Source organism: Thunnus maccoyii, chromosome 18 (assembly GCF_910596095.1).
Source record: "Thunnus maccoyii chromosome 18, fThuMac1.1, whole genome shotgun sequence".
In the NCBI taxonomy this organism is placed as follows: Eukaryota; Metazoa; Chordata; class Actinopteri; order Scombriformes; family Scombridae; genus Thunnus; species Thunnus maccoyii.
Window position 1 is genome coordinate 28,762,233 of NC_056550.1, and position 72,089 is coordinate 28,834,321.

At 39.3% G+C, this 72,089-nt stretch overlaps 4 protein-coding genes across 4 annotated transcripts in view; 3 read left to right on the forward strand and 1 right to left on the reverse strand.

The window, feature by feature from the left end:
• LOC121884489 (keratin, type I cytoskeletal 13-like) overlaps positions 1-5,410 on the forward strand; it is a 5,819-nt gene extending 409 nt beyond the window's left edge. The window contains exons 1-7 of the mRNA XM_042393333.1: positions 1-630; positions 2,061-2,143; positions 2,252-2,408; positions 2,486-2,647; positions 3,254-3,379; positions 4,438-4,658; positions 5,266-5,410. The exon at positions 1-630 is cut by the window's left edge and continues 409 nt beyond it. Of these exons, the coding sequence (XP_042249267.1) occupies positions 229-630; positions 2,061-2,143; positions 2,252-2,408; positions 2,486-2,647; positions 3,254-3,379; positions 4,438-4,658; positions 5,266-5,356 (1,242 nt within the window). The 5' untranslated portion in view covers positions 1-228 and the 3' untranslated portion in view covers positions 5,357-5,410. The remainder of the gene's footprint in view (positions 631-2,060; positions 2,144-2,251; positions 2,409-2,485; positions 2,648-3,253; positions 3,380-4,437; positions 4,659-5,265) is intronic.
• A 14,062-nt stretch (positions 5,411-19,472) lies between these two features.
• Positions 19,473-27,456, forward strand: LOC121884527 (keratin, type I cytoskeletal 13-like). Its single transcript, XM_042393390.1, has 8 exons — positions 19,473-19,925; positions 20,073-20,155; positions 23,566-23,722; positions 24,262-24,423; positions 24,553-24,678; positions 26,133-26,207; positions 26,310-26,458; positions 27,291-27,456. Exons 1-8 carry the CDS (start codon positions 19,485-19,487, stop codon positions 27,397-27,399), a joined length of 1,302 nt encoding a protein of 433 aa, XP_042249324.1. The 5' UTR covers positions 19,473-19,484; the 3' UTR covers positions 27,400-27,456.
• Positions 27,457-39,919: 12,463 nt separating this feature from the next.
• Positions 39,920-45,323, forward strand: LOC121884498 (keratin, type I cytoskeletal 13-like). The gene is made up of 6 exons (XM_042393345.1): positions 39,920-40,342; positions 41,709-41,791; positions 43,078-43,234; positions 43,525-43,686; positions 43,780-43,905; positions 45,099-45,323. Exons 1-6 carry the CDS (start codon positions 39,941-39,943, stop codon positions 45,321-45,323), a joined length of 1,155 nt encoding a protein of 384 aa, XP_042249279.1. The 5' UTR covers positions 39,920-39,940.
• A 14,671-nt stretch (positions 45,324-59,994) lies between these two features.
• The window catches only part of si:dkeyp-113d7.1 (uncharacterized protein LOC407709 homolog), a 14,225-nt gene continuing 2,130 nt past the window's right edge, over positions 59,995-72,089 (reverse strand). Inside the window, exons 2-3 of the mRNA XM_042393311.1 lie at positions 64,627-65,377; positions 59,995-63,037 (exon numbers count right to left, since the gene is read on the reverse strand). Of these exons, the coding sequence (XP_042249245.1) occupies positions 61,886-63,037; positions 64,627-65,094 (1,620 nt within the window). The 5' untranslated portion in view covers positions 65,095-65,377 and the 3' untranslated portion in view covers positions 59,995-61,885. The remainder of the gene's footprint in view (positions 63,038-64,626; positions 65,378-72,089) is intronic.

Genomic DNA, 72,089 nt, shown 5'->3' on the forward strand with positions numbered 1-72,089 from the left:
CTGGTGGACAGGGACTGGAAAAAGTGTCATGTGTGAACCCACCCGACCAGCTGGACCTCGCCTGTTCAGCCCCGACCTGTTTGGTGTCGGGGGCCCCTGGCGATGCTGCGAGCATGTTTGGCCTCCCAACCTGACCGACCGCCTGCCTCATCACAGGCATAAAAGGAGCCGACGTCCCAGCAGCTCTTCACTCTCCACTCAGAGCCGACCATCAGCCGACCCTTAGCCATGTCCTCCTTCTCCAGCCGCAGCAGCTACATGAGGAGCTCCACCTTGATGGCGCCCTCCACCTCCTCTTCCCGCCGGGTGAGCGGCATGGGAGGCGGCAGCGTGTACGGAGGAGCTGGAGGATCCGGAGTCCGTGTCTCCAAGGCCTCCTCCGCCTACTCCTCCTCTGCTGGCTTTGACCTGGCCGATGCCGTCAACGTCATCGACATCTCAGCCAGCGAGAAGGCCACCATGCAGAACCTGAACGACCGCCTGGCCTCCTACCTGGAGAAGGTGCGCAGCCTGGAGAAGGCCAACGCCGACCTGGAGGTGAAGATCAGGAACTTCCTGGAGAGTAGAACCAAACCTGAAACCCACGACTGCACCGCCTACAGGATCCGCATCAAAGACCTGCAGGAACAGGTGAGAACAAACCTGCAGCTTTAATAAAAATGATGATAATAGTAATACATTTTATTTAGAGTGCTTTTCAGGGTCCTCAAAGACGCTTTGTTTAAAAACGTCAAATGTTATTATGAAACCATCTCAACCAAAGAAGTTTTGAGTTTATATTCTTAAAACAAGTGAAAAACAATGTGAGTTCAGCCTGTTTGCATCAGTTTTCTAGTTTTTTCTTTATTCTCCTGCAGAAATGTGTCTTCTGTCGAGGTATAAACACTAATTTCTACAAAATCTTAAAAACAAGGTGAATTGTTTTTGAATCAGGTTGAGATAATCTCTGCATGTGAAGATTTTTAACTTTTAACGTTTGATATTGGCTAAAAAAATCCCTCTAAGATTTTTTTAATTAAAAGACACAAACAGGCGATCACGTCTGAAGGTTATTAATTGTCTTGAGATATGTTTGGTTTTCTTCTCGTCTGTGAAGTGACTGTGTAAATATGTACTCTGAATATTTGCTGTAGAGGTTCTTTGCATTGCAAAACATGTTTCAACATGAGCAGGGACGTGGAAACAAAGAAACCTGTCTATTACCTGGAGGGGAGGGATGGGGTGGGGGGGGTGGGGAGGATGGGGGGGCGTGGGCTGTTATATCACCTGTGTGACGTAACCTGAAACAAAGCAGACTGCCTGCTGTGTGTCTTTGGTTTTTGTTTTTTCTATATTATATTATTATCATTATTATTAATAGTAATAATCATTATTATATTATAATTATTATGTTTTTAAATTTTATAACTTTTTGTTTTATAGTTAGTTTTTTTTTGTCTTATGTGTTTTAGTTTAGGTGTTTTCTAACATTTTATTTTTTAATTTTTAATTTTTATCTTTTAAGTTTAAATTTCTTAAGTTTAAGATTTTAAGTTTCTTCTATTTTTGCATGTGAATTTTGAAAACAGAGAAACTGACACCAGTGAATAGTTTGTCATTTTGCCAGAAAAAGACGATTTACAAATTTACAAGCTTTACAGCTTTACAACTTTTAGTTTTTTTTATAAGGTTTCTAAGTTAAGTTTTAGCTTTTAAGTCTTATGTTTTACATCTTTAACACCACCTCCAAACACTTTTACATCAGGGGACTTTTTGGGTTCCCAAAGCCCCCCCCCCCACCCACCCACCACTGCATATTAACACTAACATTACATTTATGGGCTACAAAACTACATTTATAAATGAAAACAGTCAGAATTAAATTAACCTGTTGAAATGTACATTAAGAGGTTAAATCTTAAAATGAAAACATAAAACAGTACAATAAAAGCATAATCTAATCCTTTAATTTAAATTTTTTTTGTTTAAACAAACTTTAAGAAAGCAAACAAGACCCAGCTAATGAAGGTTTTTACCAAAACTGAAATTATTTACAATTTTTTCTTCTTTCCTCTGCTCAGATCAACTGTGCTTCTCGTGGAAACGCCGCCCTCGTCCTCGCCATCGACAACGCCAAGCTCGCCACTGACGACTTCAAAGTCAAGTAAGTGAAAATCTTCATTTCCTTCAACTTCAGATAAAGGGATCAGGACAGGAGGAAACAGTCAGAATAAATTTGGCTTTTTCTGAGAACATTCTGCTGTGTTTTCAGGTATGATAATGAGCTGGCCATGCGTCAGGCGGTGGAGGCCGACATCAGCGGGCTGAAGAGAGTCCTGGACGAGCTGACTCTGAGGCGCGCCGACCTTGAGATGCAGCTGGAAGGTTTGAGAGAGGAGCTCATCCAGCTGAAGAGGAACCACGAGGAGGTGAGACTAATGACAGCAGGAAAAATGAAAAGATATTTCTTTAAAAAGACAAAAGTGTAACTGGTGTCGTCCTGCAGGACCTGCTGACTCTGCGCGCTCAGATGAGCGGTCAGGTGAACGTGGAGGTGGACGCAGCTCCTCAGGAGGATCTGTCCACCGTCATGGCTGGAATCAGAGAACACTACGAGACTGTCGCCGCCAAGAACCAAAAAGACCTGGAGACCTGGTTCCAAGCCAAGGTGAGCCTCAGAAACTCTTTACTGAGACCCTGGAATATATCTGTCTTTGAACCAAAATGTTTTTGTTTAGTTTGGTTTTATTTTGTGTTAATTCACATAACTCACAATTCCACATATTCACCAAACTAACAAACAGAAGCACACAGATTCAAACCATAAAACACATTAATTAATGTCTTGTTTTGTTCCATCAGTCCAAAATCCAAAATATTCAGTTTACTGTCTGATTTTTTTTTTTTGAAATTATGAAAAAAGTTGCTGATTATTTTTCTGTTTATTAAATAATTGATTAATTGACTAATCATTGCAGCTCTAAATGAGAATATAAAACATATTCTGACTCTATGTTTCCAGAGAGAAGTCAGGGGATTTCCTGTTCACTTCAATACAGTTAAGAGTTTTCTAGCAGCATCTAGTGGCTGTTAGAAGAACTGTAAGCTAGTAGTGGAAGATATAGAGATATGTATTATATCTCACTAAAGTTACAGATAGACGTTTTCTCTCCTTTCCCGAGTTGTTTAGCAGATACCTCTGCGTTTCTCTACTGTCTGATACGCTGATATTTAGTCAATAACAGTAATAATATCAATACTTGTGACTCCACAGACTGCTGAGCTGAACAAAGAGGTGGCGATGAGCACCGAGACTCTGCAGACATCCAAGTCTGAGATCGGAGAGATCCGACGAACCGTCCAGACTCTGGAGATCAAACTGCAGGCTCAGATCAGCAAGGTAAGAAAACACAGAACACACATTTATCTCAAATTTTGGCAGATAAGATTTTTTTGAAAGATTTTGTAGTTATTTCTTGAAGTTTTCTGGCTGCATTTTGTGACTTTATTACCAAGTATATAGCACTTTTCTAGTTTTACTGACTACTTATTGCGCTTTACACTACATGCCTTTTTTAAAAGTGACAACTTTCACATTTTAAACTGTGAATATGTCAATAATATCTCACAAGAACACAACTTTTATAGAATTATTAAAAAAAAAAAAAAACCCACAAGTTTGTAAATTTATTGCTTAATTTGTTCATCTCGCGACCCTTTAGAGGGTCCTGACCCCCCATGTTGGGAACCACTGCTTTAATGGGTTACAAGACTAGAAAGAAGTTAATTTTTTCTGAATTTCTCCTGAAGGTTGTTATGAAATATTTGTTTTACTCTTCGATTTAAACATTTTGAAAAAAGAAAATTTTCCTTTAAAGGTGCAATACGGAAGAATCACAAATTCCTTCTCGTTAGTGACACCGGTGGCCGTTAAGTGAACTGCAGTCAGCATCTTGTAGCGAACAGCAGTGCAAACATTAGCGAGCTAAAACCACAATATCACAACAATCAGCTTCCCTGTCCAACAGGAAGAAAGCCAGCTCATGGTCAGACATTAGCGGACTCCATTTCTAAGCTAACGTTAGTTAGTGTTGGCGCTGTAGGAGGACGGGAGAGAGGCAAGACACTCTTCCCATCAAAACCTTCCCGAGTCCTTTACATAGAAATCAGTCTACAGGCTGTTTTAGGCAACTGTAAAAGTCAGGGAAGGTTTCATTTTAGTATTTCTTCACATTCTGTTGATAATTTTGGTTCATTTTTTAATATTTTAAACTAAAACTTTTACTCTGAAAGTCTTAATTTGAGCTCATTGACATGTTGAATTAGAGGAGGTTTAACTGCTTCATTTCAAAATCTCGCAAATCTAAAATATTGTCAACGACTGAAGCGGCGAATAAAGAAATCAAACCTGTAAAGACTGGAGTCGTGTTGTTGACTTCACCATCTCCTCCCCAACAGAAAGGAGCTGTGGAGGCGAGTCTGGCGGAGACCAACAGCCGCTACGCCGCCATGCTAGCAGGTTACCAGAGGCAGGTGGCGGCTCTGGAGGAGCAGCTGGCCCAGCTGAGGTGCGACCTGGAGAAGCAGAAGGTCCTGTTCGCCGAGCTGCTGGACATCAAGACCCGACTGGAGCTGGAGATCGCCGAGTACAGGAGGCTGCTGGACGGAGAGACCGAGAGGTAGTTAAGACTTTAAAACTCACTCCCAACTAAACTTTATTTACAATAAGAAACATATAGAATAACACCAGACTGATTCTTTAAGGTCCTGAATAATCTTTAGCTTCAGGGTTACACATTTTTATTCATTATTATAACATCTCTTAATATTGATTTATCATTTTGGGAGTCTGAACTTGGGTACACTTGTCTTTTTAGTCTTGATAATTATCAGTATCAGCCAACAGCACCCCAAGAGGCCACGACATCCTGTAACAAAATCACAGATTGATTTTTGTTTATTAAGTGCACCAAAGTAAAATAATGAAAAACAGATTTTCATAATAAAGAGAAATGTGTAACTGAAGCTTAAGTTTATGTGCTGTAATTAAATTTAAAGATTTAGTCAAAATTTAAATAAACTTCTATTATTTCTATTATTTATTTTCATACATATAAGTATAAATTGCTGATTATATCAGGAGCTGTAGATGCAAGACACAGAAAAAAAAATATAAAATGGAATAAAAATGTTCAGTTTTTTTTAAGTTTAATCAGACATGTGGAATAGAAACAGAGATTAGAGATTAAAAACAAAACAAAGCTGATGTTTTTTTTGGTTTTTCAGCAAAGTCACCACCACAAAGACCACCCGGGTGGTGACCATCGTGCAGGAAGTGGATTCGTCTGGAAACGTGATCAGCAGCAGCAGCAACTAGACACCAAAAATAACCACAAATATAAACCACCACCGAGCAGATCCTGTAAAGTGTCTGAGCTGCTTCAATAAAAATGAAGTCTGACGTTGTTTCTGCTTCTTGTCTGTTTAATTTTATTATTAGAGTCAATTTAAGGAAAAGAATCTAAAGTAAATATTTTCATCTGCATCATTTTCAGGCTGGATATGAAATGAAGGAGGAAAATAGTAAAATCACTATTCACACAGTTTCTCCACAATAATGACTCAGCATTTATCAATTATTCATCTATGATGACAACATATATAGAATTAGAAAGTAGAAAAGTAGAAAAAGAGGAAAAGAAACAAAAAAGTGAAAGAACATAAAAAACAGAAGGGAGGAAAAGGAAAAGAAAAAAAATAAAAGATTAAAAAAACAAATAGAGAAAAAAGGAAAATAAAATAAATAAAATAGAAAAAGAGGAATAAAGAAAAGAAAGTGAGATAAAGAAATAACCATTTTACATATTTATTCAATGTCAGGCAGAGTCTTCACAACAACTGCAAAGTAAAGCAATATAATAATAATAATAATAATAACAATAATAATAATAATAATAATAATAATAATAATAATAATAATCACATAAAATGAAAAAACAAAAAAGGAAAAAATGAAGATAAATATAGAAGAAGAAAAGCTGACAGAAGGAAAAAATAGATAAAAGATTGAAATAGAAAAGAGGAATAAAGACAAAAATAGCAGAAAAAAAACCTTCAAACAAAAATGATAAAAGTGAAAAATTAGAAAAATAAAATACATGCTCCTGTTTTTTTAGTGTACATCAAAAACATGAAGGTATTTATGTGCATAAATAAACAAATCATGGAAACTAAAAATATAGTTATACAGTCTGAGTCTGAACTGTTCGATATCTGCAGGTTAGATCAATCAGTTCCTCCCTTTATTCATTTCCTTTTCATGTTATTCTATATATTATTTTATTTAGTATTATTATATACCGTTTTTCAATTCATCGCTGTATTCACCTTCTCTGTTGGTATGATATAGGCTACATTAGTTTCAATTGTTCAAAGCACAATGAAACGAGTTTTTTTTTTTAAAAAAAGAAAAGAAAGAAAAGGCCTTAGATGTTGTTAGTGTAACAAACAAAAATGAACTTTAACTAAAGTCCACAGTTCAGACTGAATACAGACTTTACAGAAATGTGTACAACAGCTCGTTTTGAGTCACTGTCCTCTGACACTTTGGATTGTTTTGGATAAAAGTTTCTGCCTAATGACAAAATGTACATTTAAACAGACTGAATACTCCTGTTTCATTTACTAACCGATGATAAACTGACAGTATATTTTAAATCAGAGGTGGTGACACATCAGCTGAGCTGCAGGTGTTCAGTTGAGCTTGTGTTGGTGAACGCTGCCCTCTGGTGGCAGAAGACAGAAACTGCAGTGCTGTCCGCTCACCCTTGAGCTACAGAGGCAGAAAAAACACAATTTTAGTGGAAGCTGTAGTGTGTTGTTGTGATAAAAAGATTCATTTTGTTTGTCACACAACAGACATGTTTTTATTTGTTTTCACTACTTTTCCTTGGATTTTAAAATGAGTGAAACAGCGCCTCTCTGGGATGTAACAGCTGGTAGATGTGAGTTGGTCTGTGTGGTCGAACGAGGTACTGCACCCTAACCGAAGGTAAACAAAGTGGAGACAGGTGAAGCTGGTATTCATTGATTAAAAAGAATCAAACAATCACCATCCGTCACTATCATGTCACTGCCACACTCGTGAAAACACAGCTTGGATCCAAATTTGGTTAATCAATAGATGGGGTTAGAGTTAGCAGTAATGTCACATTTTGGGTGCCATTTTTACGAGGGGACAGTGTTACATCCTGTTTTATGTGGGTGTTTCCTGTCCGCAGGTGCAGCTGCAGGGAGAAACCTGTGCTGGCTTGTAGGCTGGACTCTTATAAGCAGCTGTCTGTTCAGCGCTCTCTCTCCTCTCTGCTGCAGCGGCACCTTTGTGCTGCCTGGTTAATCCTGTTCATTTATATTTTCATTTATTTCAATAAACTTTCATGCAGTAAACCTCTATCCTGGTATTGTGTCAGTGTATTTTATACTTTGATTCCTTCCTTTTTTGTCTCATTCATGTTTGAAAATAAATAAATACATTTTTTTAAAGGATGTTTTGTGAATACTTGATAAAATGTCTAAGAGTGAAGGATGCAGTGGCGTTTTTTTGACCAGCAGTGGCGCTGTAGGCAAACTTACAAGATGATGATGTCGTACACTTCTGTGGACTGCAGAGGGCGGTAAAACAGAGAGAGAGAGGAGAAGAAAAAAACCTCAGAAAGACTTTGTAAATGTGTAACGGGGTAGAAAATGTTCTAACATGTCATTAAATTTAAGGATGCACATGTTTTGGTGTTCACTTATATAAAACTGTGTTTACAATCAGTATACATTAATGTCTAAATGATGTTTCAGCTTTTGCTACACTGACAGGGAGAAAACATTTGTGATGAAGTGTTTTAGTAATTCTATTTAAGTGTAATGAGTCTACAAATACCGTAAAACATACTTATGTTACATGTAAAAAAAAACCCAAACATGCTCATTGTAGAATGTAAACTTCTCTCTAGGGCTTCAACTAATGATTATTTTCATTATTGATTAAAGTGCAGATTATTTTCCAGATTAATCAAATACGTGTTTTGTCTTCACTGTAAAAAAAAATCGTAACAAAAATGGTAAAAAGTCTGGCAGCAAAAGTTGCCAAACACTTACCGTCAAATAACAGTAAAAAACCTTTAGCTATTCTACAGAGATTTATTTTAAAAATATGGATATTTACTTTGATTGCAGAAGATTGCAGAACTACCTTAAAATGATCTATTCTAAATTGTTTTCATACAGTAAGCTTTGGTAAATTCATAGGATTATCCAATCCATCCACAAGAACTCCCCCTAAAAGTACAGATTTCTGGATGTAAACACAGAAAAATTATGTGAAATTACATTCAAATTACCCTCCTTTAACACCCATTAATGGTATCTTGAGAGCTTTAAGGTTTTATTTTATGTGATTAGCTAATCTATTTACAGTAGATCCCTGGTAAATGTTGGTTTTATACTGTACAAAAAAATAAGATCATGTGATAATAGTTTACAAAAACATAATTTTAATAATCATTACTTTACTAACATTATTTGATAGTATTTAAAAGCAACTATCAAATATATCTACATACATTTCCCCATTAATGTATGAGGTTAACTTTATATAAACATTATTTAACAGTAATTTCAAGCAGCTCTCCAATATATTTACAGGCTTTTCCCATAAATGTATGGGTTATACATTATATAAACATATTTGACAGTAATTAAAATCAAATCTCCAATAAATTTACAGGCTTTTACCATTAATGTATAGAGTTTACTTTATATAAACATTATGTGACAGTAATTGCAAGCAACTCCCCAATATATCTACAGACATTTCACATTAATATATGGAGTTCTGAATGTACAAAAACCAGAAGTTCTATGTAAAAGTACCTTTACATCAACTCTGACACTGAATAAATATATACGTTTTTCTACTGACATTTTACAATATTGTGCAATCCATTCAATACAGATCCCCATTTGAGATGTATGAGATTTCAAGATGTTTAATATGAATATATATATCATAAAATTACCTTTTACTGCTTATTAACATTATAAATAAATGATGCTAAACATTTATAAATAGAACAAAGCATGGAGTTTATTCAGGTAGCTAAACATTCAAAAGTCATTTAAAATGTAAATATTTAAACAAGTAGTATAGTCTGTCTGAACATTGTACACAAATAAAGACAGAAATATATCAACATGCTCCTCTAACTGTTGCATGTCAAAAATGCTGGGACGATTAAACTGGAAAAATGATATGGTTAAAGAACAATGGGACAGCTTTCGTGGGTGTATGTCTGTAATCTAAGAATCTGATGGTTTGGTACAGTACATCTGTAATTGTTGCCAGGTACTAATGCTCACCACATTATTGTAACCAAATAACTGCATCTAATATCAGTGCCTGTTTCTTTTTTAAAATTGGCATTTTCCATTAAAAACCCTAATTAATGTCCCTCTAATGCAAGTTGTAACCAGACTGTCCAAGTGTGTATTTACAAAAGTTTGTAAGGAGCGAATGACTGACTGAGAAAGTGACTGAGTGACTGAGTCACTATGAGTAACCAAGACTAACTCAGGGAGTAACTGAAAAGTGTGGCTAAGAGACTGATTGTGTGGGTGGGTGAGAGGGTTCGCTGTCCCATTCAAAAGTCTGTTAGTTTCTTTAGGAGACTGAACACACTGAACACTTTCTCCATTTTCAGTGAAAGGACGGGGTGCCTCTCAGTGTTCATAATGCCAGTTATGATTTCTTAGAGTGAAAGGTGACATCTTCAGATGACAACGGTCCAAAATAAAACAATTTTCAGTTTACTGTCATGTATGACAAAGAAAATTAAATCAGATCATCATATTTTAGAATTTGCAAGCAGCAAATATTTTTCACATCAAAATAGTTGCTGACTGACTAGTTATTTGAGCAGCTGTAAATGAGAACATAAAAACATATTCTGACCTTGTATCTCCAGAGAGAAGATGTAGGTTTTTTCGTTCACTTCAATACAGTTAAGAGTTTTCTGGCAGCATCTAGTGGCCATTAGAGGAACTGCAAGCTAGCACTGATTAAAGGTAAAGATGGACTCATTGGTTTTCAACCACCGAACATCAGAATATAAAAGAAGGAAATTAAAAATGAGCAAATCACTCAAGAGGCATCTATACTGCATGTTTGTAATACTGCTGAAAAATGTTTAGTCTTTTTATTGTCTGTAAATAAAGTAACTCGTTTTGATTGAGTGTGAGCCTCATCTGTCATCACTGGAGGTAAAAACCTCCCATGAAGATCCATTTATCTGTTCCTTAAAGTTATAATCTCTAAGATTTTCATTTAAATAAATGTTAAGTCACTATCTATCACCAAATGAAGTAACACAATAGTGATCAAGCCTATGACCCCCCGATGAAAGTTCTTGCATTCGCAGTATTATGATCAATATGAACCGGGTGTCGGTGGCGACTTTCCCGCCATGCATTCAAATCACAAGCAGAGCAGTTAGTGACGTGTTTTCCATCACTCAGCAGTGGTTGATGCGCCAGAGAGAGAAGCAGGACCTCACGCAACAGACTTGCTTTTCAGTTCACTTGTGCTAGCGTGAGGTCACACAGCGACACTGTTTGGATCTCTGGGAGTGAGGCTGAGTGAGGTCCAAAAATACACCTGCAATTACAGCTTGATGCCACACGGTGCCGGCAAAGAGTGCAAAACGGAGATCTTCGAGATTGACACTTTACAGTCCTTGTGTGTGTTAATATTCTTTACCTTTGACCTTAACTTTGACATGTTTGGATTTAGAAGCTGGAGAAGATCCAACAGCCCTAAAGGTTAAAACCAGTTTACAAGCAGCTTCAGGGAAGAACGGCTTCATGTCATTGATTGAAAGCAATAAGTCATCTGGCAGATATTATGATGCTGAGATAGATACAGACAGAATGCAAAAGCTGTAGTGATTAACTGGAGTTATTTATTGGAAAAAATACCAAACATATACTTGTTAAAACTGTTAAAAAATGGTTTTCCACTTGCTGTGATGAATCTCACACAGATAACACAAATAAGCCCCAACTCACGATATTCACACACACCAAACTCACTCATGTAGGTAACCCCCACATAGAAAGGAAGCCATTCTTACGCATTATTTCAAAAGTAAATAAACCAGTGTAACAGTTATTGAATCCAAAATAATAACAGGATTAAATACAATGTTAAAAAGTCATAGAAAATGTACTGGAATCAACACATTTTTAAGTTTTAATAGTCCAGAATAACCGTTAAATAAAGTAAGTATGAATGAAAGTGATTATATACTGTATGTAATTTAATTGTTGTAATGTGTGATGTTAATTACACATTACACTCTTTAAATAGTTAGAGAGGAGTCAATAACAATATACTGTGAAAATATTGTCTATGAAGAAACACTACAACAAATTGAAATACGAAATAATAACAATAATAAATACAGGCATTTTAATGGTCAGAATGTCATAAAATAAATAAAAAGAGAACAATTGTAACACCTCACATAGAGGTCGCCGCAAATCTAAAAAACAGAGAATTTCCTCAGTAGGTGTTACGTCTTTGTTATCACATACATGCAAGTCTACTTAATTTAGTGGCTACTGCTAATATAACTGTTCTTTTGTCATGATCCAGTCTAGCTGTTGTGTCTTCCTGGTGTTTTATTCTCTTCCTCTCAGTCTGTCTCTGTGTTTGTAATGTAGGTGTGTCGGCTCTTTCTCTCTCTCTCCACACCTGCTGCTCGTTCTGAAATCAGCTCACCTGTCGGTCATGAAGCCATCATTATTCCACTACAAGAAAACTGCACAGACAGCAAATCTCGGCCGGATCGTCATGTTATTCAGGGTGTGGCGCTTCTAGCTCAGACACCAGTTAATTTACTGCCTGCTTTTCCTGCATGTTAGTTTGTCTGCCTGCCTGCCAGCTCGCTTTACACCTGTTCTCCGTGTCTGCAGGATTACCTGTCTGTTTGTCTTCCTTGTCTGCCTACCAGACCCACCAGTCAGCTCAGCTTGCCCCCCGGATTCCTCCCCCTCACACCATCTAGCCTCCATCTCACCATTTCTGTCTGTCTCTTCAATAAAAGACTTTGTTAATTCATCTTACTTGCTGGTGCTGTGTCTACATTTGGGTCCAACCTTAATACGTGACATAAAATTCCAGTTTTCGACGAAGTGTGGTAGACCATAGAAAGTAAGACCTGAGATGTGTAGATGCAAAAGGCACCATATAAATCCAGGTTGTGTTATTCCTTTATTCACATTGTACATCAGTCCTAGTAATAATTAAATACAACTGCACAGTAATTACCAAAGCAATCTTAATACTTGTGAGGAAGTCTAAAAGCTGCAAAAACTGTCTTTTTCATCTTGACATATTGCAATGTTGAATTAATTACCCATTGTGTCATAAGTGGTGGAGCAGGTGAACCCAAATGCAGTGACTGTAGACAAAAGCAGCACTGAAGAAAAATGTTTGTTCTGGGATCATGCAGGCAAAAGCAAAAACTGGCTGAGCAGAGCAAGACTGAAGAAACTGAACAGGGCTGAACAGAACAGAGGATCCAGAGAGCAAACCAAAACCCAGAAAACACAAAACCAGCTTACATTAACCCATCAAAGAATATTCAAGAATATAAACCTAAGTACACGACACTACAAACTAACTCATAATGCAAGACAGTCAATGAGCAAAACCATATGACCACAAGGACTGGACAGCAGAAGTGTAACAGAGTCTATGACACCATTGTGTCAACCTGCTCCTCCACAGTAATGACACAGGCTGCTGAGACTTTATTCACAAACATTCATTCTCAAATTTCTTCCAACAAATATCCCTAAAGTAAAATAACTTATATTACACAGTATTAACTCACTGGCTGTATGCTGTCATTTTTATGAAAGGACCTGCATTTCTAAGAGCTTAGACATGAAGGGATTAATAATGATCAAGGGCAGCGGCGACATCCAGCCTCAGCTTTTCCACTGACTCTTGTGTGGTGTTTAATGCCTCTAATATTTCCTCTGCAAACTGAAGAGAACTTTGATTAGTAGATCAGGATGATAAGATGAATACATAGTCTGATAAGATCCATGTTTTGACACGACCAGCATTTTATTACACAGGAAAATCATAACAAAGTTAAAGTTCCGTTGCAGTAAATATCACAAACATCTATGATATCGTGTGAAAACAGGTCATGATCTTCTTTTAAAAACTGTTGATGACTTTGAGGTTGACGTCATGGTTTAAGTGATGTATTGTACAGTCAGAGGGAAGGTGCTGAATGCCCACGTTCACACACTGTGGCCTTTCTTCCACATGAAAGCCCTTAAGTGGAAACACATGATGCTTTAGGCGCAAACACAATGTATCTATGATACTGAAAATATGCAACTCAGTCATTTAAGATTAAGAGGCTGTAATCATTACCCTTTTATACCTCAGATGTGACATTTTAAAAGGAGGTTTACTGTTAAGAAGGACCTACACAGTCACTGATACAGAGATTCATACTGTACTTCTACTCTCACCGTCAACATCCAGTCGTGGTGCTCGTTCACAGTTACCATGATCAATGTGAACGCCATTAGATCAATCTGAAAATGGGGAAAAATAATAAAAAGTAATTGCTTCACTTGAAAAAAGGACTTCCACATGCATAACAGTCCACTACACTACCGGAGTCTTGACAGTTTCTCCTCCCAGACTGCAGTCATTGCAAAGCTTCATCAGCTGTTGTCTCACAAGAGTAATGTCAAGTAGGCATTGGTTGCCTACAAAAGATTGAAAAACGATAGAATGAAGTCATCATGTGTGAGAAAGAAAGATGCAGTTCTGCACAGACTGACGCACTGCAACAACCTCACTGATACAGCATTGAGGATGAGTCGTCAATTGATTTTGCAGGTCACTTTATTGCAATTTTAACTTTCATTTATAGCCCAATAATTCTTGTTTAAATAGTATAAATAGTAATAGTTCATAACTCACCCTCACAATGTCCCAAAAACATAACTTGTATGGTCCGACCTTTCCGTGCCCAGGCCTCCTGCACATCTACAGAAACTGTACAGTATTAAATGATGTAACCATGAACCTTTCAGTCTAACATTAAGTTAAATTCTTTTTTTTTAAAATAATTTATGGAACATGTCAATTCAACACCATTTTTTAAAAGTGAACCAAAGGTGATCATTTCTCTTCCCATCTACTTAAGCCAATGGGTTTGATTAATAATTGCTGACAGGACAGTCACTACACTTATGTTCATATCTATTTATCGACTAAGTATGAGATACTTTAAAAAACATACGTTCGTCTATTAAAGTTTCTGTATATGTTGTAGCCGCTACTGCTGCTGTGTTGTCAAAGTATGGTCCCCAACTCCGCCATCTAGCAGAGGTCATGAATTGACGTGCTTCAAACAGCATCAGACAGCGACAGTCCGTGATCTCAAACACGCACCAGCAGGCTTTTTTCCTCAGCAGATGAGACTTCTAATAAATAACACACAAAGACATTACCCCCCCCCCCCACCCCCCCAACCCCCACCCCCACCCCCACCCAATGCATGCAAACCACACACACACGAGCAATCTAACCACATGTGCATAATATCTAAGTAAAGATTGTATATGCAACTTTATCGCTTTTGCACCCTTTATTGCTTTTTGCTTCTGTTTTCATATTTATATGTCATATATATATATATTTACTGTTCCTGTAATGAAGCATTCCAGCCAAAGAATTTCACACAAGTGCACCTCCTGTACTGTTGACACTCCTGATGATAGATGTGCTGTACACCAGCTGAGCTGTGACACGGGCTGAACTGGCAGAAAGACTCTCTGGACCTGCACAGCTGGATCACCTGATGTCAGACGCCCAGGTGAGTGATGTGTGAACCCTGTGCAGCACTGCTGTCATTGTGTCATCAAGCAGAGAAAATCATGTATCACATTGGCAGGAAACCGAGGGCTAAAAGGTCAGATTTAGGGTGGAGAAACAGGTTGACGAACTTGTGAGTTATAAGATGCTCTGATTAATCCAAACCAAGCGGAGTTAGCAGTTTCACTGTTATTTCATTCGTGGTGTGTGAAATGTACATTGTTTGCAGTTGATCAGGGTTTGAGCTGGGTGTGTGTGGTTTGACAAAGGTTAGAATGGGGAGAGGCTGCGCGCACACACACACACACACACACACATATAAACACATACTGGCAGAGAAATGACAGCTTTTTATTTTATCTTACAACTAAGCCAAAGTAAACCACCAGACAAATTCTTTCAGAGGGGCAGAGCTACTAAAAGCAGGTCAGAAATGTGTTCATATGTTGTAACCATTAACCTGGGATGCCCCCTATGAAAATATGTAGTTTTTCATTTGCATCTAAATCCGGAGAAACACTGAAATGTATAGATATATGTTTTATATAATTGTGGAGCTGTGGCAGGAGGCTACTCTACTTTAGTCTAAAACTGCAGCTAACAACACCCCAGCAAATAACCAGGTACTGCAACTCTGGCACTGATATGTGTAAGATGACCAACTGAAGGCATTTTGGGTTGTGGTGCAATAGTAAAAAAGGCAGACAGCTCGTGGATTTAAGGAGGCAAAACCTAAACACTGCATAGACACACAAACCTCACACAGAGTAAGTCTACATCTTATTTCACCCGTCATCACAGGCCACACATCCCCGTGTTTGCCACATTTTTTTTTTATTATCCAGAGTTTTCATGAATGGCTTTCATAAAATTTACTCGCTAGAACCGACTGTCTCAAGATTTCTTGTCTCCAAAAACATTAATTGACAACACTTCCTGTTTGTGTGATAAAAATAATAAATTAAACTTTGTTCCTCCACATTTTTCCAGGACAGCTCATTGGGTATCTTTCATACATGCAGATTTTATCTTCTGCACACAAACAAATTTACAACTTCTGTCAGATGTTAATAAAGACACATTTTTCCAGGACAAGACATTTGATATTGTTGGTACCAAACAATACGTTACTATAAGTTTACTGTAGCTGAGACTGAGTCAGGATTATTCACGCCTTCTCTCTGGTCCAGTCTCTCCTCTTTCCTCCTTCTTCATGTCATTCATCCAATCACTGCATGTTTTGAGACCTTCTGTGGCGCCTCTTCTCATTCATAAACAGTCCTCTTCCTCATTGTCAGGCTCAGATGGCCTCCTGCAAAGCGTTCTGCCAGGATCTGCTCCAGTCTCTGTCATGCCGTCCGTGGACTCTGAGTCTGCACCAAAACTTTCTAATAAATCATTCATCTCCTATTTGTGTGGCAGATTCATCAGTGTTTTCTTCTTTCCAAATGTTCAAAGTGTTGCACAACATTTATGTACTCATTTGTTGCAAGTCTGTCTAGAAAAACATGATAGAAGCAATGAAGTAGACTTTGTTTCTTCATGATTGCAGAGGATGTAGCACACATTCAAGTCTTAACTCCTGCTGCATGGCGCATGCAGGTGTGACCAACACATTTTTGCAATTTTCCTGATCGCCAGTGTTGGCGCAATGAGGTGCAACATGGAGGAGAGACTGAATACATTATTAGTGGGGGGAATAAAGGATCAGCAGGTGGGTTATGTGATGCTCAAAACAATTTATCCATTGTTTTAAAGACAGAGTCGGCTACTGCGGAGCCTATGATGTAAGTGCATGTCGACAGTGTTTTTGTAATTACTCTCACTGCTTTAATGAGGTTAAATCCAAACTTAAAACTCATCTTTTTGCCTTTGAAGAATGTCCTTTAGTTGAACTCAACTAAAACAGAAATTCTTGTCGTTGGCTCCAGTAATACCAAGATTCAAACACTGCATCTACTGGGTCTGAATACATTAAGCCCATTGCAAGAAATTGTGGCATCTTGCTTGATTCTAACTTAAACATTGAGCAGCACATTACAAAACTTGTACACATATGCTTTTATCAGCTAAGGAACATTGCCAGAATTCAATCTATTTTAAGTTTTAGATACAGAAACCATTTTACATGACCGGCTGCAGACAGTACAGAACTCAGCTGCCCGGCTTTTATCCAGAGTAAACAGGTTTGAGCACATCACCTGGGTTTTACACTGGCTAACAGTACATTTTAGATTACAGGGTTGCTGTTATTACTTACAAGTTACTAAACGGTCTAACTGCTCATTATATCTAAGACGTTTTATCCTTGTGTGAACTTGCTCGCACCAACAATCTGGGACACGCTGCCCGAGGAAATAGGGCAGACTGAGTCTGAGGCTTCTTTTGCATCTAAGCTCAAAACATTTTAAACAAACTTTTATCACTCCGCCTTACCTGATTTTACTTGAATCTAGTTTTATTATGTTTTATGTGTTTTACTGCTTATAATTATTGTCAGGCTGGCTTTTTTATGGTGGTTTTTGTTTATTCTTTTATTGCTGTGAGTTTTTATGTGATTCTATGTGAATCACTTTGTAACTTCGTTTTGATAAGTGCTATATAAATAAAGATGTTGTTATTTTTATTGCATATATTATTATTGTACTTGTTACCAATATGCTCAACTCAACTCACAGACATGTGAAATGTGACCCCGACTACACACTGCTTTTTGTAAGACGTCAAAAGCCAAAAAGGTTGGAAACCACTGGTTTCATCTTTAACAATGTGTTGTATTTTAAAAGCTTGTTACATTATCCATTGTGTCAAATCTTCATCTGAAAAGTAACTAAAGCTGTCAAATAATGTAGTGGAGTAGAAAGTATAATATTTCCCTCTGAACTGTAGTGGAGTGGAAGTATAAAGCAGCATCACATGGAAATACTCAAGTAAAGTACAAATACCTCAAAATTATTATACCATTATTATACAATATTTAAATAAATGTACTAATTACTTTCCACCACTGGTTTTAGGCACTAAAAGTAAAGTGAGGATGTTTTGAATAGTTTTTATTGATCAGTTAACTTGATCCAAAGTTGAGTAAACAGCAGAAAGTAAATCACTATTTGCTGTAAGCAGCTTTGTCTTTAACCCTCCTGTTGTCCTCCCAGGCTAATTTTGACCTGGGAGGACAACAGGTGTCATTATGTGCTGTCATAAAAAAAAAAATGTAAATGGTTTTAAAACAGTATCCTGACTAAACTTTTACATATACCAGTCTGCCATAATCCATCAACATATTTTCCTCGGATCTCAACTATAGTTAAAGTAATTCAGAATTTCTTAGTCAGGATACTGTTTTGAAACCATTTAAATTTTTCTCAGCTGCTTCTCTCTCTTCATGTTAATCCCAGACTGACTCCATGATGTTGAGATCAGAGACCATCTGTTGCAGGACTCCTTGTTCTTCTGGTTGATGAAGATAGTTCTTCATGACTCTGGCTGGATGTTTGGGCTCGTTGTCCTGCTGCTGCTGCATTATGGAGAAGAATCTAAACAAAAGTGACTTTAACTTTTGCACAGTTCTGTACATTATAAATACATTTATAACAAAGCTTTTATGGTATGTTTGTTTGTGTGTTGTTGTTGTTGTTGTGTTTGTGCTGATTTGTATGTTTTGTGTTGTAATGTATGTATATGTATTGTTGGGTCTTGTGCAATTTCAACCAGGGACGTCCATTACAAACTAGCTCAGGCCATAAACGATGTGGTATTCGGCAAAAGTTCATGCTATACTTGTCCCAATACAGATAAACATTTAATAAATAAATAAATAATAAATTATGTCACCCTGTTTGTTTAAGTCATTTAAGTTGTTTAAGTCTAAGGACAGAGGATGTCGTATTGCTGCACAGATTGTAAAGCCCCCTGAGGTGAATTTGTGACTTTGCGATATTGGGCAACGCAAATACTTGACTTGACTCAACCCGTTCCTACCAAACATTTCAGATTTGACCCTCTGAACACAAACAAATTTACATGTGGTGAAACAAAGTGTTTCCTTTTTTCCAAAATGTCAGTAGTGTAGAACAAAAGTTGTCAAAAGGAATGTGTGACTTTACAAAGAATTATTAACTGTAACCTATTACAGTATAATTATCCACATACGCCCTGTCATTCCACTGAGATTAGCTGACATTTACAAAAGCTGTCATTGTAACCGCAGAACTTTCCTACAGTATACTTATTGTGAATTATTTCAGTTTTATGATTGACTTGAACTTTTCCTTCCTCTGTCAACAGCTTTGCTAACATAACTATCGTCTTATTAATTGTAATCCAAAGGTCGCATTACGCCTGCAGCTTCTGGAAACCTTACACTCTGGCACTGGTACATAACCAATGTGTGTCACGCAAGGTAACAACTTTGAAGGTTATAGTTTTCCCTGACCATCCCCCATCACACCCAGCTTTTTGTTCTTTAAAAAGGAGGCGAGAGTCGTGCAGCTCTTCACTCTCCACTCTGTGTCATCTCAGCCACAGCAGAAACACAGCCTCCATCATGTCCTGCAGCTTTGCCTCACAGTCTTCCTCCAGGTCCATAAGGGGCTCCAGCGGCTCCATGATCGGTGGCTCCATGATCGGTGGCGGCGGCGGCGGCCGTATGTCCATGAGATCTGGGAGTGTCTACGGAGGAGCAGGGGGCTCAGGGGTCCGCATCTCCTCATCCTCATCCGGCATGGGCATGGGCATGGGCATGGGCATCGGCTTCGGCGGTGGCTTCTCTTCCTCCTCCTCCAGCTTCAGCATGTCCGGCAACGAGAAGATCACCATGCAGAACCTGAACGACCGCCTGGCCTCCTACCTGGCAAAGGTGCATGCCCTGGAGAAGGCCAACGCCGAGCTGGAGCTGAAGATCAGGCAGTATATGGAGAGCAAAGTCACCTACGCTGCCAGAGACTACAGCGCCTTCTTCACCACCATCGGTGACATCACAGCCAAGGTAAGGTTCATCAGAAATGTGTTAGAAAGACAAATATATCATCTGTATGTCTGCTGGACAAAACCTAGATACCACACACAATGACATGGAGAATAGTGAGATGAGAACTTTGATGAAGTAGTGATCGATCTGTGTCTCTGCCTCCAGATTGAGGCCGCTGTCAGGGTGAATGGCGCCATCCATCTCAGCATGGACAACGCTCGCCTGGCTGCAGACGACTTCAAGGCAAAGTGAGTACAAACACACTGAATGGAAACACAAATAATAAAATGATGTAGTTCACACTCAGATTTAGTAGTAGTAGTAGTGGTGCACTAGAACTAGTCATATTACTGTACAGTAACCTTAGTGGTAGTGGCTAGAGTTGTAGTACCTGTTGAATCATTAGCCATAGTGGTAGTAGTAGCTGTAGTAGTAAAAGCTGTGCAAGCAGTGTTAGGAGTAGTAGCAGTGGTTGTAGAGGCATTGACTGTAGTAGCACTAGTAGAAACTGTTTTAGGAGTAAATGTAGTAGTAGTACTAGTAGCACCTGCAGCAGCTGTAGTATAGCTGCAGTGGTATTATCTGTAGTAGTAGTAATAAGTGCAGTGGTGGTATCTGTAGTAGTAGTAATAGCAGTAATAGCTGCAGTGGTATTATCTGTAGTGGTAGTAATAAGTACAGTGGGAGTATCTGTAGTAGTAGTCGTAATAGCTGCAGTGGTATTATCTGTAGTAGTAGTCGTAATAGCTGCAGTGGTATTATCTGTAGTAGTAGTCGTAATAGCTGCAGTGGTATTATCTGTAGTAGTAGTAGTAATAGCTGCAGTGGTATTATCTGTAGTAGTAGTAGTAGTAGTAATAAGTACAGTGGTATTATCTGTAGTAGTAGTAATAAGTGCAGTGGTATTATCTGTAGTAGTAGTAGTAGTAGTAATAAGTACAGTGGTATTATCTGTAGTAGTAGTAATAAGTGCAGTGGTATTATCTGTAGTAGTAGTAGTAATAAGTGCAGTGGTAGTATCTGTAGTAGTAGTAGTAATAAGTGCAGTGGTATTATCTGTAGTAGTAGTAGTAATAAGTGCAGTGGTATTATCTGTAGTAGTAGTAGTAATAGCTGCAGTGGTAGTATCTGTAGTAGTAGTAGTAATAAGTGCAGTGGTATTATCTGTAGTAGTAGTAGTAATAGCTGCAGTGGTAGTATCTGTAGTAGTAGTAGTAATAAGTGCAGTGGTAGTATCTGTAGTTGTAGTAGTAGCTGCAGTGGTATTATCTGTGGTAGTAGTAATAGCTAGTTTTCCAGCTATTACTACTACGTATCAACACAAAGTGGTTTAGATGACGCTGCTCTGCATTAGACTGATCTGATTATAGATCTCTATCAGTTCTTACTAGATCTGATCAAACCTGATCAAACAACCCAGTAAACCCAGATAGCAAAATTGTTGTGGCCCAGGTCTGGCCCACATCCGACACTTTCGGCATGCCGCATGGAATGATGGCACTTGGGGGGTCTGCTCCTGTTTTCCTGTTTCCCAGATCTAGACCTCAAGCAAGCTAAGATAAACCAGAGCTGGCCCACATCCAGAATACACATACCTGACAGGACCGCGTCTTTGCCAAAAAAGGCCTAAATTTGATTTGGGATATTTGGGCCATATTTGCCTTTTTACATGTGGGCCATTTCAGGCTCACATCCATTTTGTCCAGGCCACAAATGGCCAGCAGGTCCACATTACTGCCTGAGGTGGCCCACTTCCATATGCTAACTGGGAAACCTGATCAAACCACCTGATCATGATCTGTCACATGCATGTGTGAGAGGTTTACCAAGGGTGACAGCAGTCAGAAAGTCTCACAGTGCTGCACTGTGATAGAGTCACACAGGGGTTGACTGACTGGCTGCTGCAGGAGACATAAAGACTTTGCATGTTGTTGTGTTCGTCCTTCAGGGCTCCACTTACTCATGAATCAGTTTCTAATAAAGACAAATAGGCCTCAACTTGATCAGAGAGATCAAAGAGATCTGTTACGTAATGTTTCTAGTTTGAAAGGAATGAGTGTGACCTTTATTAAAGCTGACACTGCTTATTGATGTTCTACTTAATATGACCCACAGTCTCAAACACTGTAAAATCATATCTCTACTTTTAAATTAAACTCATAAGGAAATTTATCAAAGGAAAATGTTCAATTTTAAATAAATATAAGGGACATTATGAAATGAATAATCATAGGACTAACCCTATTTTACTTCATGTCAAGTTTTATTTCATAATGCCACTTTTCATGCCAAAGCTGGCAGGTTCAACAACTGCTACCAAACTACCAAATTTAGCCAGTTAGCTCCTGTTAGCAAGAGCAACAATGCCAAAGCAGCTAAACACAGACAATGAAAATAAACCTCTCTCTTTATTCAGCTTAATAAGGCTGATAATGCTACCTACCTGTCTAGGCTGGCTTGTAACAGTAATACAAACTGTATTAGGAGTAGAAGTAGTAGTAGTAGTAGTAGTCATAATGGTAGTAGTAGAAGCTGCAGTCTGCACTAGTAGTGATGACTATGGTTACCACAACACGAAATGCAACAATTGGTCCTAATCACAAGCAGTCTGTTGATTTGGCCATTTCATGTGGAAAAGTTGCAATAATTTAGCAAATTGCAAACTCTCACAAATATTGCAGAGATTTCTTTTTCACACATATTAAGTAAAATCCAAGCGGGTAGTTCTGGGTCTGAAAAGTGAAACCAATGCAGAAGTGCCTTAAACCTGCATTCTCTCTAATGGCCAGTAGGGGGCGACTCCACTGGTTGCAAAAAGAAGTCTGATTGTATAGAAGTCTATGAGAAAATGACCCTACTTCTCACTTGATTTATTACCTCAGTGAACACTTTTCTAATGAGTTTATGGTCTTAATCACTAGTTTCAAGTCTTCTTCAATACAGCATGATGTTCATTTTGTAAATTATGGTCCCATTTAGAGTAAAATAGACGATAAAGCAGTGTATGCTTTGGGGCGTGGCTACGTTGTGATTGACAAGCTGCTACCGCAGCAACATCGTCAATACGTAACGTAACCATGGCGTACCGTGCCATTACTACCGTACTATTTCAGTTTGTTTTCAATTCATAAAACTTAATTGTAACATATTGGTCGCTTAAAAAAGTCTTGTTCAGTGTTTGGGCGTATTAAAAGACCCTCTAAGGAGTCGGATGTTCAGTTTTTCCGGTAAGTATATTTTGTTTTAATGGTTTTAAGCCTGTTTTCACTAGAGAAAATTAGTATTAGCATTAGCATTATCTCAGTTAACCACAGACTGTAAATGCACAATTCTAATCAACCTAGCAATTAGTGCTATGGTCAGCTCCACCCTCTTGTCCAAATATGGTCACTTCTGGCTCCAAAAATCCAAGATGGCGACAGTCGAGGCATCAAAACGGGAGTCCACAAACCACTGGGTGACATCACAGTGACTATGTCCATATTTTTTTTTACAGTCTATGGTAAAATCATCAACTTTATAGATATAAATAACAGTGTGGTGCTGGTGTTGCTTCAGTTACTGTAGTTTTTATTGTGAGTCATTCTATGATGTTGACAGAAGCAGCAGAGCATCGTATCTGTCACTCATCCTCTGCCTCCATTTCCTCCTGCTGCAGGTTTGAGAACGAGCTGACCATGCGTCAGTCTGTGGAAGCCGACATCGCTGGGCTCAAGGGAGTCCTGGCTGACATGAACATGTGCAAGAACGACTTCACCATGCAGTTGAATGGCCTGAAGGAGGAGCTGCTCTTCCTCAAGAATAACCACAAGGAGGTCAGTGAAGTACCAAAATGGTTTTATTTGCCTCATGAAAGTCTTACTGTATGAGTATTTCTTATATTCTATATCAGAGGAAGGACTTCAAGGCTCCTGTTGGTTTCTGGTAACTGAGGCACAAGTCGGGTCTGGTCCAAATTATATTCAGTCTAATTGGGTCCAGATAGAGTCCAGTTCTGTTGCTGGATGAGGATGAGGATGAGGATGAGGATTTAATTCAGATTTCTGCACGTCAGATATATTTGATGGAGCAGATGTTTGTGATGTCACTTTGTTGTTGGAGCATTACATTATAAACTTTATTTTATATGCTCAACATAGAACTGCTGCTGCAGGATCTGCTGACAGATTTATTGGTGTAGTGTCCAAAAAGTGATTAGTCGTGACCCTTGTGTGAAAAATTATCCTAAATGTCCCTTTTGGGGGCTGCAGGACCACAGCCGCCATTCCTAAGTAGTCAGTTAATGTGAACCCTAATGAACAAACACATTTATATATGTTTTTGTTGCTGTGTGTGTGTGTGTGTGTGTTTGTAGGAGATGCTGGTGTTGCGTAGTCAGATCGGTGGTCAGGTCAACGTGGAAGTGGACGCGGCACCACAACAAGACCTCAGCAAGATCATGGCTGACATCAGAGAGCACTACGAGTCCATCACCGCCAAGAACCAGAAAGAGCTAGAGGCCTGGTTCCAGACCAAGGTAATGCCATGACATCACTTCCTGTGGCTGCAGAGATCACATTTACTCATCATGGATTTAACCTGTGTTTGTGTTTGTGTGTGTGTGTGTGTGTGTGTGTGTGTGTGTGTCTATGTGTGTGTGTTGCAGTCAGAGGCTCTGAGCAAAGAGGTGATCACTCAGACGACCAGCCTGCAGACGTCCAGGTCAGAGGTCTCAGAGGTCAAACGGACGCTGCAGTCGCTGGAGATCGAGCTGCAGTCCATGTTGGGCATGGTGAGTCGTCATGGCAACACAAACACAGATGTGTCAATCACAGCAGCTGAAGTGGTGTGATTAAATTTTAATGATGCATGAGATTGGCAAAATTGAATCATACATCAGTTTTCAAATTCATCCAAAAACTCAAGAATTGATCCACTTATGAAGAGTTTTAAAAAAAATCTAAATTATCATAGATAAAACTTTTTTTCTAATAACACATTCATCCATTCCTCAAAGCTGAGGAATTAAAGATATTATGATACATGAACAGATTTTGTAATAAAGGTAGATGGTCATAGGACCACAACATATTCAAATAATACAATGTTGCTTCTTATAGCACTGACGTACTACTAGATACATACAAGACAATACAGTTGGAATATATAGATTCGAAACTATTGACAGCAAAGAAAAATATTTATAAACCCTGTAAACTCTGTCACAAAGAGACTGAGATCTCAAACTATTTGACAATTTGCAAAGTTTAAAGGAAAACACCACAAATTGTAAAAATAATAATAATAATAATAAAAAAGGCATTTTTATAAGATTTTTGTAAACACTGAAAGTATTTTTATAAAATTAGTATTTTCTTCTGTTTTATTAGTGACAAAAACTGTACAAAAGCGTGAAAATAATGACATAATAACGCTTTTAATACACACAACAGTGAACACAACACACAAAACAAAGAAAAACAACAAAATAATACATTGAAATAGGATATCCTGTTAAAAAGATTGTGTTTTTAAATGATTAAATGAATAAAAAATTGATACATACACATAAATTATATTTATTTTATTTCATTTTATATATTATTTTGTGTAATTTTTGTAAATTTTTAAAATATTTTTTATTATAATTTTTTATTTTATTTACATTTTACATGTTTACATAATCAGAACAATTTAGTCCTCAGCAGATCATAAAATTCATTCCAGGTAGAATATTGAAAATACAAAGTCACTCAATCTTCTTTGCAACTTTTTATTAAAGTCAGTATGAAATAAAGAAAACAGCTGCTGCAGCTTAGTGTAGATTATTATTATTATTAGTCTTTATTAAACAAGGACAATGCACAAAAAACATTAATCTCAAAATGAGAAGAGATGTTTCATGCCAGATTTAGCTATTAGCTCATTTCCGTCTGCACTCCCTGGGCAGATACGCAGAATATTCACCAGATAATAAACACATTAATTTACATGCAGCACCATTACATACAGTAGTCTCTATCACACTAACAATTCTGCAGACAAATCTAAAAACACACAAGAACATATAAATACCCACACATTCATCCATTACAACTATAGAATTACAATTTATTACAATTTAAAATATGAATCACTGTGAAATGAATGTTGACATGACTGGTTGCTCAATATCTCAAGTTTTTGCACCACTGGAAAAAGATGAAAAATGAAGATGTGTTCTTGACTTTTGTGTTTCCTCTGCAGAAAGCGTCACTGGAGGGAAGTCTGGCTGAAACACAGAGCCGCTTCGCCATGCAGATCTCCGGATTCCAGATGCATGTGAGAAAAACAGGAACAAACACATCTGAACTGTGTGTCACACTTGATATTTCCACTCAGACTGTTTAATTGTAACCTGTAACTCTTCCTCTTGACCCCCAGGTGTCGTCCCTGGAGGAGCAGCTGACACAGCTGAGGGCCGACCTGGAGCGTCAGGGGATGGAGTACAAGATGCTGCTGGACATTAAGTGCAGGCTGGAGATGGAGATCGCCGAGTACAGGAGGCTGATGGATGGAGAGGCCAGCGGCAGGTGAGACTCAGCAGGAGAATTAGATTCAGGTGATCACACCTGAGGATCAGACCAGGGCACTGACGTCATGTCCTCGGCGGTTTTTCTAGGATATTTGGCTTCATCACTGTTGGGACAGTTTAAATTCCCAATTGTTTGTATTGACCTGGTTTAGATTCATATTATTAAGTTGATTACTTATGGCACAAAAACAAAGACAGAAATTAAGTAACACGTGTTTAGTTAGTACGTTCAGTAAGTAAATAGTAAATAAGTGATTAAGTAGTCATTAAGTCATTAAATAGTAAGTAAGTAATAATGAATTAAGGAGTAGTTACATAATTAAACAGTAAGTAATAAGTAATTAGTTAGTAAGTAAATAAAAAGGAAATAAGCAATGAAGTAACAGTCAGTAAGTAAGTAAATACGTAATTACTAACTGAGGGAGTAGTTAAGTAGTAATTAGAAAATGAGTAATTAATAAGTAGGTAATCAAGTAGTAAGTAAGTACTTAGTAAGTAAATTAGTAGTAGGTAAGTAAGTAATTACTAAGTAAGTAATCGAGTAGTAAGTACTTAGTAGGTAAATTAGTAATAGGTAAGTAAGTAATTACTAAGTAATCGAGTAGTAAGTAAGTAAGTAGGTAAATTAATAGTAGGTAATTAAGCAATTACTAAGTAGGTAATTGAGAAATGAAAAATCTAAATAATTATTTTCATCATCAGTGTCTTCAAACATCTTGTTTTGTTCGACCAACAGTCCAAAGATATTCAGTTTACAGATATAAAACAAAGAAAAGCAGCAAATCCTAAGCTGTCAGTCTGACTGATATGTTTTCTGATTGTTCCGACAGTTCCTTGTCCTCCTCGTCCACAACTAAGCGGATGGTGACGGTGACGGAGAAGGTGGTCGGTGGGACAGTGTTGTCCTCCTCGTCCTCGTCTTCCTACCTGGTTCGCTGAGACACTGTGGCGGTCAATGACCAGTGATCAATGACGTCGACCAGAAAACACTAAACAATAAAACCTTAGTCCTAATAAATACTCACCTGTGTGCGTCTTTATTTAAACTGTGAGTTGTGCTGTTGCCATGGTTACCTGCAGGACTTAGAGCTACATTTTGATCTATCTGAGGTAGAAGTAAGTAATAAATAACTGATTAAGTAGTAGGTAAGTAAGTAATTATGTAGTTAATAAGTCAGTCAGAAGTAAATATTAATTGAATAAGTAGTAAGTAATATAAGTAATTTAGGTATTTTGAAAAGGTGCTCTTCATGCACAGGTAGCCAATCAGTGTCCACGAAAAGGAAATTAATTCCCAAAGAAATCCAGGCTCAGTGTTTCATAAAATTACAAAAGTTAGAAAACGTTTATTAAAGTGGTTACATGATATTTTGGTGTTATTGTTTAGACAGAAGCAACAGCAGTATCTAGTAAGTAGTATCTAAGTAGTAAATAATTAAGTGGTATGAAAGTAAGATAGTCGTAAGCAGGTGAGGAGTAGATAAGTAAGTTTTAAATAATTAAGTAATAAGTAAGTAATTTGTAAGTATTTAAGTATGTAAGTAAGTACGTATAATTTAACAGAATAGGTGCTCTCGATGCTCAGGTAGCCAATAGGTGCCCATGAACAGGGAATGAATTCCCAAATAAATCCAGGATCAGTGTTTCAATGTTTCAGTGTACAAATGTTAGAAAATTTTTATTAAAGTGGCTACATGATACTCCGGTCTGGTTTTTATCATGAGTTACTTAATTACATATTTATTACTTACTCTCACTGTCCAAACAATAAAACCAGAGTATCATGTAGCCAAAGCTCTCCAACCTTTGTACTTTTATAAAATAGTGTGTCTGGATTTATTTGTGTTTTAGTGGATGCACTGCACATACACACACACACACACACACACACACACACACACATACATACACACACACACACACTTTTCAGATTTTTTTCAGATTAACTCCTACTGCAATTTATATTATGTTCTGCAGGTCTGATGTTGTTAAAGATCCCTTCCAGCCATGTTTTAAGACATAAAAATACTCTGGTTTGAATAACAATTAATTTGTGTCCGATGTGGTTTTTTCACAAAAAAGTAGACTATAATTACCACTTTAAAATCCTTAAAATGACATCTACTCCTTTTCCCTCATTAAAAATTCCAGAATCTATGAATATACAAATATATTTCACTAACCAAGACCACTCCTTCTAGAATATGGATTTAATGGTTTGTTGGGAGTGTGATGGAAGGCAGGGTGAAAAGGAGGAAGGATAGTTAGAGGGATGGTTGGAGAGGGAAGGATGGATGGGGGAAGGGAGAGGGTCGGGGGTGTGAGGATGCGGGGGTGAGGGTCGAGGGGATGAGGGTTGAGGTCGTGGGATGCGGGATGAGGGGGTAGGGGTCGAGGGGATGAGGGTTGAGGGATGGGGAGAAAGAAGAGCAGGCGGGAAAGAGGGGAAGGAGGGAGTGGATAGGAGAGTGATAGATGAAAGGAAGAGAGGCGTCGACGTCGGGGAGGTAAGTGGGAACGAGGGTTGAGACTCAGGGTGGGGGTGCTGTCTCGATGATCCGGCATCTGTACGAAGCCCCCAAAGAGACTTCAACCGGAGAGGCGAGAATGGGATTTCTTTACGTTATCCAGGTCATGATGGATGTATGTATGATAGGCGGTGGAGTTTCTCAGTAGGCAGAGATGCTTGGAGTGTAATGGAGTTGAGGGTGATGCCGAGGAATTCCAAGGATGTGCTTGGGCCTTACTTGCAAGCTGAGACAAAGGGAAGAGGAGCGGATATGGTGTGTTTAAATACCCTGTGGTGCGGAAATGGGTTGCGTACAAGGCGTGGTCTTTGGTTCCCGAACTTTGTTTATAAGTCTATAAACTTCATTTATGGCAGTGCGCAGCAGTGCTTAATGTGAGTAAGTGTGCAGCTAACATGACCAGTGCAGCTAGGCCAGGAAGGGGCAGCCCAACCGAACTTCTGAACATTAACAACTCGCCCGCCTCACATCCACTGATGCTGCGGCACTCAGTGGACCGCAGATCCTGAGGCCCTGCGGCAGCGGACTGGTGGAGCCGACTACAACGTCTCAGAGGCAGAAGACGGGTTAGCTGTCTGTTAGCCAAGCTAGAAGCGACCAGGCCAGCCAGTCCATCACTCTTTCTGTCAACGTTGTGAAAACTATTGTGTTTTTCTCCTGACGGAAACTCAGCTTTTCAAGTCGACAGGTTGCTCTTCCATGCAGATCGGAATCAGCTGTCATGGAAAACCTGAGGAGGTAGACTCTGCATATAATTATCTTTAAATATAAATGATTGGTTCTTTAGATTTGTGACATATTAAATTCTGCCTGAGTGAATCTGTGTTTGAGGCTGTCCTTTGTATGCTGCAGTTTCAAAGTGGAAACACTCAGCCATGGCACTGACTGCTCATTTTGCTCCTGATATGTCTTGTAGCACATGGTAAACACCACCTGGACATGTTAACAAGGTTAAAAACTTGATTTTCAGTGGAGGGAATCTTTAAAGTGGACAAACAGCATGAGGAAGGAAATGAAGGGTTTAGAAACTATTTTAAGACAAACTGAGAAGAGTAGCGATGTCGCCCCCCGCTGGTTCTCCTGGGACATGAACTCCTCTCTGCTCTGCTGTCGTACTCCTCTTTTCAACCAATACGATTCATTTTCTAGTTTTACTCCCTCTGTCATCTTTTTCTTCTCACTCTGCCTCTGTTATATAACAACTCCTGCACTGCAACGTATATTTTCTCAGTGTTTTGGCAGCTCTGCAGGTTGCTTCACGCCCGGGATTAGGGGGTTTTATTTCCTCCAATCATCACAGGTGACATGTTCTTCATCAACCCTCTGGGCCTCACTCTTCATCTTACCTGCACAAATTGGAAATTAGTACTCCTCTTATCTCTTTCTGCACCTGTGAGGTTGGCATTTGTCCACAATTTTTGGGGGGTTAAAATTTTTAAAAAGCATTTTTGATTTGCTTCCTTTTTGCATGTGGTTTTGTGTAACAGATGTTCAGCTTATGTGTACAGATGAATGAGCTGAAAAACTAAAGAAGCATTCATGTGTAAATCCAGTCTGACTGAAACATAATGAGACCAAACACACAGGTTGGCGTTGCCAGACTTCAGAAGCCTTTCTATTGTGTTGTTTTATAATAATCTCCTGTAGATTTGTAGCATGAATGTATTTCCAGTCATCATCACAGTCACCTCATGTTATTCTGAGCTGCAGTGATATAATCAGAGTACAGAAGCATTGACACAGTCAGGAATCATTCCAGGAATTAAAGAAACTACGTTGAAGTGCAGCTACGCTCATCATTATGTATTTAATGTCATTAAATATCTCTCCTTTTGTTAGAAACTCTGTTTTAAACCCAGAGTGACAAGTGAAAATCTAGAACAGCAAACTGATCTATAGACATATCTATTGATATTTATTACTCGTCACATCGTCAGGATCCTGCAGGAGTGATGACTCGATGTTTCCAGGGATCTGATTGGTCAGTGGTACCAGGTCTCTCCTACGAAAGTATCCTGGTTATGATCAGGTTTTTGGAGCATCCTGGTTATGTGTTGTGCATGTAAACATCATATCGGATGTGCTATGTGGAATACTCGATAGAAACCTGGATACTGTGGCCTGTAAAACCCTGATCCAGGTGGGAGAGATACAAGATACTGGACACAGATGATAAGCAGGTTTCTCATGTTCCATGTAATCATTTCCTGAATAAGATCAAAACCAGGAACGTAATTTGTATGTAAACTCAGTGAGATTACCTGATTAAATGATGGTTGTAACAACTGAGTTTAAGATAATGAATGAGGATATACAGAGATACACTGATATCAGCAGACAAAGAATACAAAGGACCTGCGTGATTCTTCATCCATTGCAGTGCATTACTGTACATTAGCTGTAAAATAGCTAGAAACAGCGCACACTGACTGTATCTGTGTGAGAGTTTCTGTGTGTTTTTTTTCAGTTCGTTTTCTGACTGAACTCAGAACTCACCACAAACTCTGGTTCTCTCTGTTATTTCCCTGCAGTCTCATAAAGCAGATTCATAAAGCCCTGCGATAGATGCACATTTTTTTGCTTAAACTGAAACATTTTCAATTCACTGCTTGATTCACCGGACGTGTGCTCGAGTCAGTTTGTGTCTTTGCATTGACTTTGTATGAATATGCAACACCTCTAAAATTATCTTTGCATTCTGTCTGACAGGAAAGAGAGGAAGAAGTACATGAGTAGTATTATGAGCTTGATGTAGTTAAAGTATTGCAGTAAAAGTACATAAGTATTATGAGCTTGATGTAGTTAAAGTATTGCAGTAAAAGTACATAAGTATTATGAGCTTGATGTAGTTAAAGTATTGCAGTAAAAGTACATAAGTATTATGAGCTTGATGTAGTTAAAGTATTGCAGTAAAAGTACATAAGTATTATGAGCTTGACGTAGTTAAAGTATTGCAGTAAAAGTACATAAGTATTATGAGCTTGATGTAGTTAAAGTATTGCAGTAAAAGTAGTGGTTTGGTCCCTCTGACTGATATATTATTATATATGACATCATTAGATTATTAATAGTGAAGCATCAGTGTTAGAGCAGCATGTTACTGTTGTAGCTGCTGGAGGTGGAGCTAGTTTACACTACTTTATATACAGTTAGCTAGTTTAGTCCAGTGGTTCCCAACCTAGGGGTCGGGCCCCTCCAAAGGGTCAGCAGATAAATCTGAGGGGTGGTGAGATGATTAATGGGAGAGGAAAGAAGAAAAAACAAAGTTCTGATACACAAATCTGTTTTCAGTTTTTGGACTTTTTCTCTAATCTTTGATTTTTGCTGAAATATTGGATCATTTGAACATTTATTGAAATGAAAGCATGTGAGAAGTTTAGAGGGAAAAATCACTATTTGGTGGAGCTGTTAACAACTCATAGACATGTGAAATGTGACCCCGACTACACACTGCTTTTTGTAAGACGTCAAAAGCCAAAAAGGTTGGAAACCACTGGTTTCATCTTTAACAATGTGTTGTATTTTAAAAGCTTGTTATATTATCCATTGTGTCAAATCTTCATCTGAAAAGTAACTAAAGCTGTCAAATAAATGTAGTGGAGTAGAAAGTATAAAGTAGCATCACATCAAAAGAGTACTTAAGTGCAGTACTTGAGTAAAGGTACTTAGTTACTTTCCTCCACAGCTATTAATGACCGAAAGCAGAGAAACTTGAAACAGGTAAAGTTGAGGATGGAACATCAACATATTTAAGATAATAACTTTTTTACAACTTTTTTGCCTGATGGTGGTTTGGTGTGTATGATGAGATGGTGAGTTCAGTGACCCTGAATGCAGCCTGACATTTACAGTTTCATTTATCTTCCGCCCCTTCCCGCCTCAGGCTGCCTGTCAAACCTAACCTGATGTTATGTAACTCTGTTATCTACAAACTGACTGTAAATCTATGAATTTTATCACCTGACAGTTTGCCTTCAGCTAATTCTCTACTGATGATAGAATAGAATAGAATAGAATAGAATAGAATAGAATGCCTTTATTGTCGTTGCACATTGTTGCAGAGGAGTGTGGACAGAAAAAAGGCATCAGAAGAATCATATTGTTGATACTTGTACACAGAATGATTAAATCACAGCTGATACAAGAAACCACAGACACTGTGAGACGTTCATTAGAAGAACTAGAATTAACAACCAGGTGAATAGAAGTTCTCAACATCCTCCAACAAAACGGAAGACTGTCTGCAACGATTGATCTGGTGCAATCAGCACAGTGACATCTTGATTTTGGTTTGTTTTCGAGGATAAATTAAGGAGTTTTATGACCTTTGACCTTTGCTATGACCTGGCTCAAGTGGCCACAACAAAAGGGAGACACACCAGTGTTAAATTTTATCAGAAAGATATTTTATTAAACCAAAGTTAAAGAGTTAACTAAATATGTAAAGTATGGGGGTGTGGAGTCAGTGAAGTCAGTAGTGTGTGTCGTGCATGAGTGGAAGATATGTGTGTGAGTGTTGTGAAGGTGCGTAAAAGCAAAGTAAATAACTAAAGTAACATAACAGAACCAAATGCAAAACAGATCGAAACCCCAGATGACTCCATCACAAAGAGTAATAATGTTATTTTAAGGGATTCTTGTTTCGCAGTGGAGTGAAATTAAGAAGCTTTTACAGGTTGTGATTTATTGAATGTGTGTTTTGAATTTAACTCCACAAAAGAAAAAGAAATGTCGACTGTTGTCTTTGTTCTTAAAATCTCAGTGTTGGTTTCTGTCATGACTTGGAGAGAAGATGAAAAGTTGAACCTCATTGTTGGGGATTGACAGAAGGTTTACAGAGCTTAAGCTTCTTTCAGAGCTGAGGTGTGGCCACAGATTGAACGTCAGAAAGTCACCAGAGGAGATCCTGAAGCCGACGGGGAGAAACGAGCTGACGAGTTATCAACAGCTTCTACCTTTTTCTACCCGTTCTACCTCTTTGCAGCTTCATGAGGTCACCTGGATGGTTTTCAATTAACAGCTGACGAATGTCAAAAGTTAATTGGTGGAATTTCTCACCTTCTCAATGCGTTTAAGAGCATCTGTTGTGTTGGTACACAGCAAACAGCCCCGTTCCGCTACTGCAGTAACTGTACTAATACTGTAGTAACTGTACTGATACTGTAGTAACTGCACTAATACTGCAGTAACTGTACTAATACTGTAGTAACTGCACTAATACTGTAGTAACTGTACTAATACTGTAGTAACTGTACTAATACTGTAGTAACTGTACTAAAACTGTAGTAACTGCACTAATACTGTAGTAACTGCACTAATACTGTAGTAACTGTACTGATACTGTAGTAACTGTACTAATACTGTAGTAACTGTACTAAAACTGTAGTAACTGCACTAATACTGTAGTAACTGCACTAATACTGTAGTAACTGTACTGATACTGTAGTAACTGCACTAAAACTGTAGTAACTGCACTAATACTGTAGTAACTGTACTGATACTGTAGTAACTGCACTAAAACTGTAGTAACTGCACTAAAACTGTAGTAACTGCACTAATACTGTAGTAACTGCACTAATACTGTAGTAACTGTACTGATACTGTAGTAACTGTACTAAAACTGTAGTAACTGCACTAATACTGTAGTAACTGCACTAATACTGTAGTAACTGTACTGATACTGTAGTAACTGCACTAAAACTGTAGTAACTGTACTAAAACTGTAGTAACTGCACATATACTGTAGTAACTGCACTAATACTGTAGTAACTGTACTGATACTGTAGTAACTGCACTAATACTGTAGTAACTGTACTGATAGTGTAGTAACTGCACTGATACTGTAGTAACTGTACTGATACTGTAGTAACTGTACTAATACTGTAATAACTGTACTGATACTGTAGTAACTGTACTAATACTGTAATAACTGTACTGATACTGTAGTAACTGCACTGATACTGTAGTAACTGTACTGATACTGTAGTAACTGCACTGATACTGTAGTAACTGCACTAATACTGTAATAACTGTACTGATACTGTAGTAACTGTACTGATACTGTAGTAACTGTACTGATACTGTAGTAACTGCACTAATACTGTAATAACTGTACTGATACTGTAGTAACTGCACTGATACTGTAGTAACTGTACTGATACTGTAGTAACTGTACTAATACTGTAATAACTGTACTGATACTGTAGTAACTGTACTAATACTGTAATAACTGTACTGATACTGTAGTAACTGCACTAATACTGTAATAACTGTACTGATACTGTAGTAACTGCACTGATACTGTAGTAACTGTACTGATACTGTAGTAACTGTACTGATACTGTAGTAACTGCACTGATACTGTAGTAACTGTACTGATAGTGTAGTAACTGCACTGATACTGTAGTAACTGTGCTGATACTGTAGTAACTGTACTGATACTGCAGGAATCCATATTAATGTAAGAACCTCTCAGCTAAGTGAAGAGAAACAACGTTCGTCTTTACTTTAAGACATGAAGGTCAGAATCGTGGTGATGAAACTGTCTCTCATGAGGACCGAACAGGAGAGGAACTTTTAGGGCCGGACGATTAATCCATTTTTATTTTCAATTACGATTTTGGCTTCCAATGATTATGAAAACAAGATAATCGAGATAAAATGATTATTGTGCCAGTTTCTGTTTCACAATGATGATCTGTGTGGATTATACAACATTTAATAAAATGGAAGCATCATGTTAAATAATTGTGATTTTTGCCATAATCGAGCAGCCCTAATTTTAACCCACCACATGTATCTCTAACAAATTGATCATTTTAATCCAAACTATGATCTTTCCATAAACCTAACCAGACCGTAACCACAACGCTGTCACATCATAAAACATCATGTCGTCCTGCTGATTCCTGCTGATAGAGACGCAAGATTAGAAAATGCTGCTGTGTCGTTCTGGAGTCACATGATCAAACCACAGATCTGGAGTTTAATGTGGAAGACTTGTTGGACAGACTGAAATTACATTCCATAGAGCCATGCTGCTAACGTGGCTGAAAATAGCATAAATAAATAGGACATTCTAAAGAGTGAACCCTGAACTTCTTCCTGCTGACGTGTCAGTTGGAGCTGCCATTAAAATGACGCAGCAATATTTTCATCAAATACAAATTACACCTGAGTCGACAGTTTGAAGCAGAGACACAGCAGAGAGGAGAGCTATCACGTAGCTTCTACCTGCAGGTATAAAAGTCCATATATAAGTTATTAATACATACATACCTGTACGCATGCATGCAGAGACACATGCACCCACATATCATTCCCATCTTTCGGGGTTAAGTGCTTCTCTGGCTGCATGGTTGAGGCTGATACATGTGACAGCAGATCAGTCTCCCATCAATCAGCTCCTCATCTTTTCTTTCCACACATCAGAAGTCTCTCCGCCGCCAGCTGAACAGATTAACCCTTAACACTCCATACAGGCCGTTAGCATCAACAGTCACAGTCAAATCTGAACACACGGACATCATACATCATCATACAAATACTGTTAGACTCAGTTTGACTTGCACTTTCTTTGGATACCAGTATTACTGTAAATATCTATAAATCCACTTAGAAATCATTTGAGTTACAATCTCAATTTGGTTTCATTCCGTCATCAAAGGAAGGAAAGTGGAATTTCAGACAGAAACATAACATTAGCACAAAGCTAACAGAGATCAGCGGGGCGGCGGATCACCATCGGCCCTGTGTAGGCAGATCGCTCCGTCTTTAGCGGCTCCTGGTCGGCCCTCTGTCTGCACGCCGCTCAGAATGAAACATGAGGATTTCATGCAGATTTCTGAAAGTCAGATAGATTTGAAGGAGCAGATGTTTCTGGTGTCAGTTTGTTGTTGGAGCAGCTGATAAAAAGTTTAAAACTGGAACATTTAGTTTGTAGACTACACGTGTACTGACAAAAACTAGGAAAAGAGATCAGGTTTCTCCCATTTTAGCTTCCTGTAAAATCTAGAATAGAATTTAAAATCCTTCTCCTAACTTACAAAGCCCTTAATGATCAGGCACCATCATATCTTGAAGAGCTCATAGTACCGTATTATCCCACTAGAACACTGCGCTCCCAGTATGCAGCTTACTGGTGGTTCCTACAGTCTCCAAAAGTAGAATGGGAGGCAGAGCCTTCAGCTATCAGGCTCCTCTCCTGTGGAACCATCTTCCAGATTCGGTCCGGGGTGCAGACACCCTCTCTATGTTTAAGAGTAGGCTTAAAACTTTCCTTTTTGATAAAGCTTATAGTTAGGGCCGACCAAGCTCGCCTTGGACCAGCCCTTAGTTATGCTGCTATAGGCCTAGACTGCCGGGGGAATTCCCATGATGCACTGAGCTCCTCTCTCCTCCTCCCTCTCCTCTCCATCTGTATGCATTCATGAACCATTAATGCATGTCACTAACTTGGCTTCTTCCATGGAGTTTTTGAGCTTTCTTGTCTCACAGGAAACCTTCAGCTGTGGACCAACTGCTGTCCAGTGTGACGCCTCATCGCTGCTGCTATTATTTTTAGTCATATTTCTATTATTATTGTTGTTTTTCCTTGCGGCTGTCACCAAGCGCTGTTCATGGAGGAATGTTGGGTCTCTGTAAATTAAAGAGTAGCTTTTTTAGCTCTGTTTTTGCTCTCTACCAACTCCTGAGGGAAATATCTGACTCTTTAGCTGCTAAACGCTCCACTATGTTCACCAGTTTGGTGCTGAGCAGGTAGTGTACTGTGGCTTTTTACAGCTTTTTCTCTGAAAACGACGCTATGAGAGCGCTGAGAGTGAACCAGAACAGTAAAGTTGCAGCCGGACAGATAAACAATGAGCTGAAACTCACTATAAAGCTTTGCAAAGCCAAGAGGAGCTGCAGAGTCACTCATAATTCTCTGTAGGTTCATCACTACTTTCATAGGTATTAGAAACATATATGTTATGGCTGCGTTAAAGATACGTGAGGTCAGGGCTAGAGAATGGTGTTGCCTGTCATGAGGCCCAGTAGACTTATGACAGCACAGCCTGATACCTACTGCAGAGCCTCTTGATTGGTCAAAACATGATTTAACATGAATTCTGGGACTCAGAGGAATTCTGAACCAACTTTTGCCACATTTTATTGTGTATTAATAACTGTGTGAACATACAAGCAAAAACTGGCTATTGCATAAAACTTTTTTTGCATATATAGCGCCGCTCTTATGCAAGATGAAAATGTCAATATATGGCAGCCTGGCTGAGACATGTAGTGACTCTTCAAGAAGCCAGTAAATAAAGCGAGAGAACAATGCAAACATACCACAGCAGAGCTCAGAAATTAAACAACATGACAAGAAAGCTGCAGGTCGCCATGACGATACAATAAACTGACACTCTCTCTGTCTGCCAGAGGCGTCTTCCCACAGCGTGCACCTGAAGTAGGACGCTGTCAGACAGGTGAGAGCTGACTGCCAGGAGGAGTTTCAGCCACTGTGAGCTCTTTGTGCTGAGAGGAAAAGTGCAATGCCAGCAGTAACATGATATACTGTGCAAGGATTTACTGGGCGTTATATCACACAGCCTGGAGGGACGTGTGAGTGTGCAGAAGTGGAAGAAGTACTATTTACTTAAGCAAGAGTACAATTAATTACAAAAATGTAAAAATAGTCCAGTTAAAGTACTGCATTAAATCATAATCATTCTTATTAAAGTTTAATGAGCTTTACTTATATAAAGCTGACAAGTATTCTCAGCTTTATATAAGTAAATACTATCAACTAAATTTACCAAAAGTAAGGAAAGTTTTACACACTCAAATCAAATGGTGGAGGGTAAATATAGTGCACTATACAGAAAATAGGGAGATTTCAGACACGATGACACAGTCAGATCCCACTCTTCAGTATTGCAGTAAAAGTACATAAGTATTATGAGCTTGATGTAGTTAAAGTATTGCAGTAAAAGTACATAAGTATTATGAGCTTGATGTAGTTAAAGTATTGCAGTAAAAGTACATAAGTATTATGAGCTTGATGTAGTTAAAGTATTGCAGTAAAAGTAGTGGTTTGGTCCCTCTGACTGATATATTATTATATATGACATCATTAGATTATTAATAGTGAAGCATCAGTGTTAGAGCAGCATGTTACTGTTGTAGCTGCTGGAGGTGGAGCTAGTTTACACTACTTTATATACAGTTAGCTAGTTTAGTCCAGTGGTTCCCAACCTAGGGGTGGGGCCCCTCCAAAGGGTCAGCAGATAAATCTGAGGGGTGGTGAGATGATTAATGGGAGAGGAAAGAAGAAAAAACAAAGTTCTGATACACAAATCTGTTTTCAGTTTTTGGACTTTTTCTCTAATCTTTGATTTTTGCTGAAATATTGGATCATTTGAACATTTATTGAAATGAAAGCATGTGAGAAGTTTAGAGGGAAAAATCACTATTTGGTGGAGCTGTTAACAACTCATAGACATGTGAAATGTGACCCCGACTACACACTGCTTTTATAGAAGATCTCAATTGAGATAAACTCTGGTTTGATCTTTAATAGTGTTTTAATGTAAAATCCAAACCAAACAGTAACTCTATTTCCCTCTGAAATGTTGTAAAATAGATGTATTAAGTATCATTAATATGGAAATACTCAAGTAAAATACAAGTATGTCAAGATTACACTGAGGTTCAGTACTGGAGTAACTTGGTTACATTCCACCTGTGGAGGTGTGGTGAACCCACCCCTCACCTGCAGTTCAGCCCACCTGAACACCTTTAAAAGGGGCAAACTGAGCCGTGGCTCCTCACTCTCCTCTCCAGCTCCCTCCAGCCAGAGAAGACAGACAGACAAACACCTTCTCCTCATCATGACGACCATGATGTACTCTTCGTCCTCACGGAGCTCCATGATTGGCGGTGGCCTGGGGCGAGCATCCCTCGGTGGAGGCATGAGCTCATTCAGCATGGCGGGAGGAGCAGGAGGTGGCGGTGTGAGGGTCTCTCAGGCCAGCAGGAGCTTCTCTTCCAGCGGCGGCGGCAGCTTTGGCTTTGGTGGCGGAGCAGGTGCAGGTTTTGGTGGTGGAGCAGGTGCAGGTTTTGGTGGAGGTGCAGGATTCGGGGCTGGCTTCGGCGGAGGAGCGGTGATGGAAGACAGCGTCATCGGCAACGGGAAGTTCACCATGCAGAACCTGAACGACCGCCTGGCCACCTACCTGGCCAAGGTGGCGGCACTGGAGAAGGCCAACGCTGACCTGGAGATGAAGATCAGGCAGTTTGTGGAGAGCAAGGTCGGCCCTTCCACCAGAGACTACAGCGCCTTCTTAGTCACCATCGCAGAGCTGCAAGGAAAGGTGAGGAAGAGGGGCAGCATGGGAAATGGTGTTCTGAGTCGTCTGTAGTTTTAGCTCTAGTCCAGGGATTCTCAGCCCTGATGCCTTTTATTAAACTTTTCAAAAATCTAACCATTAAAGAAATGTTATATACAGGAAAAAAAAAACTACAGGAGCCAAAAAGAGCCGAGGTTGTAAGAATTAACTCAAGATAATTAACACAAGATAAATGATGAGACAATTAACTCAAGAATAAAAAAAAACATTATTGCAACATTTGGCTTCCGTACACAATGGAAATAAATAAAGGAAAGAAATAAAAGAAGCAGCACAACAAAAAAACTTCTTCTTTTGTTCACATTTTTTTCAGTAAAAACCAAATAAACCAAATAAAATCCAGCTTCTAAATAAATGAACTTTAGAAGAAAAAAATAACTACAGAAAGGGTTACTGTGAGTTGTTTTCTTATAATTCAATTATCAATGAAAAACAAAAGACATTATTAACTTGTGAACTTGAGAATAAAATTATTGCATCTGATTATCTGATAACAAAGAAGATTGAGGCGGTGAGGATACAGCAGGACTCAGAGGTGTTGGATGGACGACACCTGTGTGTTAGAGATCCAGGTGAGGCTGCCGCGCCCCTCAGAACAAACTCTCATCAGTTTATTAAGACTCAGCTGACTTTATGGTGATATTTTAGCTTCGTAAAGGAATCCTGAATATAAATAGATCATCGACAAATTAATCAGTGCTGAGAATAATTGTGTGATTGGTTGGAGTCATGTGGGTGTGAAATATGTTTGAATCTTATTGGGTGGAGTAGACTGGGGGGGTGGGGGGCTCTCAGTGATCGGATCTATGTCTCTGTAAAAGTAGGTCGACCATAAAGCATTTTTGTCAATAAATTTGTACTCTACACTTTCTCTCATGTACTGTCCCTTGAATTTATTTATTTATTTTACTTTTATCGTATCCTATTATACTTTACTTTGTTTGTATATTATCTTTATACAACACATATAGCATATTTCTTTATTTCCCATGTATATCGAGATACTTGGACACATAAGTGGAAGGAATAAAGCTCCATTTGATCTTATTTTATTTGTAAGAAACAAAAAGCTCATTTTAGTCTCATGTTTTCACAGTACATCTGTGTATTTACACATCTGTGTATTTACACATGTCTATAAATTAGTGATGATGTACTTTGAGGTCTTTTGACCCAACAAACTTTCATCTTTTGGATTTGTGATGAATTGATCTTTTTTTGCATCTGAAAGCCTCCGCTGGTGTTATGTAGTGTTTGGTGCTGGTTCAGATGCAGGACTGATGTCATCTGTCTGATCTGGTTATAAAAACTTTATTGTTTTTGTTTTCAGATCCAGGACGCCATCATCGCCAAAGGTACAATCATACTGAGCATTGACAACGCCAAGCTGGCTCAGGACGACTTCAGAATCAAGTCAGTAACTTGTTTCTTTACTCTTCTTTCTTTCTTTCTTTCTTTCTTTCTTCTTTTTCTCTGAATGAATATAAAAAATAAATAGTTGATTTGCATCATTAGAATCAGCTGATTGATCATGTGATCCTTTCAGACCTTTAGTCTCTGTTTTTTGCACTTTGAGTTTTTGTTTTTGAAACAACAATAAAACAAAACCTGCCAGAGAAGTTACATATAATCAAATTAAGTAAAAACATTTTTATTCTGCAACTGCAGCATGTATACAGAGTAGACAAAAATATAGTCCGTACCCATCATCCCTCTTTTCAAAACAAGAGGAAGACTATAAAATCTTCACCAAAGTAGAAACAAGTGGGAAATAAACTAGAATACAAGCAGTTACATGACATCTATGTTTCAAAAGCTTAATATTTGTATCTTAAAGCTCTACCTGACTCTTAAGATAAAAACACAGAGACATGTATTTTTCACTCAGCTAAAAAGCAAGAAGTTGACCTTTAATCAGCAGGAGAGTTACAACCAGCCGCGTGGCTCCCTCTGCTGGCTGCTGTCAGAACTGCAGTAGGTGGATCTGAACCTGTTGGAAAAACACCTCAAACTGTCAACTGACAACATCCTCTGAACATTATTAAATAATTAGTCTGTTGTAAAATAAAATATGGGCTCAAATTAGATTCAAAAAGATTTCAAGTTCTGAAATTATATCCAGAAATTACTTCAAAGTCTTTAGTTGTATATGTGAAAAGTTTTATGTCATTTATTTATTTAATACAATACACATTAATTAACAGAATTAATTGGCAGATGCTGACATTTGTGAATGTTTAGCAAAGATTTATAGTTGAAGAAAAATGTTTGTGCATAAAAATTGTGCACAATTTTTGTAATTACAAATTTTTGTCCTGCTTTTTGTGGTAAAGTCAGAACTCTCGACATATTTAGCAGCATCCTTACGATCATTCATACATAAAAACAATAACAACAAGCTTTACAAACAGGACAAATAAAACAAACACAACTGATTAAACCAGTAAAGTGATATTACATATTCTCCCAGAATATTGGACATTCAACATAAAACCAACAACGGAAGTATTGCACATGTACATATGGATCTGTTATACAGTGCTCTGTGATGTAACGTTCTACACACTCACAAATTTGAATTTCACAGATTTACAAACTGTGATATACAAGCACAGACTTTGAAATCATTTTGCAAACTCAAAATTTAACTATTTATTCTATTGGCCCATATCTGATCCCATCCCGTGACCTCTCTGCAGGTTTGAGAACGAGCTGTCAATGCGTCAGGGGGTGGAGGCCGACATCGCCGGGCTGAAGACGCTGCTGGGAGACCTGGGTATGGCCAAGACCGACCTGAGCATGCAGATCGAGAGCCTGAAGGAAGAGCTGGTGTCCATGAAGAAGAACCAAGAGGAGGTACGCTGATGCCCTCTTTACAGGAACACTAATAAACACTTCTGTCAACTCCATCTTTTGTTTAGTTAAGTTTTTTAATTATCTCTTGTTTGTTTTTAAAAGTGGAAAACTTGACTGGTTTGGAACAACCTAAAAAAGTCTATATTTTCTGTTCCTGTTGAGTAAAGTCATGACAGTAAACTGATTAGAATAGATTTCAGTCGTATGAAATCTGCTGACATGCCGTAAAATCTCCTGATAAACTTGGAGATCTTGTTTCATGACCGAGCGCTGCCTCCCTCCTCCTGCAGGACCTGATTTCCATGAGAACTCAGATGAGCGGCCAGGTGAACGTAGAGGTGGACGCCGCTCCTCAGGACGACCTCACCAAGGTCATGGAGGACATCAGAGAACACTACGAAACCGTCACCGCCAAGAACAGCAGAGAGCTGGAGTCGTGGTTCCAGGCAAAGGTGAGAAATACAACAGTCTGTGTAAAGAGGAACATCTACAGATCAGGTTGTCTTTGATGAGTTTCGGTGACGTCCTCCTCTTCCTCCTCTCAGACGGAGGTCCTCAATCAGGAGGTGGCGACCACAGAGATGACGCTGAAATCGTCAACGTTGGAGGTGAAGGAGGTGAAGACTCAGCTTCAGGCTCTGGAGATCGAGCTCCAGTCACAGATCAGTATGGTAAGAACACCAACACTCTGATTTTTAATAGTAAATGTGTAAATGTGTTGTAAAACACAAGTTTTTATAAAACACACCTGTAGTGTGTTAATATTAATGCATCCATGGCTTTAAATATTTTGTGTTGCTACATGTATATCAGGTATGTTTATTTTTTAAAAAACATTTTATTTTGGTTTTAAATCAGTTCTAAATTACTTAGTAAGATACATTAAACTGTCCATGTAGAGACGACAACGATAACGACTCCTTGTGGTCCAGGTAGAGACAACAATGGACTCCCAAGGTGTCCATTTAGAGGCAAGAGACAATAACCGACTCTCAGGTGTCCACGTCAAGACAATACAAGACTTCCAGGTGTCTATGTAGAGACAAAGACACCCTAATATCCACGTAGAAACAAACTGATTATCAGGTGTCCATGTCGAGACAATAACAGACTCCCGGGTGTCCACATGGACTCCCAGGTATCTACGTAGGGACACTAGTAGACACACTAATGTCCATGTAGAGACAATAACCAACTCAGGGGTCCTGATGGACTCCTAGGTGTCTATGCAGAAACAATTAAAGACCCTCCGGTGTTCACATAGAAATGATAATGGACTCCAAAGTGTCCATCTAGAGACAACAACAATGATAATTGTCCCTGGCTGTTGCTGCTGTTATTGTTATTGTTATGATTGCTGTTATTCTGTCCCCCCCCTCCTCTCCCTCCCCCCTCGTTCTTTCTCTCTCAACCCAACCGTTCAAAGCAGATGGCTGCCCACCAAGAATCTGGTTCTGCTTGAGGTTTCTACCCGTTAAAGGGGAGTTTTTCCTTACCACTGACACCAAGTGCTGCTCATGGGGGAATTGTTGGGTCTCTTTAAATTAAAGAGTACGATCTAGACCTGCTCTATGTGATAAGTGCCCTGAGATGACTTTTGTTGTGATATGGCGCTATATAAATAAAAATTGATTGATTGATTGATTGATTGATAATGACTCCTTGGGGTCCAAGTAGACACAATAAAAGACTCTTGGGTGTCTACAACAACGTACTCGGGTGGAAATGTCCCTCTTGTGTTCTTCACTTTCACTTGATGATTATTTTTGTGTATCTGGAAACCTCATTGTTTATTATCACGTCCATCCAGTTGTCCAGCGGTCCAGTTTCCGACCTCTGTCTCTAACCCGTCTGTCTCCTGCAGAAAGCGTCTCTTGAAGCCAACCTGGCTGAAATCCAGAACCGCTACGGCATGCAGATGAGCCGCTTCCAGATGGAGGTGGGCAGCATGGAGGAGCAGCTGGTGCAGCTGAGGGCCGACCTGGAGCGTCAGGGACAGGAGTACCAGATGCTGCTGGACATCAAGACCAGGCTGGAGATGGAGATCGCCGAGTACAGGAGGCTGATGGACGGAGAGGGAGTTGGGTAAGACGAGATCACAGTTACAGACCAACACGCCAGGAATCTGTTCACTCATTCAGACAAGATGAACATCACAGGGAGAGGTCATAACTCAAATCTGAACACAGACATGCAACCCGTGGTGAAAAGTAACAAAGTACATTTACTCAAGTGATGTACTTGAGTACTATTTTGAGGCACTTGTACTTGTGCTTGAGTATTTCCATGTGAGGCTACTTTATACTTCCACTCCACTACATGTCAGAGGGAAATATTGTATTGGGAAATATGGGAAATATGTATTTGAGACATTTGGAAACACTGGTTGACATTTTTCACCATTTTCTGACATTTTATGGACCAAACAACTAATCGATGAATCGAGGAAATAATAGACAAATTAATCAATAGTGAAAATACTCATAAGTTGCAGCTTTAAGGCCCAAATACACTGAAAGTGTCTGACACGTGTGTTTTGAAGTACGCCTTGTTTTAAATGGCCAAATGGCTAAATGGCCTTTAGTTTGGACTGTTGGTCCAGTGAAACAATATTCTCCCTTGACGTCACCCTTGAGTCTGGGGAATTATAACAGACATTTTTCTCCATTTTCTGATGTTTTACAGACAAAATGATCAATTGAGAAAACAATCAATAGAATAATCATCATTAGTTGCAGCTTTACTAACACATCGCTCTTTTCTGCCTCTTCTAGATCTTCAATGTCCTCCTCTTCCTCCTCTTCCTCCTCCGCCACCACCACTACCACCACCACCACCACAAAAGTCATTACCGAGGTGATCGAAGAGACCATCTGAGTCCAATCACCTGTCTGTCTGGCTGGGGGGCGGAGCCTAATCTCAACCTATCCCCTGTCTGCAGTCTGAATCAGAGCTCCGAAGCTCTTCTGTCACTTCACATTCATCTTCTGCCGTCATTTAAACCACGATCAGTACAAAGATCATGAATCTGTGAGAGGAAAACTTTGTTTGCAGCTGTACAAACAAACATTCTGTCTGTTGCTTCAAGGAATAAAACTCGACTAAAATCAACTAACAGTGTCTGTATGTTTCTGAGGAAAAGTGTCTCAAAGTAAAACATGTGTCTTACTGGAGAAAATGTGGTCACACTTTATCCCATAGGCCTGTAGTTTCTACAGTGGTGGAAAGTAACTCAGTACATTTACTCAAGTACTGTACTAAAGTACTATTTTGAGGTATTTATACTTTACTTGAGTATTTCCATGTGATGCTACTTTCTACATTTCAGAGGGAAATATTGTACTTTCTACTCCACTACATTTATTTGACAGCTTTAGTTACTTTTCAGATGAAGATTTGACACAATGGATAATATAACAAGCTTTTAAAATACAACACATTGTTAAAGATGAAACCAGTGGTTTCCAACCTTTTTGGCTTTTGACATCTTACAAAAAGCAGTGTGTAGTCGGGGTCACATTTCACATGTCTATGAGTTGTTAACAGCTCCACCAAATAGTGATTTTTCCCTCTAAACTTCTCACATGCTTTCATTTCAATAAATGTTCAAATGATCCAATATTTCAGCAAAAATCAAAGATTAGAGAAAAAGTCCAAAAACTGAAAACAGATTTGTGTATCAGAACTTTGTTTTTTCTTCTTTCCTCTCCCATTAATCATCTCACCACCCCTCAGATTTATCTGCTGACCCTTTGGAGGGGCCCGACCCCTAGGTTGGGAACCACTGGACTAAACTAGCTAACTGTATATAAAGTAGTGTGAACTAGCTCCACCTCCAGCAGCTACAACAGTAACATGCTGCTCTAACACTGATGCTTCACTATTAATAATCTAATGATGTCATATATAATAATATATCAGTCAGAGGGACCAAACCACTACTTTTACTGCAATACTTTAACTACATCAAGCTCATAATACTTACGCACTTTTACTGCAATACTTTAACTACATCAAGCTCATAATACTTATGTACTTTTACTGCAATACTTTAACTACATCAAGCTCATAATACTTATGTACTTTTACTGTAGTAGGATTTTTCATGCAGGACTTTTACTTGTAATGGAGTATTTTTACATAGCTTTCTTGGTACTTTTACTTGAGTAAAGTATCTGAGTACTTCATCATTTCTTCACTAAGTCTGTCCTCATCACACTTTAATTGATACAACACCTTTTCCTCCTCAGGCAAGCATTGAAACTTTTTTCGATATTTTTTGATTTTCTAGTTTTTCATGCACAAATTGAAAATGTGAATAAAAACAGCTTGATGAAGATACCGTCTGTCTCTCAGGTGATGGAGTTTCCCTAGAGTGAATTCTCTCCTGATGAAGAGGATGATGATGAAGAGTGAGATCTGACTGTGTCATAGTGTCTAAAATCTCCCTATTTTCTGTATAGTGCACTATATTTACCCTCCACCATTTGATTTGAGTGTGTAAAAGTTTCCACTATTTAGTACCTGAAAAACTTTACAATGAAAAGTTCTGTTCTAAATAAAAACATGAGTCAGTGATGCTGAAGCGTTTTATTGTAGAGAAAGAATCAGAATAACAAGTTGTAAGAGTAAAAAGCTGCAGTAGGATGTGATGTGTAATAGTACTTTTACCTTGTTGTAACAGTACTAATGCAGGTACAGAAGTATCACAACTGCACAAGCGTCAAATCTAAAATCAGCGATTACATGAGAGAGAAAGTGAAAGCTAACAGGATCATCACCAACCTGCTGTTTCTGTCTTTAAATGTGATTTGTTAAATTTAACGATAATCATAGGTTTGGTTTGACTTTGAACAGCAAAGTTTGTAAGATACAGGAAGTAGCTCATGTTAAACTCTGATAATTTATCTGCCAATTCTTTCCACCATCCTCTGTTTCCCAGCTGGAGTGAAGTTCAGGTTCCCTCCAATCACCACAAAACCCTGCAACCACAACAACACAGGTAATGACAGGTTACTAACTAAACTAATCTTCATCTCTGATATTAAAACGTCTCCAGATGACGCTTTTTCTCAGGTTGTTGTTAAACTCAGTCACTCCCTCACTTCCCGTCTATTTGTTTTTTTTTATGTCACAGTGTGAGAATTGTTAAAAAAAATCTTTAGAGTCTTTAGAAACCTGAACTATTTCATTGTAAGAGTTTTGTTTTGTTTTGTTCATATTTAGGATCAGTGTAAGACATTTAAAGTTTAATGTGTTCGTGTCTTACTTTAAAGGGTACGTCGAGGCAGCAGGAAGTCACCATGACATTGCCACTCAGACTGTAGTTGATGTTGAAGATCTCTTCGTTGTGAGCATTATGAAGTTCATACAGCATTTCATGGTGTCATGGTGAGTTCCTCCAACATGTTGTTGATTTTAGGCACAACTGATGTCTGAACAGCAGGACACAACTACAGACAGACAGACAGACAGACAGGGCTGTTATACAGGTACTAGTGGACTTTTTGACATTAACTTAGTTCATCAGTTTTATGTCCGCTGCCAATGTCCTTTTGCCAATTTGCATGCCTCTGTTAATGCTTTCAATTCTGCTGCTTGTGCAGAGAAGTGTGTGGGGAGTGGTTCTGCTTTCAGTGTTTCATGTTGTGTTACTATAGCATAACCCTTTTTACACCAGTGTTTTGATCTGTGGATGCTGATCCGTCCACGAACAGCTCCACATAGTGTGCTTGCTTCATTTGGCTATCTCTGTGCTCACTATTCTAGGATCATATTTCACAAGCTGTATAACATGACATAAACCTGTCAATTTGCCAACTGTCACTCTCTTGTCTGTGCACTATGACCAAATTACACATCAGAACTCTTTCATGTAGGTTTACTGGACAACATGATGACAAGAGTGATTGAATCTTTTTCCATCCTTGTCTGTACTGGTAAAGGAACAGTGAACCATTCTCTGATAATATCACCACTAGCTCCCACTGTTACCAGTGTTCTCCTGCTCACTTTTTGGAGCTGGAGTCAAATCACATCTCTTCCTTACTTATTCTGTTGTCTCTGACTAAGTAATAAGTTAAAATAACTTTTTTGCCTGAAATCTGTACTGAGTGTGGGCATAGCTTTGTAGGCTTCATGTAAAAACACTTCAAAACTTGGTTTGTCAGTGTTTTTGTTACCATTAGCTACTCTCTTTTTTTCTGTTTTAATGGCCTCTTGACCCCATTGTGCTTGTATCTGTGTTTGTGTGAGTGTCTGTGTTCTCACTATGTCTCTGATTTTCTAGGTCCTGACCTTTCCCCGACCGCGCACACTGTCAGTCTCCACCTTCTTCTTTGTCTTCTGGGTTTTGTCTGCTTGCTGTTCCTGCTGCCTCTGCCCCATCCTGCTCGCCTGTAGCCTCGTCCCCTGCCACGGTCATGGATGTGACTGTATATTTTGAAAGGATCTGGCGTTCCACCAAAGAGAGTAGGCAGAGTCTTGCTTAGTCTGGCAAGATAGTCTAAAAACATATAGGAAGGCCCTCTATAATGCCAGAGTCGCCTATTACTCAGCATTAATATAAGAGAATAAAAACTGCCCTAGGTTCCTTTTCAGCACTTTGGCCAAGCTGACAAAGAGTCATAACTCTATTGATCCATGTATTCCTATAGCTCTCAGTAGTAATGACTTTATGAGCTCCTCTCCTGTGGAACCATCTTCCAGATTCAGTCTGGGGGGCAGACACCTTCTCTACGTTTAAAAGTAGGCTTAAAACTTTCCTTTTTGATAAAGCTTATAGTTAGGGCCGAGCAGGCTCACCTTGGATCAGCCCTTAGTTATGCTGCTATAGGCCTAGACTGCCGGGGGACTTAACATAATGCACTGAGCTCCTCTCTCCTTCCCCTCCTCTCCATCTGTATGCATTCATATAACATCAATGCATGTTACTAACTTGGCTTCTTCCCCAGAGTTTTTTGTGCTTTTTCATCTCGCAAGGAAACCCTGGGTTGCAGGCCGAACCTTTGCGGTCCTTTGCAGTCCTGTTGATATCCTTCCCCAGCTATTGCCATTGCTATTGCTATTGCTGCTGTAATTGTTATTGTTATGATTCTCCCCCATCCCCATCCCCCTCTCCTTCCCTCCTCTTTCTTTCTCTCTCTCAACCTAACCTAGAGTCCGGTTCTGCCTGTTAAAGGGGAGTTTTTACTTACTGCTGTAGCCAGGTGCTGCTCATGGGGAAATTGTTGGGTCTCTGTAAATTAAAGAGTATGGTCTCGACCTGAAAAGTGCCCTGAGATGACTTTTGCTGTGATTTGGCGCTATATAAATAAAAATTGATTGATTGATTGATTGATATTGTCATCACTCCTTGTGACTGACTTTGGAACATGGCCAGCTGGGCTGTCTGAAGCTTTGTGCTGTCTGGCACTTGATCTTTTTCTTTTCATTGTCTCTGAATCTTCTTCCGGAATGTACGGCATATCTCTGTATAGCTGCCAATATTCCTCTATCATAATCAATACAATGTCTCTTTACTTCAGACTGTATCTCCGGCAGCAGACCTCGGATGAAGACGGATTTCAGATGTGTTTCCCCTTGTGTCATCTTGGTTGTTGCAGGTCTTGTGAGACCACTGTTTGCATCTTCTAGTGGGTTTGGCAGTTCTTCACTCACTCGTACCATGTCTCTGTGTGTCCATGGTCTGAACACACTTTATGTTTGGAGGATCACATTGTTGGCGTCTCTGTCATTAGGAGGGAGAACACCCTCCACCATGGGGAAGATACCACCCATCTCCTGTTCCTCATCTCCCTCTGGATCTGTGGGATAAGAAACAGCTTGTGTCTTGCTTCTAGTGTGCACATATGGTGGTCCTTGTCCTGGGCTGATCTGCACTGGAGGTGCTACAGGGGGTGAAAGTGGTCTTCTGGTGCCCCTCCCTGGACCTCCCAACTCTTGTTGGTGGTGGTGGCTCAAGAACCTCAGGGTATTCAGCGAAGGTGGTGAGGTCAGGACAGATGCCAGGACCATTCTTCCTCTCCTTTGGGGTTGTTTTGTGGCTGGAGACGTCATGGCGGGCCCAGGTTCGGGTTCCCACCACTTATCTGCTTTTAGGACAATTCACAAATCTTTAGTAATCTCTGCCTATATATATCTGTTTACTCTGCCTGTATTCTGCTTCTTTCTGTCAGTACAACATCAATATATTTGCTTTAGGGAAACATGGAATAACTTTTGGAAGTAATGAAAAAGGAAATGAAAATGAATTAATTCTTAAAAATGTATTCTTAATACTTAAGAAATTGGCTTGACTGCAAAATATCATTCAAGATTCATTTTCAACATTTGACTTTAAAAATCCTTGAAAATTGAGATATTCTGTATCATCACGTTGCCCCATCAACACATCAGCAGTTACGATTTGTTTATCACAGTGTTTTATCACAAATGACAAATTTCAACTCATCATTGTTCTTTGTATCACATTGTTGAATGGACTTCCTTACAGCCAAGAGGAAATAACCATCTCATGTTATGCATCTATAAAGCTTCCAAACTACCTCAAATCTCTCCTCTCACTTAAATCTACAGAACACGATCCAGTAACTACTGAACCTTAGATATTCCTCATATATCAATCAATCAATCAATTTTTATTTATATAGCGCCATATCACAACAAAAGTCATCTCAAGGCACTTTTCACATAGAGCAGGTCAAGACCGTACTCTTTAATTTACAGAGACCCAACAATTCCCCCATGAGCAGCACTTGGCGACAGCGGTAAGGAAAAACTCCCCTTTAACGGGTAGAAACCTCAAGCAGACCCCGGCTCTTGGTGGGTGGCCATCTGCTTTGACCGGTTGGGTTGGGAGAGAGAAAGAGAGAGGGAAAGGGGGAGGGGGGACAGAAGAACAACAATCATAACAATAACAATAAGTATAAGCATCAATAGCCAGGGAAGGATGCCATCAGGACTGTGAAGGACCGCGAAGGCTCGGCCCAGAACCCAGGGTTTCCTGTGAGATGAGAAAGCACAAAAGACTCCGGGGAAGAAGTAAATATATATACACCACTATATGCATTAATGTTGGCAGAACTGGTTTCAGGTGATACGCACCTTTTGAACTGCCAATTGCCCTCAAACTTGAGTCTTACATTCACTTTGGAGATTTTAAAGTGTCATTATCTTTTTTAGGATTCTTGTAACTGTTTTTATTTATTCATTGTTTATTGTGTGGTTATGTTATATCTGTGTTCCTGTCTTATGAATGTTTCTTGTTTGCTGTTTAATTAATGCACAATGTTCCTACTGTACATTCATAATTTTATCTATGTTTCTTCTTTAGGGAGTTTTCTTCTCTGCCTCTGTTTACTGAGGAGTAGAGGTTAAAGGCCAAATCTCAGCTTGCTTTAATTAGCTGATCCACACCTGGAGAACCAGCAGTGAAACATGTTCACGAGAGTCAGACGACAGACTGATATTACATTATATTGTTCACTTAGCTGTAAGATAGTATAACATAAAACAATATAACATAATCTAAAGACAATAAACATAAGAGTAAAAATATCCATAACACCCAATGAACTTTCATCTTTTAGATTTGTGATTAACTGATCCTTTTTTGCATCTGAAACCTTCCATTGATGTCATGTGGTGTTCCGTGCTGGTTCAGATGCAGGACTGCTGTCATTGAGTTTTTGTTTTTGAAACAACAATAAAACAAAACCTGCCAGAGAAGTTACACATAATCAAATTAAGTACAGATGTTTTTATTCTGTAACTACAACGTGTAACCAGAAGAGACAAAAATATAGTCCATACCCATCATCCCTCTTTTCAAAACAAGAGGAAGACCATAAAATCTTCACCAAAGTAGAAACAAGTGGGAAATAAACTGGAATACAAGCAGTTACGTGACATCTATGTTTCAAAAGCTTAATATTTGTATCTTAAAGCTCTACCTGACTCTTAAGATAAAAACACAAAGACATCTATTTTTCACTCAGCTAAAAAGCAAAAAGTTGACCTTTACAGCAGCAGGAGAGTCAGAGTTACAACCAGCCACGTGGCTCCCTCTGCTGGCTGCTGTCAGAACTGCAGTAGGTGGATCTGAACCTGTTGGAAAAACACCTCAAACTGTCAACTTACAACATCCTCTGCAATGTTATTAAATAATTAGTCTGTTGTAAAATAAAAGATGGGCTCAAATTAGATTCAAAAAGATTTCAAGTTCTGAAATTATATTCAGAATTGAATATTGGGGAAATATGGGAAATATGTATTTGAGACATTTCACCATTTTCTGACATTTTATGGACCAAACAACTACTTGATTAATCAAGGAAATAAAAGACAAATTAATCAATAGTGAAAATACTCATAAGTTGCAGCTTTAAGGCCCAAATTCACTGAAAGTGTCTGATGTGTGTTTTGAAGTATACCTTGTTTTAAATGGCCGAATGTGCATCAAAAGCTTTATGAGGCTCATCAAATAATAATTTTTAGTGCGTTTAGGCCTTTAGTTTGGACTGTTGGTCCAACGAAACAAGATTCTCTCTTGACATCACCCTGACTCTGGGTAATTATATTTTCTGATGCTTTACAGACAAAATGACAAATTGAGAAAACAATCAATAGAATAATCATTGTTTGTTGCAGCTTTGCTAACACAAAGCTCTTCTAGATCTTCAATGTCCTCCTTGTCCTCCTCTTCCTCCTCCGCCACCACCACTACCACCACCACCACCACAAAAGTCATTACCGAGGTGATTGAAGAGACCATCTGAGACCAATCAACTGTCTGGCCGGGGGCGGAGCCTAATCTCAACCTATCCCCTGCTTCTAGTCTGAATCAGAGCTCCGAAGCTCTTCTGTCACTTCACGTTCATCTTCTGCCGTCATTTAAACCACGATCAGTGCAAAGATCATGAATCTCTGAGAAGAAAACTTTGTTTGCAGCTGTACAAACAAACATTCTGTCTGTTGTTTCAAGGAATAAAACTCGACTAAAACCAACTAAAAGTGTCTGAGTGTTTCTGAGGAAAAGTGTCTCAAAGTAAAACACGTCTTTAAAGTTTTTACTGGAGAAAATGTGGTCACACTTTATCCCATAGGCCTGTAGTTTTTACAGTGGCGGAAAGTAACTCAGTACATTTACTCAAGTACTGTACTAAAGTACTGTTCTGAGGAACTTGTACTTTACTTGAGTATTTCCATGTGATGCTACTTTATACTTCCACTCCACTATATTTCAGAGGGAAATATTGTACTTTCTACTCCACTACATTTATTTGACAGCTTTAGTTACTTTTCAGGTGAAGATTTGAGACAATGGATAATATAAAAAGCTTTTAAAATACAACACATTGTTGAAGATGAAACCAGTGGTTTCCAACCTTTTTGGCTTTTGATGTCTTACATTAAACAGTGTGTAGTTGGGGTCACATTTCACATGTCAATGAGTTGTAAACAGCTCCACCAAACAGTGATTCTTTCCCTCTAAACTTCTCACATGCTTTCATTTCAATAAATGTTCAAATGATCCAATATTTCAGCAAAAACTTTGTTTTTTCTTCTTTACTCTCCCATTAATCATCTCATGACCCTTCAGATTTATCTGCTGACCCTTTGGAGGTTTGGTGTGACTGACTGAAAACAGCAGGCTGTGAGATAAAGAAAGAAAGCTCATGTTAAACTCTGATCAGCTATGTGCCGATTCCTTTCACCACCTTCTGCCCCCCAACTGGAGTGAAGTTCTGGTTCCCTCCAATCACCACAAAGCCCTGCAACCACAACAACACAGGTATCAACAGGTAGTAAAAGGTAGTGATGTGTAGCAACAGGTAGCAACAGGTAGTGACAGGTAGTGAAGCGTAGTGACAAGTAACAGATGTTTTGCATTATTAAGTATAATACCAATTGTTATGAACACCATATAAATCAAATAATCAATCAATGACAGACCATGACATGTCAGTTTAAAAAGAGTGGATTAAAACAAACTCTAGTTTGGGTAAATAACACCAACAGTAAAATAAAGAAAGGACACTAACACTGGATCAACACAACATTAACCCAGTACTGTATTGTGTTGCTGGTATATTGACCCAAACTGGCTCAAATTTGAACCCAGTTATTATAAGCATGTGGTAGAGTGCCACAAAGCCACACAAGTCCCTTTGCTTCCTCAGTGTCATGGATTCCACAAAATGTTGGACACACTCCTTTGAGACTCTGGTCCATGTTGACATGATTGCATCACATCATTTCTGCACATTCAGGCTGCAACTCTCCGGTTGTACCATATCCCAAAGCTGTTCTATTGGATTCAGTTCTGATTACTGGAGAGGCCACTGAAGTACACTGGACTCCTTGTCATGTTTATGAAACCAGTTTGAGACTTCTGCTTTGTGACATGGTGCATTATCATGCTGGGAGTAGCCATTATAAGATGGTAAATCGTGGCCATAAAGGAAGTCACATGATCGGCAACAATACTTTGATAATTGATTGGTGTTAAGAGGCTCATACTACTACACCAGCAGCAGCCTAGACTAGTGACACAAGGCAGGTTGGGTCCATGGATTCATGCTGCTGACTATCTGAAAATACAGATTCATTGGATCAGGCTTCGTTACTTTACTTTTTGAATGTTGTCCTAATATTACTTTTTTAATGCTAACATTACTTCTTTAATGCTAACATAACCTTTTAAAATGCTAAAATTACTTTTTTTGCTTTTCACATTAGTTTTTCAAATGCTAACATAATGACATATGTCTGTAATGAAGTCATGGAGTCAAAAACAGGTTTGAAGTGCAGTGGAACAGACTCAGGATTAGGTCAAGCATCTCCATTACCTTCAGCTACAAACTGAAGCTCCTCAGTTTGTAGAGAATGTTTGCACTTACTATTTTTCACATGCTGTCAGCTGTGTACCAAATAACGTGACTGTATCATGCTCTCTTTTTGTGTTTTTTTTAGATTTTTATTTTAAGTTATTCACAGGTAAGTTCTGATTCTGTTTCATGATTGTTGGATAGATTTAGTTTATTTATTTATTTGGAAAATCTAACATGGATTTATCTCCAATGTTGCTGTTTACATGTTCAATCGACCTTTATGAAAATGGACACAATCAATGTCTGACATTAGAAAATATTACAAAGTAAAAAACTGGCAACAACCAGACATAATAAATATTTTAACCATGTAAATCTGTATAAATAAAAGCTGAGTAATTTCAGGTAGAAATGAAGGATTGGAATGATGAGTTTTTAAATAGAGCGACACTGCCATAACAGCAATGGAACTGAACATATTTACACTGACAATGAAAGCTAAGATAGTTTTGTTGGTCACAGATGAAGGTCATCTGTGTGTGGACGTTATTCAGTTTCTAAACGCTCATCTGAATTCTGCAGCAGTTTCACTCCTGAATCCTGCACGTTGTTGTTACTTAGTTCCAGGTCTCTCATACTGGAGGGCTGACAATGAAATAAAAATAACTCAATATACATATATACACTTAAAACAATCTACTTCATCTGCATTTTTTTTTTGTGAAATTTGTATCTTCCATCTAAAACACAGAATTTTTTTGTGCTTTCCATAATAGTGGCATAAGAGAAAAATCAAAGTAGGAAAAATTTAAATGCCAACTTGTAAACTTGTGTTGTATTCTTAATGCAATAACCCCACTTAAAATCAAGTTTAGTGTCCTTGATAATGTTCAATTTGCTTTACTGCCTTATTATTGGTTTTCGTGTGTTTAAATATTAACTTAAAAAAAGACATTGAATGTTTTTTTTTTTTTTAATCAGAAAACATGCAGAGGAGGTTGAAGTATGTTTTTTTGCCCTGAATACTGTCTGCAGGTTTCCTCTTCAGGTTCCATCCGGTGCCAACGACCTAAACCAGCATGTCAGGGGCTCTTCTCATTTCTCTATTTTGTGCCTCCTCGTCTCCTCTCTCCTCCGTCCTCCTGCTTGTGACCTGGAAATCGATCTCAGCGCGCCATGTTTAAGGGTGTCTCAATTCCTACAATGCATCTCGCGGAGAGAGGAGGCTTGCCGGAGGAGCTATAAGCAAGGATACACAGATGTATCCTTTGCAGAAGTTTTTCGACACCCGTGATGTATAGAAGAGGCATTACACACAGCTGGAATATACAAACCATTTGTAGTGCTTCACACAATAAAATATATAAAGGATATATGTGTGTGTGTGTGCGTGTACGTTAAATAAAATATAACAATATGACATCTGTGCATTCTTGTCATATTATGCCATGTTGTAATTTGAATTAAAAGTAAATATATAAGTTGTCATGAACACTTATGCTCATCTGTCAGACATCATAAAAAATAGCAGCAGGCTGTAACAAAACAATGGACAGCTGATGCAGCTCTGCAGCATGTTATATGTAATTGACATGACGGCTCTGAAGCAAGGATGTCTCATTTTGTTAAATGTCTGTTTCCTTGACTCCTCTCTCCTTGTGTCTCCTCCTTGCCTCCTCCGTTCGCATCTCAGGTGGGAGGGACTAAGACGCGAGGAGAGGAGGTGAGGAAAGGAATCGAGGATGTACAAACTGAGAAATGAGAAGAGGGGCAGGCTTCATACATGCTGTCTTAGCCTGTATGAAGCCTGACCCAGGGGGTAAGAGTCCTTAAAACACAAAAAACAAGAAATCCACAAAACAAACAAACCAGACCAGGAGGTGCCATTAGTTTCTTTAATAAGTCATTTTCCAGTACAAGATGCTGCATCACGTTTTGTCTTTTTTGCTGCTGTTTGTTTTTTAATTTTATTTTTATTTTTATTTTTTTTAATTTTTTTTTTTTTTTTTAGGAATGACATTATCAATAGAAGATTTATACACAGTGAGCGATCTGGACGGGGGTGGGGGGTTGCGGGGGGTAGGAGGGGAGTTAATTGTGCTGATGTGTTTGGTCCTGATACTTAAAACTGAGTCGGCAGATTGTGACGTGAAGACGCTGGAATGATTTTAATTCTGATATAAAACCGAAGGAATGTCGTCTCAGCTGATTATCATCTCAAGAAAAAAGAAAAAAAAAATCACTGTGGTGTGGCCTGATCAAACAATACTGATCAATAAAAAAATATCAAAATAGGGATGTCCCGATCAAGTTTTTTTGCCCCAATCAGAGTCATTTAATCGTTTCCCAATCAAGTCCCAATCCAAAACTTATTTCCCTAAATAATACAGTTGCACAATGCGCACTTCAAGTACATTAAAATGATTAAAATCAATCCAATGTATATGCTTGACGATTGAATAGCTCTGCAATGCATTAAGAAAAAACTGCCTGCATCCAGCAGTGTCTGAAATGTAGTGTGGAGAGGGTAGAGCGTACCGTGGCTCCAAAAGCTCCAGAAGACTGCGAAAACCTGCATTCTCTATTGCAGTGAAGGCCTGGTCAACTGAAACCATGAATCAGTTACCCTCTCTCATCATTTTAGCCTTGTTGCTGTCTCGAGGAAACTTCTTCCTCCTTTTAAAAGCAGCCTTTGCCTGACTTACCTGAATGAACTTGTATTCTGTTAAATGTTTATTTTTTACGTGATAGTATTGAACGCAGCTCTGTTACTACTGCCTCACAAAATGCTCACATTGCAGACATTACAAGTGGATGTTGGACTGCTTTGGTTTTCCAAATTAAAATATTTCCATACTGCATCTGCGTCCTGCCACAAACTGTTTCTAACACTTGTGTGACAGTTGATGTAAAACAAAGGATTGGACTTAGGTTCTTGCTCAATATAGCTGTTACTGATCAGTTTAAATATGCCTTGATCGGCCCCAGTACTGACCTCTGCAATCAGATCGGGACATCCCTACAGAATAACACCAGATTCTTAACAATACAGTAACAGACCTGCGAGCAGCCACAGCTGTAAGTAAAACACTAGTAAACTGGCTCAAAGGAAAGTCCTCACACTGGTTGGCAAAAGACTGAAAAGTACTCTTTACTGCAGAGTCTGAACCAGGACCCCGCATCCCGAAAGCATCTTAAGGCGAACATAACCGTCAAATCTGTTTCCCAAAAGCATTGTAACTTCAGACACTTGGAGAGAGAATTATAGGTGAACGAGTGACTCGAGGTTCTGAAGCTGTGGGAGGAACTAAAAACATGTTTCACTCTAGTTTTTCTTTATTTTTAAATCTCCACTTTTATCATGAACATTGATGTTCTTTGTTAGAGTTATAATTTTTATAACCTCAAACCCTGTTTTTGATTTGAACACTTATGGTCTGCTTCTGCAGTAGCTGCTCAATATTGAGCTGCAACTAACAATTATTTTCATTATCAATTAATTTGTCCATTATTTTCTTGATTAATCGATTAATTGTTTGGTCCATAAAATGTCATCTTAAAATGTCTGATGCAGGTAGAGCTGCAACAATTAGTTGGTTAATCGATTAGTTGACCATTGCATTAAGCAAAAATGCCCAAAATTTGTTGCTCGCAGCTTTTCAAATGTGAGGATTTGAAGCTTTTGTGTCCAACATGATAGTAAACTGAATATCTTTGGATTTTGGACTAAACAAGACATCTGAAAACGTCACTGTGAGCTTGAACGGCCGTTTTATAGATGATTTACGGTTGCAACTAAGGATTATTTTCATTATCGATTAATCTATTTTCTCATTCAGAAAATGGTAAAAGATGTGGATCAGTGTTTTTCCCAAAGTCCACAATGACGTCCTCAAATGTCTTGTTTTGTCCACAACCCAAAGATATACAGTTTACTGTCATGGAGACTAAAAAAAACAGAAAATATTCACATTTACGAAGCTGTACTTTTTGTTGTCTTTGTTAGTGGTGGAGTTCTCCATTCCTGGGCTGGATTAAAATTAAGAGTTTCAATGATAAATTGATTAGTTGATCAACAGAAAATTTATCAGAATCTATTTTGATAATAGATTAATCGTCTTCCTGTTTCAGCTTCTCAAATGTGATGATTTAATGCTTTGTCTTACAAGATATTTAACTGAATATTTGGGGGTTTAAACTAAAGCTACAACCATGAGTCATGAGTTTTCTGGTTTCTTTAGCCCTCTGACAGTAGGTTGTGGACAAAACAAGACATTTGAGGATGTCGTCTTTGGGAAACACTGACCATTTTCTGACATTTGATGGACCAAACTAGTAGAGAAAATAATCGATAATGAACAAAACAAGAGTCTCTCTAGACATCACCTGTGACTCTGGGAAATTGTAACAAACATTTTTCACTACTTTCTGACATTTTAGAGACAAAAACAATTGAGAAAAAGCACATTTTCTGCTTCTGTCTTGCGTAGGCAGTTTTCTGGTCTGTGTCAGACTTTTCATACCTAAACTACGTCCCTGCAACAGAAGGAGACCCTCTTTTAGGTACAAGCTCCTTGTTTCGTCTTGGGGTTACCCCGTTCTGCATCACATTCACTCTCCTCCATGTTTGTTTGTGTTGCCTTCATACAAATTTACCGCCTGCATCCGTGCCGTGCCAAAGACTGCAAAGCGTCTTCCAAATGACAAAAATATTGCCGTAAAGAGTGTGATTTGCAACACAACAAACAAACAAAAGATAGAGCATAATATGAAACGAAAGACAATTTTCTATCGTCACACAGTATATATTGTCATATTGCACAGTCCTAATTCAGATATCAGGAAACAATGCAACAAGTAATCAAATGTTACGATTTGTAAATGAATCCCGTAGATATCAGCCTCAGTGTTTACTGTTCTCTCTCCTGCATCTGTATAACAGCTGTATTAAGCTAACGCTCACACAACACTTCCTTCTGCTGCTGCTGCTTCACATTAAGACTTCAACTGGTGAAGAAACACAAGGAGGCTTTTATTGTGAAGCAGCCAGAGGAAACACTGATTGCGATCAAAAGCACATCAACAAAAGTACGTTTGTTTGGCTTTTGTTGTATTCCGCTGTTGCCACAGTAACCACAGACTGAAATCTTCAGGATTATAACTTTAATCGATTGTTTACTTTCTTATATATAAACATTTCTTTGTGTTGTTTACAACATTTACACTTTGTTTGTGTATTTTTAATACATTCTGTATGGAGGGTTAAATGTGTGATCGTCACACTGCTCGTGCACTCGCTGCTTTGGGAAACTCGAGTTTAAATTTAAGAGCGTTTGTAAAACTTGTGGGATCGATCAGGAGACGGGGCCCCAGTCGGTCCGGAGCTGCTGGTCTGATTCTTTACAAAAATATGAAATACTCAAACTTGGTCCTGAAGTATTTGTGCTCTGTATCAGAGAAGTACTGCGACTCAGCTCGACACTCACGACAGTACAGACAAATTATCTACAAGCCCCCCCGACACACACACGCGCGCACGCACACACGCACACACACACACACAGACAGACATGCACACACACACACAGACACTTGCATAAGAGCAAATCAGTCAGAGTCCCCATATATATACATACACACATATATATATATATACATATATATATACATATATATATATATGTATATATGCAAAAGAGCACAAAAGGTATGAAAATGTAAGAAAAAATTCATAAGGAAAAAAATTCATATATAGTATTTATAGAAAAGAGGAATAATACTTTGTTGTTCCAGGAGGTTAAAGGGTGTTGAGTCTGTTTTAGCTACTGTCACTGCCCACGCTGCTGCTGCTGCTGCTGCTGCTGCTGCTGCTGCTGCTGCCGCCGTTGCTGCTGGTGCTCGCCGTGTCCGCTCGCTCTCGCTTGTGGATTTGCTCATGTGCTTTAAGGTGACCCGACTGGCTGAAAGTCTTCCCGCAATGGGGGCAGGCGTACGGCCGCTCCCCCGTGTGGATCTGCTGGTGAGCCTTCAGGTGGCCGAGGCGGCCGAAGCTCTTGCCGCACTGCGTGCAGCCAAACGGTCGCTCACCCGTATGGATCTTCTCGTGGGTTTTTAACACGCCGGAGTTGCTGAAAGTCTTGCCACACTGCGAGCAGGTGAACGGCTTCTCACCTGTGTGGATCTGCACGTGGTTGTGGTAGCTCGTCTCCTTGGTGAAGCTCTTGCCGCAGTGCTGGCAGCAGAACGGCCGCTCGCCCGTGTGGCTCAGCTGGTGAGCTTTCAGCTCCTTCGACTGGCCGAAGCTCTTCCCGCAGGTGACGCAGATGAACGGCCGCTCACCCGTGTGCAGCCGCTGGTGAGATCGCAGGTCATCGGCCTTGGTGAAGCCTTTGGGGCAGTGTGCACACACGTACGGCTTCTGGCCGGTGTGGATCAGCTGGTGCCGTTTGAGGTTGCCGGCCTGGCCGAAGCTCTTGCCGCACTGTGAGCAGGTGTAAGGCCGCTCGCCTGTGTGGATGCGTTGGTGTGTTTTGAGGTTTCCAAGCGTGCTGAAGTTCTTCCCACACTGTGTGCAAGAGAAAGGCTTCTCACCCTGCATGTTGCGAGGTTTCCTCGCCGTTGGGTTTTGTGTTTTGGTTGTGATGACCAGACTCCCGCCTCCCTGCCCGGCCGCCGTCACATCAGCAGACATCTTCCCCTCCGCGGCTGGCTGCAGCTCGTAGAGTGTCCCGCCTCCAAACTCAGGGTCCAGTTTGCCTATTCCGTCCATCAGCAGGGCGTCGGGCCGCAGCTTGTTGAGCTCGGTGCGGAGCTCGGCCATGTGGATGGACTCCAGGCCGTTGTGCTGCAGGTGGCCAGAGATGGCGTTGCATTCTGGGTACTCAGACTTCAGGGAGCCCAGCTCCGTGGTGTAGTAACACTGCAGGTCCACGTGGTGGTCTGACTTGATGTACTCCAGCGTGTCCGTCACCTGCAACAAGCAAATAGCTGCAGTCAGGGAGGAAGCTCCAACCAGGTTCTTTCATCAACTCAATCAGATAAATACAAAATACACAGAGACAAAGAACCAAATCAGTCGTTCAAAAACTATTAAACACACGTCAGTGAGTCACACCGCTACACTGGTTGACATGTTCCTTCATCGTTAAGAGTTTGGTCACGTTAGTTAGTTTAGAAAGCATGTATGGAAACATGGTTCTATTTACAGCTTCAATAGCTTGTTGTGCTGGATCACAACCTCTGACTTTGTCCTGAAGTTCTTTGAGACATTTACAATGTAGTACCCAAACTCTTCATCATGAAGGAACATGTCACCCAGTGCAGCTTTGTGCCTCACTGATGGTTTTTAATAGTTTTTAGACAACAACGGAGGAATCAGATATATCAGGCTTTGATACACACACAATACTTGTTAGTAGATCAGTTCATTGTTGGTTTGGATCCAAACATGAGATTTGTTGACATGAAGAAAAATAGAGAAAATCACCAGAACTATTTAATAGGAAAAGGATAGACTCCTCTGTCTTTGACAGTACTGAAAATCAAACCTTGATACTGTGGAATACCTTAACACCATAACACCACCTAAGCCTGGTAAGCTGGTGTCTGTTTAACAGGATTTGCAGCCGTCAGTTAATGATCTTAAGATCTGGAGACACACTGAGCTCAGACTGGATCTCTACAGGAGAACGCATCCAGACAGGTGGACGAGGAGGGTGACATCATCAAAGATAATCATTAAAAGGGTGAGTCCAGCCAAATCACAAAAAAACAAATCATTTTTCCTGTTACATCTAGCCATGTGTGAGTTTGCAGATATTGGTATACACCGTTTTCATATTTTAGTAAAAAGTGGTTCCAATTAGAGCTGCAACTAACTGTTATTTTCACACTGACACCCTCCATCACCCTCCATCACCCCCCTGACAGACTCATCTCGTACGTTGTCTTAACTCACACTACACATTTTAATCTTCCTTTAGAGTGCACACTGAACATAAGCATCGAAACCCGGTCGGTGTCCAGTGACAATTCCAATAAACTTTATTCAAAAGAGGACAACAGCGTTCAACGTCATCAGATTGGGCGAGTTTCCTACTTTTTATTGAACTGAGTGTGTGAGAGTTGTTTTGGGGCGGGTTGTGATATCATCATCATCCCGTCCTCTCAACCAGATTGAGGTTGACAGTTGGAGTTCAGTCGGTTCAGCTCGAAACACGATGACTGATAACTGATGAGCATCAAAAACAAACATCAGTTCAGTTGATTAAAACTAGAGGCGTGCTGCAGAGATCGAGGATCCACTCTGAACCAACCCAACACACCTCCGCAGCTCTCTGACATTAATGAACATTCATTATTTTTATTCTGGGGCTGCAATGATTATTTTCATTGATTAGTCTATTATATGTTTAAAGCTTTTGGGGGGACAAAAAGGCATTCACAGTTTCTCAGAGCTTGCGGTGAGCAAAATTCCAAAATCTCAATTTACTGTCAGACAAAGAAACAGGACAGGTGAACAAGAACAGGTGTGAACAGGTGTGAGCGGTCTGGTTTTACCTGGGAGATATAGTCAAACACTGAGCTGGGCTCGTAGTGCGACTTGTAGTCCAGCTCTGTGACATCGGTATGGTGGAACGGGCCCAGGTGGTGGTTGCCGTGGTGACCGTGATGCTCAGACTTTATGTAGTCCAGGCCGCTGATCTCCATCTTGATCTGGTCCTGGCCCAGCTCAGCGGTGGACAGCGGCTGGATCTCCGACAGGTCGACGGTCCGGATGGGCTCCAGGTCCCCGTCCTCCGGTTCGCTCTTCACACACGGCAGCATCACCAGCGGCTCGGCGATCTCCGCCGCTAGCGAGCTGAGCGTCGGCGTGGGGCAGTCAGAGGATAGGAGAGCCAGCGCCGGGGCCGAGGCGGCGGGCCCTGGGCCGCAGTCCACCTGCAGGGAGGTGTCCAGAGGCGGGGGGGCAGGGGCGCACTCGGGGGGCAACCCGAGACTCAAACACTCAGTCTCTAAGTCTGTCATGGTGAGGGGCTGAGCTACTCCTCCTCACCTCACTCTGATTCAACACCTGAAGTATTGCTGAGGTTATCAACTCCACCTTCCTCCTCTTCCTCCTCCTCCTCCTCCTCCTCCTCCTCCTGCTGTCCTTCCTCCCGCTCCCCCCTCCGCTGCCGAGGTTGAAAATCTACCTGTCCTGAGAGAGGAGGAGCCAGCTGGTAGGGGGCGTGTCCCTGAGTGTCTCCTCTGGGGATCCAATGACGACACGTTCTGCTGACGTCACCACCTACACCTGACTGGGACCAGCCTGCAGAGAGACGGGTGACATCACAAACAGACTGAGCAGCGACAAAAAAAATTAATCACTAACTATTTTGATAATCAATTAATCAATTCAGTCATTTTTCAAGCAAAAATGTAGTTTTTAAAAAACAATGAAAAGGCAGAAATATTCTCACATGTTGCATGTTTGTTCCAAGTTTTTAAAGGACATCAGCAGAGACAGCAGGAAAGTGAAAACATTAGTCCATAAATCAATCGAAAGAAGATAAATCAGCAACTACTGTGTATTGATAATCAAATAATTGTTTTAGTAATTTTTTGGAAAAATGCTAAATATTTGCTGGTTGCAGCGGAGACTGTGGAATAATATTAAACCATAGACGTTGTTCTATCGTTTCATATTATGTTCTCTTGTTATTTCAACAAAAGGAGCAATAAAAACAGCTGCAGCCTGCAGAATATTTAATGTAAGACGTTGCTTATTTAGTTTTTGACAGTCTGACGTCCTTTTCAGGCTCGGAGGGATTTTATAGGAGACGCAGCTGGGTGACGTCATATTTTCCTGAAGGAGCCGAGACGTATGCGTGAAACAGAAAAGAAGATGGATTCATGATTCAGTATTTTTACTTTATGAATAAATATGAAAAGCTGCTGTTGGTGACGGTAGTTTTCCTGTGCTGTATTGGAATCATGTCTATTAATAAAACTACATTAAATCAGCTGACCAATCAATAAACACACTGGATCAAAAGGGGCGTTGCCGTCTTCGGTAAAGGATACACCTGCGCTTCCTCGCTCTGAACTCCTCCAGGTGCTTTTGACGGATCCATAAATTAGCTTAATGAGAAGCACCCACGGTTGTTGGCAGAGATGATGATGATGATTGTTGATATCATGAACCCTCTGCACAAATCTGTCCACAGCTGATGCACTAAGGTAACTCTGATAAGTGAGTCTATGTTCTTCACACGATCTCAGAGACACAACTCCGTCGTCCCGGGAAGGATGTAACGTTAAATTAATGTTGAGATGAAACACAACGTGCTTTACATAAAACGACAAAACAATTGCAACATGATTCATTCATTCAGTTATTTATTTGTCACAAAGTACAGTGGAGCACCTTATATGTGGTATTATTATTCATGAATTAATAATTACTTCACAGAAAGTGACATATCGTGATGTGTATTGTTATCGGCATACGGCACAGCCTTAACTTCAGCTTCTCAAAGCTGAGAATCTGAATTTTTCTGTCATACGTGACACTAAATGTAAATCTATAGTATCTGTGGATTGTTGATCAGACGTCACCTTGAGTTCTAAGAAATTATAACCAGCAATTTTCACTATTTTCTGACATTTATAGACAAAATGATTAACTGAGGAACTATCAGTTCAGAGATGCAGGATCTGGGTTTGAAGACGTCTGAGATTCCTGTGTCCCAATTTTTGGGAATTCAAAACATTGTGAACATGTCAGAAGATCTGATTAAATATCTTTAATTACATTTTGCATGGACGCAGCTTCTCAAACATAATTGTCTTTGTCATACGTGACAGTAGATTGAGTAACTAAGTTTTCGACTGCTGCTCAGAAAAACACAAGCTTATGGAAACGTGTCACTACGCCTGCTGTCCAGACACTGCATGACAACAGATTTATAATAACTGTGTTATTACAAGGTAACGGACACACAGCTGTGTTACTTGGTTCACTGTGTGAATGTAAACATACTGAATAAAATGTCAGTCTAGTCTGTTGTTTGCTGTGAAAATACTTTAAGATAAACAGTAGAGATTCTGGTCAATACATCAGATTTAAAGATTACTGATGTACATTCAGTATTAGCTCAAAGTATCACAGTCTAATCCAACTAGAGCTGCAATGACTCATTGATTACGTGTCAACTATTAATCATCACCTATTTTGATGACCAATTAATCGTTTTGAGTCATTTCTTAAGACGAAAACGTCAAAATTCTCTGATTCCAGCTTCTTAAATGTGAATATTTTCTGGTTTCTTCAGTCCTCTATGACAGTAAACTAAATATCTTTGGGTTGTGGACAAAACAAGACATTTTTTCACCAATGAAAATAATTGTCTGTTGCAGTTCTAAATCCAACAGCTCCCTTCACCAAGGTTATACTGTTGAGTTTTAGAAAAGTGTTGATTCAACTTTATGCTCATACTTTGTGCTGCTGAGAGGAGTTTACCTCAGTCAACACTTTTGAACCTCACAACATTTTTTGGCACCGACTAAATGTGTTTGTGTCATTGAATATCAAAAACTGTCAAAGGTGATGTCAGTTAACTGTAAATCGCTTCACCACCAAGAACATTTTTGACTGATTACGCATGTCTATAGGTTAACGCTAACGGCTAGACAATTACACATTCATAACATCAGATCTTCTTTTTGAATGGATGAAGAAGCAGTGTAAGACCGACTTCTACACCGAGTGTTGCTTTATGGGTTGTTTGTAGCATTAATGTTGCTAGGATAGCGTATAGTGAGTGTATTAGAGTCAGTCAGCACTAAAAGTGTTTCGTTAGTGTTTAACCTGCAGGAGTTTCTGAAGGATCGTGTGATAAATAAATAAATTAATGATGAGTGAAAATGAGTCCAAAGCGTCTTCCGACAGCTCTACTGCAGAAACAGAACATGTCAAGCTGCCAAATACCACTGTGACAGATGATAAGGAGCTCAAAAAGACAACCAGGCAGTCTTATAAATGCTAACTGCCGCTTCCAAGAGCCTGGTAGGAAAGTGTATGAGTATGTACCTATACTACGATAGAAGTTATATTCAAAAAGTAATTTTTCCAAAAACAGCTGTTGAGAAAGGGGGGTCGTGTTACATTCATATTATTATTTATGTTTGTGTGCCATCAAGAGCTACTGTGACTAAACGCATTGAAAAAGACGTTGAGGAGAAGAAGTACGAGTTCAAAGTCAAGCTAACGTTAGCTCTGACAAACGAAAGCTACATCACAACTTTTCTTAAAAATGAAGCGGTTAGTTACCAGTTAACGGCTGTCGGTCTGTAAAAAGCAAAATGAACCGAAACTGACGTCCCTAGTTCTGATTTAAAATCATCATTTCTACAGTTCCAGCCTGTAATTTATGTTCTGAGTTCTTGTTTGGATGTTTGTGTTCAGACGACATTTAACAACTTTTAACTCTTTTATCAGTGACAGATCAGTTCATTACTAAAGAGTTTACTAGATAAGACATTTCTTTTAATGGTTTTAATGGTACCTGATTTAGTAAATCACTATACTAATATATATATATATATGTGTGTGTGTGTGTGTGTATAAAAGAGGAGCTAGAAAAGATGTGGGGAGTGAAGGCAACAGTGGTTCCAGTGGTAATGGGAGCACTGGGGGCTGTGACCCACATACTGGGAGAGTAGTGGCTCCAGCAGATTCCAGGTACAACATCTGAGGTCTCTGTCCAGTAGAGCCCAGTCCTAGGAACAGCTAAGATACAAACTCCCAGCAGGCCTCTGGTTGAGACACACCACCCCCCCATGGGAGGGAGGGGGGTGAGAAGGGGATTTTTTATGAATGTGTTAGTAGTTACTAACAACTTAGGAAAGACTTCACGCATAAATGAAACGTCAGATTAATGAACAATGTACGTGATCAGGTCAGAAAAGCAGAATCTGAGTCCCAGTTCAAAACAGAAATATATGAGATTATTTGGCTTTAAAACAGGATTGTGGACACATCAGATAATCAGATTAAATATCTTTAATTAGGACATTTTGCATGACTACAGAGAGGTGAAATCTTTATATTTGTATGATTCATGTATTTGTAGTTTTTCAAAACATGTTTGTCATTCTCAGTGTGCGTTAACTGCTTGTGTATTTAAGGAAAGATGTTGATCTTTGGTACAAAACCAAAATGACAAGCAAATTATCTGATAGGAAACAGCTGTAACGTTATGTAACGCAGAATTTAACCACAAATAAAAAGATCTTGTGAGCATCATGTACATTAACATCAGCTCAGTCAGTTCAATAATCTCCCTGAGGAGAAAAGAAGCTTTTTGTTAGTGATTTAGGTTAAAATTGAGGACAAATTACATATATTATTGTTCATTTAACATCTATATTTTTAGTAAAATGTCCACCCATACTTCTTCTGATTGGATGATTATAAAGTATGTTTAACAGGTTTTGTTTTAGAAGATTTTCTCTGTTTTAAAGGTGCAGTGTGTAGAATTTATCAGCATCTAGCAGAATGGACTTGGCAGAAATGGAACATAATATTCACAAGTATGTTTTAATTAGTGTATAATCACCTGATAATAAGAATCATTGTGATTTTGTCACTTAGTATGAGCCCTTTAAAGCTACGGAGGGAGCGGATCCTTTTCCACGGTGCCCGCCATGTTTCTACAGTAGCCCAGATCGGACAAACCATACACTGGCTCTAGAGAGGGCTTTTCAGATTTTTCACAAGTTTTGTGGCCACCGTAGGTTCTCCTACACACTTGGAGGTATTCAGTTGGCTGCAACCTCACTGCTAGCTGCCACTAAATCCTACACACTGGTCCTTTAAATGTGGTGTCACTACTTAAACTGTATTTTGGTTTCTTATAAGTCCATGTCAGTTTTAAATGAGCATTGCAAAAACAACAAGTACTACTAGGGATGCACAATATTGGATTTTTTGCCGATATCCGATATTTCCAACTCATTGTGGCCGATTGCTGATACCGATATATGCTCATATTTTTTTCTAGCTGGCTGAGGAGACTATTATGCATGCAAGCATAGATGTAAGATCAAGAAAGACAATATATGAAGGAAGAACTCAGGAAGACTGGAGTTCAGGAGCTCAGCATTAAAACTTGAATGAACCTGCCAAGTGGGAGCAGCAGTAGAGTTTTCATTGAGTTTATTAGACAGACAGGATTAATGTGCAGGATTTAATCTCTGGTCCACACTCCGGAGCAGAAGGTGGCGGTAATGCACCTCATACGCTGGTTGACAACCGCCGTTATAAACCAAAAAGAAGATCTTTTTTTCCAAACAGAGTGGTACATCCTGTCAGCCGAAGTGTTTCCTATCTGCACAGCTGAACGTAGCAGTTCCTCGACGGACTGTTTCACCCTGACGGTCCCGGTGTTTCCTCCACAGGCTGCACTTCACTCAGCTGCCCGTCAGATCAGCTGCTTCTTCCCACTTTAACCTGAATAACGAACCGGGGCTCAGTGCTCCGGTTGGATCCACATGGAGAGCTGAGGCTAACGTTAGCTGAGAGGCTAGCGGAGCATTAGCCGCAGCATGACCGGCTAGCTAGCCTCTGCTAGCCTCCCAGATAATTTTAGCCCCGGCTTTCCGTTTGGAACCAACTGGATCCAAGCTGGTCTGATGGGCAGCGGAGTGAAGTGCAGCCTGCAGAGGAAGCACCAGTACTTGTTCTTTACTTGAGTATTTCCATGTGATGCTACTTTCTACATTTCAGAGGGAAATATTGTACTTTCTACTCCACTACATTTATTTGACAGCTTTAGTTACTTTTCAGATGAAGATTTGACACAATGGATAATATAACAAGCTTTTAAAATACAACACATTGTTAAAGATGAAACCAGTGGTTTCCAACCTTTTTGGCTTTTGACGTCTTACAAAAAGCAGTGTGTAGTCGGAAGAGGTTGACCGATTAATTGGTTTGGTTGATTAATCTGTTCCAGCAGGACATTTGATAAATTATGGGAACTGGTGGGACTTGGCTCTGATGGTGGCCGACGGCTGGGCAGCCTCCAGTCACTCGGGGACGTACATCACAGTTTTGCACGGAGGCTCTATACACAAAGTCGAGGTAATCGGGGTTTTCCTGCCATTATACGGCTCAGACGCAGCACCTGAGAGTTTTTTCAAAGCGCCTAAGTTGAATGAAAAGGCAAAAACTATGATGAGAATCTCTACTGCGTTTTCATCTGCTTTGTCCACAGTCTCTCATCCACCGTCGGTATGTTGTACACAACCGCATCGCGCTGGTTAAACTAATAGTGAAGTGTTACCAACACCCTAAAATGAAAGTTGTCTGCATGTAGTCTAACTGTTTATCTTTGCCACTAATCTTAAAATTTGGCAAATTCTTGTAAACTTGCTGCTGGCTGAGACAAAGCAGCTCCTCCTCTCTGCCAGCAGTGAATCACAGCAGCAGGAGGAGGAGGAGGAGGAGGAAGGACTGATACTGACTGATGTCTTCATTCTTTCTAAACTTCACTATTTTGATGTCAGAAATATTATTTATATTACTGACATGTTAGATTTGTTTCCAGTGAAACATTATTGAGTTTAACAGTATTTAAAACATAAATCAATTCTAATCCTGTTCACAATTTATTCTTTTTTAAAAAAAATATTATAACTAAAAAAAACAACAATTCTTTAGTAATGAAAAAGAAGTGGTGAGAGTATTGATAAAGAAGCGGGCTAACGAGTATGGATGACATGAAGATATAATCCTAACATGGTTAGTGGCTTCGCCTTGACTTTGGGAGGATGAGCAGGTTTTAGGTATTTATTATTTTGACTTAGATGTTCAGTTTGACAGTTATTCAGTTTCTAATAAAGTCAAAGATGCTTCATTTCCATTTTCTCATGGGGGGGGGGGAGCCAGTTAAATGGCTTTTGGCTTTTTCCTGCTCTTAACTATGGTTGTTATATCAGCCTTTAAAAACCACTATCAGTTGACCTCTAGTAGTCGG

Bases quoted from the DNA above. Each gene is read 5' to 3' on its own strand.
- LOC121884527 (XM_042393390.1), top strand. From the start codon at position 19,485: ATGTCCTGCAGCTTTGCCTCACAGTCTTCCTCCAGGTCCATAAGGGGC. The intron at 23,723-24,261 runs GTCAGTGAAGTA...GTGTGTTTGTAG, and splicing joins TCAAGAATAACCACAAGGAG to GAGATGCTGGTGTTGCGTAG. The intron at 26,208-26,309 runs GTGAGAAAAACA...CTTGACCCCCAG, and splicing joins TCTCCGGATTCCAGATGCAT to GTGTCGTCCCTGGAGGAGCA.
- LOC121884498 (XM_042393345.1), top strand. From the start codon at position 39,941: ATGAGCTCATTCAGCATGGCGGGAGGAGCAGGAGGTGGCGGTGTGAGG. The intron at 43,687-43,779 runs GTGAGAAATACA...TCCTCCTCTCAG, and splicing joins AGTCGTGGTTCCAGGCAAAG to ACGGAGGTCCTCAATCAGGA. The intron at 43,906-45,098 runs GTAAGAACACCA...TGTCTCCTGCAG, and splicing joins TCCAGTCACAGATCAGTATG to AAAGCGTCTCTTGAAGCCAA.